At 46.3% G+C, this 72,089-nt stretch overlaps 2 protein-coding genes and 1 pseudogene across 2 annotated transcripts; 1 reads left to right on the plus strand and 2 right to left on the minus strand.

The window, feature by feature from the left end:
- Nucleotides 1-12,840: 12,840 nt before the first annotated feature.
- Nucleotides 12,841-13,440, plus strand: LOC103642518 (uncharacterized). Its single transcript, XM_020545387.1, has 2 exons — nt 12,841-13,282; nt 13,379-13,440. The coding sequence occupies exons 1-2, from the start codon at nt 12,841-12,843 to the stop codon at nt 13,438-13,440; spliced, it is 504 nt and encodes a 167-aa protein (XP_020400976.1).
- A 10,196-nt stretch (nt 13,441-23,636) lies between these two features.
- LOC103642519 (uncharacterized) lies at nt 23,637-34,043 on the minus strand. Its single transcript, XM_020545388.1, has 4 exons — nt 33,630-34,043; nt 33,436-33,520; nt 23,901-23,965; nt 23,637-23,825 (listed from the first exon to the last, which is right to left on the minus strand). The coding sequence occupies exons 1-4, from the start codon at nt 34,041-34,043 to the stop codon at nt 23,637-23,639; spliced, it is 753 nt and encodes a 250-aa protein (XP_020400977.1).
- Nucleotides 34,044-36,026: 1,983 nt separating this feature from the next.
- LOC109942992 (atherin-like) lies at nt 36,027-36,666 on the minus strand (annotated as a pseudogene).
- Nucleotides 36,667-72,089: the final 35,423 nt, after the last annotated feature.

The following is a 72,089-nucleotide window of genomic DNA, read 5'->3' on the forward strand; positions in this document are numbered from 1 at the left end:
GCCACAGTTCCGGTCTCGTTTCCCCCGAGTACTTTGTGATAGTAGTCGGGGGTCGGAACCGGGTCGGGAACGGCGCCCGTCGGATGGCCCGACTGAAGGCCTGCGGACCGGGTGGTTCGGGCGACGGACTCCAATCCTCCCCGCTGTCGTAGCGTCCCCCATGCCTGGGGTGGTAGCCTCGGCGCACCCTTTCGTCGAGGTGGGCCCGACGGTCGCGATGATGGTGCTCGTTGCCGAGGTGGCCCGGGGCCGCAGGCGCGGTGTTGCGCGTGCGCCCGGTGTAGACCGAGGCTTCCCGCATGAATCGGGAAGTCGTGGCATGAGGTTCCGAGGGGTACCCCTGCCTTCGGGAGGTAGAGCTCTCGGCCCGTCGGGCCGCAGCGCCTTCCAGAAGATTCTTGAGCTCTCCCTGGATTCGCCGACCCTCGGTGGTTGATGGCTCCGACATCGTGCGGAGGAGCATCGCTGCGGCTGCCAGGTTCTGACCGACCCCGCTGGACGCGGGCGGCGGCCTGTGTCACACCCGGTTTTGAAGGTAAACCGAATGCGAACCATGTACGTGCCAGGATCAGTAATTCACGTACACGGCGATTACATAAATGACTCATCATAGCACAATGCTTCGAATTACAATAAAGAGTAAGTAGTAATATTATAGACTAGAGCCATTTACATAATATAAATCAAAGTACACAGAATCGAAACGTAGCCAACGTAAACAACCCACCACAGGCAGCTGACTGGGGGAGATCGCTAGCCTAATCCTCGAACTCGTCGAAGTCCTAGAACTCCTGGAGATCCGCCTCGACGACTTCTTCTTTACCTGAGCATAGATTGCACCAAAGGCAACCTGGTGTTTTGTGAAAGCAAGGGTGAGTACACATCAACGTACTCAGCAAATGTCCCGTTTGGCTGTAGTGGACTAGCTTTATGTGGGGTTAAGTCAAGCAGTTGCTTTTAGTTGGTCAGGTTATTATTACTAGTAGAAAGCCAGGTTTTAGCATTAACCCAAGTTCTTAACCCAAAGTACCCTTTCCAAACGGAAAGAATACCACTTACCATTACCATAATCATAATAAAAAAACCATCATCCTCATCACCACCTGCAAACCAACCATCTCTGGTCAAAGTATCTCTAATCAAAGAGGATCCCAAGGCTGCTCTTAACCGTGAGCACGGCTGATATATCAGTTTCATTACCCTCTGCAGAGGTTGCACACTTTACCCATGAGCCGTGATTCCCTTTCTGCCCGAGGATCGCGACTCCCCATTGATCACTTCCAAGGTGAACTAGCAGGGTCTCACTACGTGGCTTTTCCCTAGGGTCCTCACTATGCGAATGTTGGAAATGACCATTGCATAAAGTCCATCTGACGTCCCAAAACCTATACCTCTGCCCTCAGGAAAAAGCCGTGGGACGATGCCCGTACCCAGATCCCTGAGCGAGAATACAGGAGCCATAACAGATGCCTCCGTTTCCCAATGACCAAAAACCAGCACCCAACATAAGACTTCCCTAATTACTTGGCCAAGGGCGTCCCATATCACCCTCATGGTTGCACTGTTTTTCCCGGGGTGTCGCTCCCCGAACAGGTCCTTACGGAGAGGCACTCAGGAAACAGCCTGAGTCCCCTAAAGTATCACAGGACCATCATCGGGATAACATCGTCGTATCATAAGTAATCACATCATATTCATTGATTAAAGTAAAGCAATAGCATGAAGCTAACCATAATAACCCAGAAGGTAATCAAGGACAAGGTAAATACAAAGCTAGTCAATCCTTTGGTTTCAATTAAGTAATGCGGGACAGTGAATTATAAGTGAATGAGACATAATAGGTCAGAGGACACTTGCCTTCACCAAACAGATGCTCAGGGTCTTCAACTTTGTAGAACTCGAAGATCCGGATCACTTGGTCGCTAACGCTTGACCGTCGATTCCTCGAAGCTCGGAAACGAATCGTGATCTTGTCGCAACGCGAAGTGAACACGAACAGGCACAAGGAAACAAACATATACATGCATAAGAACATTACATCATACAAAGGAAAAATATTATAAAACATGCAGAACGAAATAGAGCGCGCTATTACTGTCTCGAGAGGAAAAAGAAACATCGAACTCGAAGCTACGGTTGAGAAGTTAGCGCACTTACGTTAAACAAATATTAACTATAACATTTAATTCGACCTTATCAACTATAAATAATCTCTACCATTTAGTTTCGATTAATCTGCTACGCTAACATCTATCAGTTAAATAAGTAATTTAAATAACAACAACGACTCTAAGCGGGACGAGTTAGCGGAGCGAGACAAAATACGTAACGCGTGAAACAACACGACCGCACGCGACCTAGCGCGAATGAGAACGCCACCAAGTGCGAAACAGCACGCGCGACAGGTGAGAAAAAACTAAATAGGTGACACGCCTATACTAAACAAATATTAAATAAATAGAAAGTAGTTAAGTTAATCTTTGCCATGTTAATATTTATTATAAAAGCCCAAGTGGAACACTACACATTTAATCTAGTTAGAATATTAATCAAATAAATATTAGTCGAGCAAACCTAAAGTTAATTATCTAAAATATGTGACATGTCGAATTAACGTTATTAACATGAGCGATTATAAGCAAAATATTTCAGTAACGCGTGCGGACAACACGCGGCACATGCGAGCGACGCGCAGACACGTGAAATAGCACGTGCGACACGCGCGAACTCGATAGTGAGGGCGCGGGATTTACGGTGCACGATGTGAACGCGCGAGAATCACTAACTGATATTTTATTTATACTAAGTACTGAATGAAAACATTTGAGTTGGTATAATCACATTAACATATACTTATAAAGTACAAATTAAAATTATAACTTAGTTTTAATTAAATCGCTATTTTAATAATTATTGGATAAAGAAATAAATAGTTAACTAACTAAAACATGTGATATGGTGAAACAATATTATTAACATGTAGATGATATTATTATGGAACTAACCAAGTAGAACGGATCAAAATGGAATTTTTTAGGTAAAAGATAAAACCTACGTAAAATCGGGATGATGTGGCTCAAGGTTATTGGACAGACCCAAGCCATATGGAGGGCTACAAAGTCACGGACGCACCAGATCCGACGCAGGGCTGTTCTCTTTTCCCTCATGACGTGCCGTGAGGAGATCATGTGCAGGTGGGACCCACACACGATTTGTGCATACTTGCATGACGTGATGACGGTAGGAAAATGGGATCGCGCCTGGGTGCTGCATGCTGCATGTAGGTAGGGTCCACACAACAGTTCTTGTCTTTCTTCTCTCCATCTTTCTCCTTCCCGTAACTGCAATTACGCACGGATGGCGCATGCAGCCATGACGCGGGTCTCACTGGCCAGCGTTGCGCGGCTCGCCGACACGCACAGACAAGGGGCTTCTTCTCCAGTTGCATGCACACGAAGCAGGACGTCGGAGGTAGGGGCAGGATCAAAATTGTAGCGCAGCGAGGTCCGAGGGAAGGGATGTCGTGTAGAGCTGTGTATTGAAGAGGGGTGTGGCGGAGTGGGAAAATGAAGTGGGGCTGAGCGGTTGCCGAGGCCGGGGTTGCGAGCCTAGGGCTGAGGCTCCGACTGGCTGGAGTTAGCGCCTTGCCGCAGCTGCGCACAACCAACGGAGACACGTAACGACACGACCACGGCAGGTCGACCAGCGAACGACATGGATTGGAGCTGCGACTCGTAGCGAGATCAGGCATGGCTGGCGCGCTGCAGCTAGCTACGGTGGGGCGGAGCGAGAGCAAGATAGACGAGGGAAGGGGGTAGATGACCTCACCTCATCAGACCATCACGATGAAGCACGGCGAGGAGAAACATGGACAGCAGGTCAGCGAAGCTCCGGTGGGGAAGGTGCTTGGCGTTGGGGTTTCTTCACCCACTCGCTGGAGCCGAGCCACGCCGAGCTGCGCAGGAGAGCCAAGGGCAAAGCTACGCCGCCTGAAAGGGCTGGTCGTGCCCGAGGGCAAGGAGGCGCTAGAGAGACGGGAGCGGGGTGAGGGAGTTGCAGGGGTTGTTCAAATGGTCGGCATGGGTGGGCGGTTGGTGCTTTTCTGCATCTGGGAAAGATGGACTGCATCGTGGGCAAGATGGACGGGGATAGGCAGTTTTGAGGGAGATGACAAATGGGACCCATGGCGTAGTGCCACGCTCCGGCGGGGGAGACTGCCCGGTAGGTCCCGAGGGCAGGGAGCGGCTAGGCACGGCTGTGCCAGCACGCTCAACACGTGACGTGGCTGGGCCACAGGGCGCTGGAGATGGTCACTAAATTTGTTGTGGATCGCGAGCGAAAGAGACGGTTGCGCGAGACAGTGTAAGATGGAGACAGAGTTAGACGTGTGATAGGCATGGTTAGATAAAATTAGACGAAGATAGTCGGAGCTGGCCCGCGGGCCTAGGATGATGAGATAGACGTCGGAAGAGTAGACAGGGATAGACGAGGATAACCGACACGAGCAGCATGTCGTTCGCGAGAAACGGTTCAGTGATCTCGCGAAAAAGGGCACGTGGTCTGGAACAAGCCCGACGAGAGGAAGAAGAAAAAAATATACATATATTATCAAGTTTTTTTGGAATATTTTAGCTTTTGCAAACACTAAATTTTAGGGATAAAAATAATATCAGAGAATCTTGATTTCACGATTAATACTCGAAATAAGTTCTGAATGGTTAGAAAATCTCCCAAAACATGCTCGAGTTAATTTTACATATTTCGAAAACTTTTTGCACTCATAAACACTATGCAATGGCATGAATGCAACAATCAAAGCTTCTCTAGGATTTTATTCTACTACGCTAAAAATTTATATGTATAATAAAATAACTCTCCACTATTTAGAAAAAAGAGTATAAAAGAAGGAAAGTAAGAGGGTAACACCTGAATTTGGTGGATATCAGAAAAGAAATTTTATACCCCCAAATTCAGGGTGTTACAGCCTGACCCTGACGTCGTTGGCGACGCGGTGTTGGAAACCTTGGGGCAGGTGACGTATTTCTCCGGCCGGGGGTTGGCCCGCCCATACCTGCCCGACGTCCCGGCGGACCGGCTCAAGCGCTCCTGCTCCCTCGTCGAGCCTGGCCTGCGCCCCGCGGACTTGCTCGAGCTGTGGGTCGTGACCCCCCGCCGGAACGGGGACCACAGCTAACTCCCGCGGGATGTCAGCACGAGGCACCGGCCTAGGAAGATCACCGTCCTCCGGCATGCCAAGATGGTTGCCTTCGGAGGGATCCCCTAGCTCGACGTGGAAACATTCGCGGCTTGGGCCGCAGTCCTCATCGTCAAGGCTGCGGCTACCGTCGGAACAGTCGGAGAGGCAGTAGTCACATGCGGTCATGAAGTCTCGCATGGCACTGGGGTTGCCAAATCCGGAGAAATCCCAACAGATGCTGGGAGCGTCATCTTCCTCGGACCCAGAGGGCCCGTAGGTCGAGACGTCCATTAATCGGTCCCAAGGCGACCGCATACGAAACCCCGGTGGGGTTGCACTCGCCTCAACGAGAGTGCCCGCCAAAGCGAGGTCGCTAGGCGGGTTGAGGCGGAGTCGAAATGACATAAGATGGGAGTTAGTCAGTACCTTTTGGTCGACGAGGAGCGACTTAGTCACATCGGGGACTGGTTGCACCGTCGTCTCAGGTACAAGGGCGACGTCCTGCAAGCCCTCCGCGAGCGCGCTGGCGTCGTCTTCTTGCTCGGGATCAGTGCGTCGCGGGGGGACGGCGCTTGCCTTCGTCTCGAACGCGAGGTCGACGCCCGGCGTGCCTTCCGTCGGGGCGCTGGGAACGTCGATTCGCTCGACGGCCGATGAAGCGCGGCCTCCCGCTTGGCCTTGGTTGCCCCGCCTCCTCCTCCGTTGGCGGGGGAGAGGACGGGGCGAGCTCGAACGTTGTTCTTCCACCACGCGGGGAAGATGTCGTCGATTCCGCCGCCGGCGGGCGGGTTGTCGGCCGCCATTGTCGTTGTCGCGCGGTGGTGGAAGGAGTATCATGTCGTAGCTGCCGTCGAAGGACATGAACTCAAGACTCCCGAAACGGAGCACCGTTCCGGGCCGGAGAGGTTGCTGGAGACTGCCCATCTGGAGCTTGACGGGAAGCTGTTCGTCAGCACGCAGCAGGTCCCCTACCTGGCGCGCCAACTGTCGGCGTTTCGAGACCGGGGGGTCCCCGAGCCGACGAGTGAGTGTGCCGCGTTCCCCAGCCCAGATGGGTCGAGCGCGTGGGCGAGCGCGAAGGGGGGAGAGCGAGGTGGCCGGAGACGGGCGTGAAGAGAGGTGGAAATCCCGCGGCCTTTGTGTTCGTCCCGCGCCCAGGTCGGGTGCGCTTGCAGTAGGGGGGTTACAAGCGTCCACGCGGGTGAGGGAAGCGAGCGGCCCCAAGAGAGCGCCTGTCTCGTCCTCGTCCCGCGCGGCCAACCTCCTCTAAGAAGGCCCTGGTCCTTCCTTTTATAGTCGTAAGGAGAGGATCCAGGTGTACAATGGGGGGTGTAGCAGAGTGCTACGTGTCTAGCGGAGGGAGAGCTAGCGCCCTAAGTACATGCCAATGTGGCAGCCGGAGAGATCTTGGCACCCTGCTGTTGTGATGTCGTGGCTGTCGGAGGAGCAACGGAGCTTGGCGGAGGGACAGCTGTCGGAGCGGTCGAGTCTTTGCTGACGTCCCCCTGCTTCCGTAAGGGGGCTGAGAGCCGCCGTCGTCACAGGGCACGCGGGGCGCCATCATTGCCTATCTGGCGGAGCTGGCCAGATGGGACACCGGTCTTGTTCTCTGCGGCCCGAGTCGGCTCGGGGTAGGGTGATGATGGCGCTCCCTGTTGACGTGGCGGGCCCGCGCCCGAGGTCGGGCGACGTGGGGGCTCCTCCGAAGCTGGGGTCGAATCTGTCTTCCGTTGCCGAGGCCGAGCCCGAGCCCCTGGGTCGGGCGAGGCGGAGGTCGTTCGGCAGAGGTCAGGGCGGAGTCCGAGCCCTGGGGTCGGGCGAAGCGGAGTTCGTCGTCTTCCGGGTCTTAGCCCGAGTCCGAGCCCTGGGGTCGGGCAGAGCGGAGTTCGCCGTCTTCCGGGTCTTAGCCCGAGTCCGAGCCCTGGGGTCGGGCGAAGCGGAGTTCGCCGTCTTCCGGGTCTTAGCCCGAGTCCGAGCCCTGGGTCGGGCGGAGCGGAGTTTGCCGTCTTCCGGGTCCTAGCCCGAGTCCGAGCCCTGGGGTCGGGCGGAGCGGAGTTCGCCGTCTTCCGGGTCTTAGCCCGAGTCCGAGCCCTGGGTCAGGCGGAGCGGAGTTCGCCGTCTTCCGGGTCCTAGCCCGAGTCCGAGCCCTGGGGTCGGGCGGAGCGGAGTTCGTCGTCTTCCGGGTCTTAGCCCGAGTCCGAGCCCTGGGGTCGGGCGGAGCGGAGTTCGCCGTCTTCCGGGTCTTAGCCCGAGTCCGAGCCCTGGGGTCGGGCGGAGCGGAGTTCGCCGTCTTCCGGGTCCTAGCCCGAGTCCGAGCCCTGGGTCGGGCGGAGCGGAGTTTCCTATGGCGCCTTTGGCAGGGCCTGACTGCCTGTCAGCCTCACTCTGTCAAGTGGCACTGCAGTCGGAGTGGCGCAAGCGGCGCTGTCCTTCTGTCAGACCGGTCAGTGGCGCGGCGAAGTGACGGCGGTCACTTCGGCTCTGCCGGGGGGCGCGCGTCAGGATAAAGGTGTCAGGCCACCTTTGCGTTAAATGCCCCTGCGACTCGGTCGGTCGGTGCGGCGATCTAGTCAGGGTTGCTTCTTAGCGAAGGCATGGCCTCGGGCGAGCCGGAGATGTGTCCGCCGTTAAAGGGGGGCCTCGGGCGAGACGGAAACCCCTCGGGGTCGGCTGCCCTTGTCCGAGGCTAGGCTCGGACGAGGCGTGATCGAGTCACTCGTATGGACTGATCCCTGACTTAATCGCACCCATCAGGCCTCTACAGCTTTATGCTGATGGGGGTTACCAGCTGAGAATTAGGCGTCTTGAGGGTACCCCTAATTATGGTCCCCGACAAATGGCGAGAAACCATCTGTTGCCAAACCGAAGTGGACATTCCGCACTTCATCAGCAAAGCTGGAATCAAAAGCATCTAGTGCCTTCCATGCATCTGTATCAGCTGGGTGCACCATGACATTTGGATTCTCACGTACCCCTTCTTTGTGCCACCTCATGTGTCTGGCTGTATTCTTGGAGATGAACAAACGTTTCAACCGTGGTATAAGAGGCATGTAACGAAGCTCCTTACGTGCAATCTTCGTAGTCACGGTCAAACCATCGTCGTTTTCAACCTCAACGAATCTACGCTCACCACATACAGTACACTTCTTCTCACCCGCGGTCTTCTTCCAGAAAAGCATACAATTATTTTCATAGACATCGATTTTTTCGTAGTCCATACCGAGCCCAGATAACAACTTTTTAGATTGATACATGTACTTTGGTATCTTGTGATTCTCCGGAAGTACATCACTGATCAAGTTCAAAAGCTCCTTGTAACAGTTGTTTGAGAATGCAAACTTAGACTTAATAGCCATAAGTCGAGTCACAAATACAAGGACGGTCACTTTTGTGTGCTCATGCAACGGCTCTTAGGCAGCTTTAAGGAGCTCGAAGAACTTCTGAACCTCAGTTGTAGCTGGATCCTCATACTCGGTGGGTTGACCGGGGTTCTCCGAATCGACGGTTAGAAGCTCATGGCGTACATCATCAAGCATCTCTTCCATCCTATCGTAGTCCTCCTCTTCATGTGACTGAACTTCCGATACAATATGAGGAGGTGGGTCCTCACCGTGGTGCACCCACACCTCATAGCCTAGCATATAACCGTTCTTGCAAAGATCTATCGACATAGTCCTCCTGTCAAGGAAATAAATGTTCCGACACTTGGTACAAGGGCACCTAACATCGGTTCCAGTCTCTGACCGAGCAAAAGCACGGTCGAGAAACGCGTCAGTCTTGGCAACCCACTCACTTGATAGAGCACCTCTTTTCTTCCAACCTTCATACATCCATCGACGATCCTCCTCCATACTAGATACGAGATGTTAACTTGATTAGTTAAGTTAATCACGTCTCTAATCTAATAAACCACACTAATAAAAGGAAAATAATTTAACGGGACCCTAAATCATATAAAATAACCTTATTTCCGAGGGCATAATAATTACCCTCGGAAATTAATAATTTAAATTATATAGACACCACTACATAACATTATCACGGGTGACAAATCATATAAAATGACCTTATTTTCGAGGGCATAATAATTACCCTCGAAAATTAAAAATTTAAATTATCTAAGCACCACTAAGTAAACGAAAACAAACTAAATTAATTACATAATCAAATTTCGCCATATAATCAAATTTAGGCCCTCGGATATAATAAGATAAACATTATTTAACATACTAAATATTTAATAACAACATTAGAAACTACAAAACAATACTAATATATACAAAATAAAACTAAAAATACTTACTTAGAGAATAGGGCTTGGCAATTCCGGCGCGGGCGGAGATGTGGCCGGCAGCGACGGGGCAGCACCGGCGGTGTGGGCGATGGGGCGAGCGGGGCCGGGGCCGCGGCCGGTGGCCGGTGGCGGGCGTCGACAGCGGGCGGGCGGGGCGGCGATGGGACGGCGTCGACGGCGCCGGGGCAATGGGCGGCGGCGGGGCAGTGGGAGGCGGGGCGGCGGGGCAGTGGGCGGCGTCGTGGACCGCGTCGACGGCGGCGGCGGCGACGGGCAGAGAGAGAGAAGAGAGAAAAGGGCGAGCGCACGTGAAAATGAACCGCGCGCCGGTCTCTGCCCGTGTTAAAAAACCTTACCTCCGACGGCTATGTACGAGGCCGTCGGATATAAGATTACGTCCGACGGCTACGCTGACAGCCGTCGGACATAATCTTATATCCGACGGCCTCGTACATAGCCGTCGGAGATAAGACGGTATTTCCGAGAGCCCGTTGTGGCCGTCGGACATAAGATTACGTCCGACGGCCTCGTAGGCAGCCGTCGGAGATAAAGTGACCGTCGGATGTTTGTTAGTTTACTGTAATGTGGTAACGGGTGCCTCAAATAAAATTGTTTCTTTTGCAGTACATATTAATTTTCAATATGTTCAACGTGAAATTTATGTGTTCCAAAGAAACTCCTCTCCTTGATTAGGAGCAAGGTTTTTAAAACCCCACTTAATCTTGATTTTTGGCAAGAATTTTAAAAAGAACAGTTTACCGGTAAGAGCTAGCAGCATCATCTTCCATAGCATCGCAACCTCTAGTTTCGCATTCGCAGCTCTTGTGGGACAAGAGTGGCAGCGAGCCAGCGAGCATCGCAACCACCGTGCCCGTAGCAGTGAGCCATCAGACTCGTTGCCTCTAGGTTTCCACTAACAGCCTAGAAATGAGGTGGTACCCGTTTCCCCACCTTTGGCTCTACTCAGAGGTGCCATATACAACAACATATGTTAGATAACCTTAAGTGCTCTCGAGTTGTCCACGGATCTGCTGTATATAGGGGTGATAATGAGCTCTAAATTTTATACTATAAAATTTAAAGGTCGAATTAGGATCAGATCATATTTCTATTCATTTTGGAACTAAAATTAATTTAGGACCCTAACAAATTGTGAAGAAACATTTGGACCATTGTTGTCCCTCACATTTATATGATAAAAAGCTAAAATTATGCACAAATGAGAATTTGAATCATGGTTGTTGGCTCTAAATATACATTCAAATTCACCTAGCCAATAATATACATGTCTTTATGTTTTATATTTTATGCTCAAGCATAAAAGAGAATCGTAGCGACGCACGAGCACTTTGTTAGTACTAGTGTTGATAATGATTGATAGTTGATGTGGCGGTCGATAAAGGACATGGGCATTGGACTTAAAACACAAAAGTGTACCGTCACCAGGGAGCCGCACGTTGACCTTGCTATTGAAGTAACCAATCTTCTTCATAGTTTGCAAATCTTTTCCCTTCAGGATGGATCGACCTATCTCAATATAGCTTGGCTTCAATGGGCTATCCCTCGGGAGCTCCTTCGCAGGTCTCAATGATGACGAAGCTCTCATAGCTTCGGAAATGGGCACAATATCCTAAAGTGCCTCCGAAGAAGTAGGAGTGATCAACTTAGCAGTCGAGCGGATCCTCGCCATCTAAGGGAATTACGCCAGAAGATGTTATGTCGAAACTACTTCCGAAGTGGTGTTAGATGCAGAGTTTCGGAGTAACAGAAAATTTTGGCAGCAAGTGGTTGGGGGCAGTAAATGTGACTCGCTCCCACTCGCTGTATCACTTTTATACTGATAAGTGGGCGCGAAGAGGTGCAAGTCGTGAAAAATTTCGCGCGCGCAGGCAATGTCGCCTTCACCTTCTCCCCCGTCTGGTGGACCGCGAGTCTAACTCTCTTTGTACTGAATTGTGTATTTCACCTTCTCCATAACGAGCTTCGAGAAGGTGTTTTTGGGACTTTGGCGCAAGGCCTCCCAATAATGATTTTGGTGATCTAAGATCATTATGAAGAATCGAACTCATTCCGCAAGTGGCTACTATTGGGAGCCTGCCTTGCTAAAGGTCCTCAAAACATCTTTACTTCGGTGTAAGCAAATGTGCTTTAGGTATTGTTGGAACCAGCCCTCCAAGACAGGTTGATCCAACGGGAAAGTAGGGAGAGAGTTTGCAAAGCTTAACACGGGATGCCAAAAGCCTTGTTGATCTCTCTATGCCTGGGCACAGTACGAGAGTATTTATAGGTACTCGAGGGGCCGCTTGCCCCTATCACAGACATTTAGACCCTCGAGTACCTGGTTTATCCCCAGAATATTCCCACGAGGGGACGTTACAGACAGTCATTACGGTAAACTTTATTATAGACACGACTCTAATCACACATGTCCTCGTGGGGCCCAACTCTATGGGCAGAATTGCACATGGGCCTCAGTGGTGAGGGAGTGGGAGGTCCCGTAGACTTCGGCGGGGCCTTCGTCTTGTCTCGTGTGAGCGAAAGAGGTCGAACAGGCCTCCGTCCGGTTAGCGCCCTTGGCCTGTCTTGGCGGGTTGTGGATTCAGCCTTCGCCTGCGCAAGGTGAGAACGAAGTCGACGAGCGAAGGGTGGCGTGTTCGCCTTCGCCCCAACAGGTATATAGCAAAGGATGGACGAAGATGGCCTTTGGCCAAAGCAGCGTGTAAAGAAGCTTCGTCTATACACGCATGCAACGAAGGTGCGAGCCGAGGTCAGCGACCTCGGCTTGGAGAAAGCTTCGAGCGCAAAAAGAGATGAAGGGGAATAAGTCCAAGACTTGTGAAACAAATAGAAAGGGAAAATACAATGATGCCCCTATTATATTTGTAAATCATGTGTATGAACTTTGTAGGCATGTTTGTAATTTCAGTCGAAGTTGTATAACTTTTCTATAAATAGGTCACTACACGACGGTTGATCTTTAGCGACCCTTATTAGGTACCAACTGTTGGTTGCTAAAGGTTAGGGACCGACGGTCAGTCGCTAAATCCTTTTGTAGCAATAGTCGGTTGGTCGCTAAAAGTCTAGAATTTTAACAACTTATGGTTGGTCGCTATATATGTCGTCGGGGACTAGCGGTGGGTCGCTATAGAATTAATGGGCCTTCCTGGGCCGTCCTCAAACCCTACACGTCCTCAGCCCCGCCAGCCGCCTAGCCATCCTCAGCCGGCAGCCACTACCACATCGCGCAGACTCCAGACTCCGGCCAGAGTCCAGAGCCGCCAGGACGCTAGGTACGCCGCCGGGCGCCGGCCCCCTCCTCCCTCCCTCCTCCCTCTTCCCGCCAGAGGAAATGGAGCAGCTGGTAGGAGTTCACCATCACAACCACTCGCTCTCCCCTCGGGCTCCTCGCACCCCGACCCGCCCGCTGCCGCAGCCGCAGCCGCACCCACTCCTCCACCATCTCCCGTCCAACAGGTTCCAGGATCTCCACTCCCAGATTCACAATCACATTCACCTCGTGGTCCCCGCGGCCAGCAGGGTGCTCCGCGCCACCCCGCCCTTCTTCCTCATCCTCCTCGCCTCCGTCTACCTGCTCGCCTCCGTCACCATCTTCTCCGCCCCCACGCCGCTGCTCCGCCTCCGATTGTCCTCTCCGAGGCCGCTGATCCTCCCGAAGCTCGTGTCGCATCCGCTTGCGCCGGAGCTCTTTGATCTAGACGACGGGAGTATCCGGGTCCGCCTCGCCAATGTCGGCGCCGCCATCACCTCGTTCCTCATACCGGACAAGAATGGTGTGGGTTCTCTTTGGTACCTACCTTCTGTTTGCTTGTGCTCTACAACGGCTCTGACTCTTTCATTTCACGATGCTCGACTCGTCTTCCTCCCAGGGGTTCTCGCTGATGTGGTGCTCAGATTCGACTCACTGGATCCGTACCTGGTGAGTTATTGATGCATGCAGTTTCATTTGGAACCATTAATTAGCGCACTGGCACATTTCTTGGAGATCTCTGCGGGAGTCGAGTTAGGAGTCCGAAGGGAGATATTTTGTTGCTTTCCGACTTTTGAAAGTCAACTTGTGCATCCCAATTCAAGATAAAAGGCTACAAGCTTGTTGCCATCAAGCTGATTGTCCCATCCAAAGGATTCGCTGAGAAACACTACCATGATCTCAAGGAAAGGCCTTTCTTCAATGGGTTGTGTGACTTCCTCAGCTTTGGCCCTGTACTTGCAATGGTAAGAAGGAACGAACATCCCTACAGAAAGAGTTGTGCTTACATACATGGACAACAAAAGGTGACTGATTTTCTCTAGGTTTGGGAAGGAGAGGGTGTCATCAAGTATGGGAGAAAACTAATTGGTGCCACAGACCCACAGAAATATGAACCAGGAACCATCAGGGGCGACCTTGGCATTGTTGTGGGAAGGTTAAGTACCTTACCTTTTCTCTTGAGGTTTGCGTTTCGCATCATGCAAGCTTATTACAACAAACTCACAAGCTTGTTATGAACACACCAGAAACATCATTCATGGAAGTGATGGCCTGGAGACAGCAAAGGATGAGATCGCCTTGTGGTTTGAACCCAAGGAGCTGGTCTCTTATACCAGCAATGCGGAGAAGTGGGTCTATGGGGTGAATTAACCAGCGACTAAATCTCTTGAGGTTTGCTTTTTTCTTTTTAGTTTTCACATAATTGCCGACAGACCAAGGCAGGATGTAATAAAGTAGCTATCGTCACCTATTACTTTTGAGTTGGATTGATTGTGCTGTAGTAAGGCACAAGGAAAGGAAGGAATACTGAAAGGGAAATAGGCTTACACCTTTTCCTAATTGATTTTGGTGGTTGAATTGCCCAACACAAATAATTGGACTAACTAGTTTACTCTAGTCTATAAGTTTTATAGGTGCCAAAGGTTCACAACAAGCCAATAAAAAGACCAAAGATGGGTTCAAATAAAGAGAGCTAAAGACATCCCAAAAGGCGCCCTGGTCTGGCGCACCGGATTGTCCGGTGTGCCACCGGACAGTGTCCGGTGCACCAGGGAACTTGACGCTGAACTCGCTACCTTCGGGAAAATGGGAGGCCGCTCCGCTATAATTCACCGGACTGTCCGGTGTCACACCGGACTGTCCGGTGTGCCAGCAGAGCAACGACTACTTCGCGCCAACGGTCGACTACAACCGCATTGAATGCGCTACAGTGCACGCCAGAGTCAGAGCACGCGCAGAAGGGGCACCGGACAGTCTACAGGACCTGTCTGGTGCACCACCGGACAGCCCAGAGGCCCCACAAGTCAGAGCTCCAACGGTCAGAACCCAACGGCCGGCTGACGTGGCTGGCACACCGAACAGTGTCCGGTGGCGCACCGGACTGTCCGGTGCGCCATGTGACAGTTAGCCTCCCAACGACCACTTTTGGTGGTTGGGGCTATAAATACCCCAACGACCCCACCATTCATTGCATCCAAGTTTTCCAACTTCCTACACCTTACAAGAGCTATAGCATTCAATACAAGACACACCAAAGAGATCAAATCCTCTCCCAAGTCCATAGTTCATTCCAAATCTAATAGTGACTAGTGAGAGAGTGACTTGTGTTCATTTGAGCTCTTGCGCTTGGATTGCTTCTTTTTCTCATTCTTTCTTGTGATCAAACTCAATTGTAACTGCGGCAAGAGACACCAATTGTGTGGTGGTCCTTGCGGGGACTTTGTGTCTCGTTTGATTGAGAAGAGAAGCTCACTCGGTCTAAGTGACCGTTTGAGAGAGGGAAAGGGTTGAAAGAGACCCGGTCTTTGTGACCACCTCAACGGGGAGTAGGTTTGCAAGAACCGAACCTCGGTAAAACAAATCCTTGTGTCTCACTCTTTATTTGCTTGCGATTTGTTTTTCACCCTCTCTCTCGGACTCGTTCATATTTCTAACGCTAACCTGGCTTGTAGTTGTGCTTAAGTTTATAAATTTCAGATTCGCCCTATTCACCGCCCCTATAGGCGACTATCAATTGGTATCAGAGCCCGGTGCTTCATTAGAGCTTAACCGCTCGAAGTGATGTCGGGAGATCACGCCAAGAAGATGGTGATCGGCGGTGAGAAGTCCGCTACAAGCCATGGGAAGACTCCATCGAGGGAGTCCGCCAACAACAAGAAGGATGGATCCCCTTCACGCATTCGATCGCACAAGAGTGGTGAGAAGAAGAAGAAAATGAAGAAAGTGGTCTACTACGAGACCAATTCTTCCTCGCCCTGTACATCCGGATCCGACGCCGCGTCCGTCACTTCTAAGCGCCAAGAGCGCAAGAAGTATAGTAAGATCCCCTTATGCTATCCTCGCATTCCTAAGCATACTCCATTACTTTCCGTCCCATTGGGCAAACCACCGTCATTTGACGGTGAAGATTATTCTAGGTGGAGTGATATGATGAGATATCACCTAACCTCACTCCACAAAAGTATATGGGATGTTGTTGAGTTTGGTGTACAGGTACCATCCGTAGGGGATGAAGATTATGATGAGGACGAGGTGGCCCAAATCATGCACTTCAACTAACAAGCCACCACTATACTCCTCATCTCTCTAAGTCGAGAGGAGTATAACAAGGTGCAAGGATTGAAGAGTGCCAAAGAGATTTGGGACGTACTCAAGACCACACACGAAGGAGACGAGGTGACCAAGATCACCAAGCGGGAGACGATCGAGGGGGAGCTCGGTCGCTTCCGGCTTCGCCAAGGGGAGGAGCCACAAGAGATGTACAATCGGCTCAAGACCTTGGTAAACCAAGTGCGCAACCTCGGGAGCAAAAAATGGGATGACCATGAAATGGTCAAGGTTATTCTTAGATCACTCGTTTTTCTTAACCCTACGCAAGTACAATTAATACGTGGTGATCCTAGATACACACTAATGTCTCCCGAGGAAGTAATAGGAAAATTTGTGAGCTTTGAATTGATGATCAAAGGCTCAAAGAAAATCATCGAGCAAGATGGCCCCTCCACGCCCGAAGCACAACCGGTCGCATTCAAGGCAACGGAGGAGAAGAAGGAAGAGTCTACATCAAGTAGACTCCCCATCGACGCCTCCAAGCTCGACAACGAGGAAATGTCGCTCATCATCAAGAACTTCCACCAAATCCTCAAGCAAAGGAGAGGGAAGGACTACAAGTCCCGCTCCAAGAAAGTGTGCTACAAGTGTGGTAAGCCCGGTCACTTTATTGCAAAATGTCCAATATCAAGTGACAGTGACAGGGGCGACGACAAGAAGGGAAAGAGGAGAGAAAAGAAGAGATACTACAAGAAGAAGGGCGGCGATGCCCATGTGTGCCGCGAGTGGAACTCCGACGAGAGCTCCTCCGACTCCTCCTCCGACGAGGACACCTCCAACATCGCCGTCACCAAAGGACTCCTCTTCCCCAACGTCGGCCACAAGTGCCTCATGGCAAAGGACGGCAAAAGGAAGAAGGTAAAATCAAAATCCTCCACTAAATATGAAGCCTCTAGTGATGAGGATAACTCTTGTGATGAGGAGGATAATTTGCGCACCCTTTTTGCCAACCTGAACATGCAACAAAATAAAAAATTAAATGAATTAATTAGTGCTATTCATGAGAAGGATGAACTCTTGGACTCTCAAGAGGACTTCCTAATTAAAGAAAACAAGAAGCATGTTAAGGTTAAAAATGCTTACGCTCTAGAAGTAGAGAAATGTGAAAAACTATCTAGTGAGCTAAGCACTTGCCATGATATTATTGCCAACCTTAGAAATGAGAATGCTAAAATAATTGCTAAGGTTGATTCAAATGCTTGTGATGTTTCAATTCCCAATCTTAGAGATGATAATGTTAGTTTACTTGCTAAGATTGAAGAATTGAATGTCTCTCTTGCTAGCCTTAAAAATGAGAATGAAAAATTAATTGCTAAGGCTAAAGACTTAGATGTTTGCAATGTTACCATTTCCAATCTTAGAAGTGAAAATGACATTTTACATGCTAAGATTGTTGAACTAAAATCTTGCAAACCCTCCACATCTACCGTTGAGCATGTTTCCATTTGCACTAGATGTAGATATATTAATGTTGATGCTATTCATGATCACCTAGCTTTAATTAAGAAACAAAATGATCACATAGCTCAACTTAATGCCAAAATTAATGAGCATGACTTAGAAAATGAAAAATTTAAATTTGCTAGAAGCATGCTCTATAGTGGGAGATGCCCTGGCATCAAGGATGGGATTGGCTTCCAAAAGGGAGACAATGTCAAACTTAATGCCCCTCCTAAAAGATTGTCTAACTTTGTTAAGGGCAAGGCTCCCATGCCTCAGGATAACGAGGGTTACATTTTTTACCCTGCCGGTTATCCCGAGCACAAAATTAGGAGAATTCACTCTAGGAAGTCTCACTCTGGCCCTAATCATGCTTTTATGTATAAGGGTGAGACATCTAGTTCTAGGCAATCAACCTGTGCAAAATTGCCTAAGAAGAAAACTCCTATTGCATCAAATGATTCTAACATTTCATTTAAAACTTTTGATGCATCTTATGTTTTGACTAACAAATCCGGCAAGGTAGTTACCAAGTATGTTGGGGGCAAATACAAGGGATCAAAGACTAGTGTTTGGGTACCCAAAGTTCTTGTATCTAATGTCAAAGGACCCAAAACCGTTTGGGTACCTAAAATCAAGAACTAAATTTGTTTTGTTGGTTTATGCATCCGGGGGCTCAAGTTGGATCATCGATAGCGGGTGCACAAACCACATGACAGGGGAGAAGAAGATGTTCTCCTCCTATGAGAAAAACCAAGATCCTCAACGAGCTATCACATTCGGGGATGGAAATCAAGGTTTGGTCAAAGGATTGGGTAAAATTGCTATATCACCTGACCATTCCATTTCCAATGTTTTTCTTGTAGATTCTTTAGATTATAACTTGCTTTCAGTTTCACAATTATGTAAAATGGGCTACAACTGTCTTTTTACGGATGTAGGTGTTACTGTCTTTAGAAGAAGTGATGATTCAATAGCATTTAAGAGAGTGTTAGAGGGTCAGCTATACTTAGTAGATTTTGATAGAGCTGAACTCGACACTTGCTTAATTGCTAAGACTAACATGGGCTGGCTCTGGCATCGCCGACTAGCACATGTTGGAATGAAGAATCTTCACAAACATCTAAAGGGAGAACACATTTTGGGACTAACAAATGTTTATTTTGAGAAAGACAGGATTTGTAGCGTATGTCAGGCAGGGAAGCAAGTTGGTGTTCATCATCCACACAAGAACATCATGACGACTGACAGGCCACTCGAGCTCCTACACATGGACCAATTCGGCCCGATAGCTTACATAAGCATCGGCGGGAGTAAGTACTGTCTAGTTATTGTGGATGACTATTCTCGCTTCACTTGGGTGTTCTTTTTGCAGGAAAAATCTCATACCCAAGAGACCTTAAAGGGATTCTTGAGACGGGCTCAAAACGAGTTCGGCTTAAGGATCAAGAAAATCAGAAGCGACAACGGGACGGAGTTCAAGAACTCTCAAATCGAAGGCTTCCTTGAGGAGGAGGGCATCAAGCATGAGTTCTCTTCTCCCTACACCCCACAACAAAATGGTGTAGTGGAGAGGAAGAATAGAACTCTATTGGACATGGCAAGGACCATGCTTGATGAGTACAAGACTTCGGATCGGTTTTGGGCGGAGGCGGTCAACACCACTTGCTACACCATCAACCGGTTATATCTACACCAAATCCTCAAGAAGAAATCATACGAACTCCTAACCGGTAAAAAGCCCAATGTTTCATATTTTAGAGTCTTTGGTAGCAAATGCTTTATTCTTGTTAAAAGAGGTAGAAAATCTAAATTTGCTCCTAAGGCTGTAGAAGGCTTTTTACTAGGATATGATTTAAACACAAGGGCATATAGAGTCTTTAACAAGTCCTCTAGACTAGTTGAAGTTTCTTGTGACATTGTGTTTGATGAGACTAACGGCTCTCAAGTAGAGCAAGTTCATCTTGATGAGCTAGATGATGAAGAGGCTCCATGCGTCGCGCTGAGGAACATGTCCATTGGGGATGTGTGTCCTAAGGAATTCGAAGAGCCACCACAAGCACAAGATCAACCATCTTCCTCCATGCAAGCATCTCCACCAACTCAAGATGAGGATGAGGCTCAAAATGATGAAGGAGAAGATCAAGAAGTTGAGCCACCTCAAAAGGAGAGCAATGATCAAGGGGGAGATGCCCATGATCAAGATAAGGAAGATGAACAAGTTCCAAGACCGCCACACCCAAGAGTCCACCAAGCAATCCAACGAGATCACCCCGTGAACACCATCCTCGGCGACATTCAAAAGGGGGTAACTACTCGATCTCGTGTTGCTCATTTTTGTGAACATTATTCTTTGTTTCCTCTATTGAGCCACACAGGGTAGAGGAAGCACTTCAAGATTCAGATTGGGTGGTGGCGATGCAAGAGGAGCTCAACAACTTCACCAGGAATGAGGTATGGCATTTGGTTCCACGTCCTAACCAAAATGTTGTAGGAACCAAGTGGGTCTTCGACAACAAGCAAGATGAGCATGGTGTGGTGACAAGGAACAAAGCTCGACTTGTGGCCAAGGGTTATTCACAAGTCGAAGGTTTGGATTTCGGTGAAACCTATGCACCCGTAGCTAGGCTAGAATCAATTCGCATTTTACTTTCCTGTGCTACTTACCATGGCTTTAAGCTTTACCAAATGGACGTGAAAAGTGCCTTTCTCAATGGACCAATCAAGGAGGAGGTCTATGTTGAGCAACCTCCCGGCTTTGAAGATAGTGAGTATCCTAACCACGTATATAAACTCTCTAAGGCGCTTTATGGGCTCAAGCAAGCCCCAAGAGCATGGTATGAATGCCTAAGAGATTTTCTTATCACTAATGGCTTCAAAGTCGGAAAGGCCGATCCTACACTCTTTACTAAAACTCTTGCAAATGATTTGTTTGTATGCCAAATTTATGTTGACGATATTATATTTGGGTCTACTAACGAATCTACATGTGAGGAATTTAGTAGGATCATGACACAAAAATTTGAGATGTCTATGATGGGGGAGTTGAAGTACTTCTTAGGATTTCAAGTGAAGCAACTTCAAGAGGGCACCTTCATTAGCCAAACGAAGTATATTCAAGACATTCTAAACAAGTTTGGGATGAAGGATGCCAAGCCCATCAAGACACCCATGGGAACCAATGGGCATCTCGACCTTGACACGGGAGGTAAATCCATAGATCAAAAGGTATACCGATCGATGATAGGTTCTTTAATTTATTTATGTGCATCTTGACCGGACATTATGCTTTCCGTACGCATGTGTGCAAGATTCCAAGCCGATCCTAAGGAAGCTCACCTTAGGGCCGTAAAACGAATCTTGAGATATTTAGTTTATACTCCTAAGTTTGGGCTTTGGTACCCTTGGGGATCCACATTTGATTTAATTGGTTATTCGGATGCCGATTGGGCGGGGTGTAAAATTAATAGAAAGAGCACATCGGGGACTTGCCAGTTCTTGGGAAGGTCTCTAGTGTCTTGGGCTTCAAAGAAGCAAAATTCCGTCGCTCTTTCTACCGCCGAAGCCAAGTATATTGCCGCAGGCCATTATTGCACGCAATTGCTTTGGATGAGGCAAACCCTTAGGGACTATGGTTACAAATTAACCAAAGTTCCTCTTCTATGTGATAATGAGAGTGCAATCCGCATGGCGGATAATCCCGTTGAGCATAGCCGCACTAAACACATAGCCATTCGGTATCATTTTCTGAGGGATCACCAACAAAAGGGAGATATCGAGATTGCATATATTAACACCAAAGAACAATTAGCCGATATCTTTACCAAGCCATTAGATGAACAAACCTTTACCAAACTTAGGCACGAACTAAATATTCTTGATTCTAGGAATTTCTTTTGATGTCTTGCACGCATAGCTCATTGATATACCTTTGATCATATCTCTTTCATGTGCTATGACTAATGTGTTTTCAAGTATATTTCAAACTAAGTCATAGATTGAAAGGGAAAAGGAGTCTTCAGCGAAGACAAAGGCTTCCACTCTACTCCATCCAATTACTCATCCTTTGCCGTCGCTCCGCGTCGCTCTCCAACTTTGGTATAATCTTCACTCATATTTTGTTCGCCAAAGGGGGAGAAAGTAGTTATAAGGGCTTATATTTCACTCAAGTATCCGTTTTTGGCGATTCATGCCAAAGGGGGAGAAAGTATTAGCCCAAAGCAAAAGGACCGCACCACCACCAATTTTCAAAATTTGAGTTAAGAAAAGATTTTTCAAATGATGTTTTTCCAATTGGTATCTTATTTTTGATAGAATTTCGAATTGGATCACCCTCTTCAAAACTAATATCTAAAACCCTCTTGAACACTAAGAGGAGGATTTTATTGAGGGGGATTTTGTTTAGTCAAAGGAAAAGCATTTGAAACAGGGGGAGAAAATTTCAAATCTTGGAAATGCTTCTCAAAAATCTCACTCATTTATCTTTGACTATTTGCAAAAGGACTTTGAAAAGAATTTGCAAAAACAAAACATGTGGTGCAAGCGTGGTCCAAAATGTTAAAAATAAAGAAATCAATCCATGCGCATCTTATGAGAATTTATTGGTTCAATTCTAAGTAACCTTTGCACTTACATTCTGCAAACTAGTTCAATTATACACTTCTATATTTGCTTTGGTTTGTGTTGGCATCAATCACCAAAAAGGGGGAGAATGAAAGGGAAATAGGCTTACACATTTTCCTAATTGATTTTGGTGGTTGAATTGCCCAACACAAATAATTGGACTAACTAGTTTGCTCTAGTCTATAAGTTTTACAGGTGCCAAAGGTTCACAACAAGCCAATAAAAAGACCAAAGATGGGTTCAAATAAAGAGAGCTAAAGACATCCCAAAAGGCACCCCTGGTCTGGCGCACCGGACAGTGTCTGGTGCACCACCGGACAGTGTCCGGTGCACCAGGGAACTTGACGCTGAACTCGCTACCTTCGGGAAAATGGGAGGTCGCTCCGCTATAATTCACCGGACTGTCCGGTGAAGCACCGGACAGTGTCCGGTGTCACACCGGACTGTCCGGTGTGCCAGCAGAGCAACGGCTACTTCGCGCCAACGGTCGGCTGCAACCGCATTGAATGCGCTACAGTGCACGCCAGAGTCAGAACACGCGCAGAAGGGGCACCGGACAGTCTACAGGACCTGTCCGATGCACCACCGGACAGCCCAGAGGCCCCACCAGTCTGAGCTCCAACGGTTAGAACCCAACGGCCGGCTGACGTGGCTGGCGCACCAGACAGTGTCCGGTGGCGCACCTGACTGTCTGGTGCGCCATGCGACAGACAGCCTCCCACGGCCACTTTTGGTGGTTGGGGCTATAAATACCCCAACCACCCCACCATTCATTGCATCCAAGTTTTCCAACTTCCTACACCTTACAAGAGCTATAGCATTCAATACAAGACACACCAAAGAGATCAAATCCTCTCCCAAGTCCATAGTTCATTCCAAATCAAATAGTGACTAGTGAGAGAGTGACTTGTGTTCATTTGAGCTCTTGCGCTTGGATTGCTTCTTTTTCTCATTCTTTCTTGTGATCAAACTCAATTGTAACCGCGACAAGAGACACCAATTGTGTGGTGGTCCTTGCGGGGACTTTGTGTCCCGTTTGATTGAGAAGAGAAGCTCACTCGATCTAAGTGACCGTTTGAGAGGGAAACAGTTGAAAGAGACCCGGTCTTTGTGACCACCTCAACGGGGAGTAGGTTTGCAAGAACCGAACCTCGGTAAAACAAATCCTTGTGTCTCACTCTTTATTTGCTTGCGATTTGTTTTTCATCCTCTCTCTCGGACTCGTTCATATTTCTAACGCTAACCCGGCTTGTAGTTGTGCTTAAGTTTATAAATTTTAGATTCGCCCTATTCACCCCCCCTCTAAGCGACTATCAAATACACAGTGAAATTTGTTAATCTTCATGAGTCTGTTTTTGCTCTTGTTTTCAGTAAGGAACAAGGAGTGTAGTGCCAAGCAAGCAGAGGGGAGAGCTGAGTTTTATTGCCATATTCATTCAAGCCTTTGTACAGGGGCTAGCTAACCAACTAGACTACCACCACTTTCAACTCTTCACTCCCTCGGCTCGCACCAAAACGACTGGGTAGAGGAGGTGGATTTTGAACAGCTGAATGATCGATTGAACCTCCATATAAGTGCTTGAATTCAGCAGCAGCAGGTCGCATTCTTTGATCTTGGCAAATCTCCCTCTCACCCTTGGCTGGCTGTCTGCCAGAGCCTTCCTACAAGCATACTGCAAAGCAAAAAAAACATTGTACCTGTTACTGTCAAAGTTCCTATAAGCATACCAGAACAACTAGTGTAGTACCTTAATCTTCTTGCCAAAGTTCCGCTTGATCTTTTTTCTATACCTGGAAAGCTTTTTGTTGGGGACTTGTTCTCAAATGCTATGAATTAAGAACAAGGCAACATAGAATATTAAATATTAATGCCCTTCGTCCGCAGAAGCATCATCTCCCCAAGGGTTTAATGAGCTTCGGACGAAGGCCATAAACAAAATATCACGAAGGTCATACCTTCGTGATCAGACTTGAAAAACAATATGAAGTAAAATGTAAAACATAAGGCATTATAGAAAGATATGCCGAAAATGAATAACAATATCCACATATATTTTATTATGTGAACCTAAATATTGAAACATAATATTTAGGTACATTTATACCTTCGTCTTAGCAGAAAGCAATAATTCCAGCGTAATGTGCCAGTGATTACAAGATTGCGTGAACAGTACAGAGGTACTGTTCACCTATTTATAGGCACAGGGCGTAACCTGTGAGGAATTACAATTATGTCCTTCATAAGGGATTACAACGGTGACTCAAACATTTATGGACTAAAAGGTCATTCTACTTTTATGTCGGTTTGTAAATTCCGAAGCTTCATGAAGAGGAACCTTCGGTCATCTCATACTAACAGCTTCAGCCGAAAACTGCTTCTTCCTACAAGACCTTCGGCGATGAAGCATAATCCCAACAGTAGCCCCTTTCGCGGTGTTAGATCATTTTTCGTAACGAGCTTGATCCGTGAAAAAAGTCTCTTAAGCTTCAGGAAGTCGAAGGTCCAAAAAACACCTTCCCTGAGCTCGTTGTCGAGAAACGATTCAGTTTCCCAGCACATAGCGGTCCCACTTTGCAGAGTTACTGTTTGGTCTCTGCGGTCCACCGCGCAGCGAGTGCAAACGGCTGTCCGCCTGGTGTAAAAATCCTGGCGCTTCGCCTTCTTACCTGCAGTACTATATAAACAGACGAGTAGGTGTGAAGTTACCACAGCATTCATTGCTATTTGCACTGTTTTGCTGCCAAAATTTTTAACCATAGCCGAAGCTTGACTTTCGGAATCGAACGAAGCTCCAGCCTGAAGCCTGCTTCGTCAGAAGAAAAAACTTCGGAAGAAAAAGTATTTAATTCCCACAAATTCAGAATTAAATGGCCAGAGTGCGTTCTACCGCTAGGGTTGAGCGTGAGGGAGGCGAAGCTGAAGGTTCGGAGACTATTCCCATCTCCGAACCGATGCAACGATCCGGGCTGGTAACTTCGGAAAAAATTCCCAGTGCTGATGCAGAACAAGCAGAACAAACAACTGCCGAAGCAGAAGAAGAAAACATTGAGGAAACTGATCCCGAAGATGATTATCGTATTGCCATGCCAAGTAAACCCAGCCACTTGGACTTCGGAAAGTCTACTGTTTCAAAGGCTGATCTCTCCAAGATGGTAAAGTCGGGTTATTTCAGTGAAAGTCAGAAGAAGCTACTACGCTTCGGGGGGGGGGGGGAAGAAACTACCCCAAAGCCGGAGAAGGATGAAATAGTCATTTTCAAGAGCTTTCTAAAGGCTGGATTAAGATTCCCCCTACATGGGATTATTGCAGAGGTACTGAAGAGGTTTGGTATCTACTTTCATCAGTTGACTCCTAACGCTATCGTTAGGCTTAGTGTTTATATCTGGGCCCTCCGAAGCCAAGCGGTGGAGCCGTTTGCGGACAGCTTTTGTCGAGTTCACGAGCTGCACTATCAGACGAAGGCTAGAAAAGATGGATTGCATGACAATTTTGGTTGCTATAATTTTGCTTATCGGAAAACCACAAAGTTTCCTGTAATTAGCTACCGAAGCAAATGGGCAGCAGGCTGGAAGTCGGAGTGGTTCTATGTCAAGGTTGATGACGACAAGGAGAAGCTTGTGCAAAGTCCACTTGAACTAATCTTCGGAGAAACCCGACCTCGTTGCAACATGACACCAGAAGGTCCAACCCAACAAGCGTTGGATGAATTCAGAATTATTGCAGAGCATATCAGCACAAGAGACCTGGTTCAGGAGTTTTTGGCTTTCAGGGTTTTTCCTAGTTTAAAAGAATGGGAAATGCCGAAGCTAGAGGGGGAGAAGAAAGAAGGGGAACTTGTGCGGTTACCTTACTATTACAAGTTTAAGAAATACTTTAAAACACCTTGCCAAGAGTGGTTGGAAACAATTGAAATAATGTGCAATGAAATACTTGGCAATTACTCCAAAAAAGAAGATCAGTTGATGACTGCGGCCTTCGGCACCCGTCCGAAGCGAAGACTGAATCGAGTGCTGGACGCCTTGGGTTTTGAGTACCCTGACTACGAAAATCTGAATAAAGGTGTCGGAGGCCGGAAAAGGAAAAGGATAACCGAAGCCTTAAATGAAGATGAGAAAGAACCATCAAAGAAGAAAACTCCGAAGAAGAGGAAAGTGTCTTCTCCGAAGCAAAAAGTATCCGACGAAGAAGAAACTCCCACATCACACTCTGCCACTGACGTGGAGGAAATTTTGAAGGTAATGACTGAATCCCTGCCTGCGAAGCTAAGTCCATTGGGGCCTCAACTGACAAAGTTTTTTCAGAAGGAAAAGGAGCCCGAAAAAGCGAAGAAAACGACTAAAGCAAAGAGACAAAGAATCATCGCTGTGACAGAGGTCATTGACAAGACACCACCGAGAGCTTCAGCTCAGAAGATGCCAGCGACTGAGGGAATAGCAAATATTGAAATCACACCTTCGGAGGCCGCGGCTGCCGAAGCTACCTCAATTGAAGATTTGAACTTGGAAAGCACAATCGAACACATCGACAAAATGCTGCTAGACATGGCCACAGAAGAAGCTACTACTGACGCCGAAGAGGCTATGGCCGCAGTGTCGGGGAAAGAAAAGGAAATTGCTAACGAAGCTTCAGAGGACGAGGCCTTCATGTTTCAAAATTTAGTTGGAGAAAAATTGTCAAAAACCGAAATAGAAGAGCTTAAAGAGTATGCCAAATCTTGCGGATATAAACCAGGAGCACTCCTCTTCGGAGGTATTGATGATGAAAAATTAGACTGTATCCGGGATCAAACTGGAGCTAAGGTTATCGGTACTCTGTCAAAGAGTATCGGCTTTCCGAAGCTAGAAACGGACATTAGCCGCTACCGACGACAACATATCGTTGGTAGTTTATTTTATTCCAATTTCAAGGTGAACTACTTTTCCCTTGACTTTTATTGTTTTTAATAATGAAGACATGTCTAACGAAGGTTGTTTTCGTGCAGAGTATGCTGTTGAGCAAAGCTTTGAGAATGCAGCAAGATCTGGAAGACAAGAAACACGAAGTTATAATTGAAAATTTAGAAGGCAAAATAAAAGAGCAATCAGCTAATATTGAAAAGAAGAACTTCGAGCTTCAAGCAACTGAAGTCTTATTGGCGGAAGCCGAAGCTAAAATAACAGAACTGAACACGAAGCTTCTCTGCCAATCTGAACAGTTTGAACAAGAAAAGCAAGAACTTAATGCAAAACTTGAAGCTGAAGTCCAACAAAATTCAGATTTGAAAAAACTATTGGCGGGCCTTCAAGACAAATGTTTGGAATTTAGCAACAAATGTATTCAACGACTGAGAAAAATTTTCCACTCAGTTGGAGCCAGCAGTGATAAATTCACCCCGTCAACTGAAGATTTACCAAAGACCTTCGAACATATTGAGGGTGAAATTGATGAGCTTGACGAAGTTATAGCCGGGCACGGTGACTTCTGCGCCTGGGTAGCTTCTCGGGGCACTGCTGCAGCTTTCCTAAAAGCTGGCTGCGACCATGGAAAAATTGTCAATAGGCCCAATTTCACTTTATCACCATCAATTCTAGATGACATTCCTGATCTCGCCCGAAGCATTTCTAATAGATTTGTAAAGATGATATGGACAAAAGGCGGGCGAGAAAAAGCTGGAGACGAAGCTCGGAGTCATCTTGAACCAGTAAGAGATCATACCTTGTGCTTACCTCTTCCTTCAAGCTCGATTTTGACTTACAACAACTTAATTCATGTAGGATGACGAAGCCGAGGCCGATGGTTAGAGAGAATGACGCCGAAGCTGAGGTCCCTTGAAGATTAAATGGGAGTAGACTGTAGACAGACTCAAGAAACTTTTGAGATAACTTTTGTAAATGTGACTAAACTTGTCTTTAATGAATTCTGTTCATACCTTGTAATATGCTCTTACCCTTCCATTAATGTATGAGAGGTGCTTTGATGTGGACGAAATTATATTTTTGAGCCTAAAGCGAAAAAACACCTTCCCTTCTTTTCGTACACAGCGAAGCATAAAAAACAAGATTTCCTTTTCTTCCGAAGCTCTTCTTTTCGTACACAAAGAAGTACAAAAGACAATTTTTTCTTTTTGCCGAAGCAACCACTTATGCTATGATGATGGTTATCCTACATATGCCTGGATGAATGTTTATGAATGCAAATGCTATGATGTAATGTGATGTGCAAATGAATGTCCAAACACATATCCGAAGCCATAATCAAAACCATTATTTCCTTAGAAACAATCACATATCAGCGCTGACTTTTCGCTGTAAGCTCTGCATTCCCTTAGGAACGACTTTGGAGCTTCTTCGCCTTTTACTTTCGGCGGAATCAACGTTGACTTTTCGCTGTAAGCTCTGCATTCCCTTAGGAACGACTTTGGAGCTTCTTCGCCTTTTACTTTCGGCGGAATCAGCGTTGACTTTTCGCTGTAAGCTCTGCATTCCCTTAGGAACGACTTTGGAGCTTCTTCGCCTTTTACTTTTCGGCACTCGATGGTGCGTTCTCAGCTTTTACATTTACATCCTTGGGGGATTTTGCTCTTATAGAACTAAAAAAGGAAATTACATATGATGGCCCCATTAAAAACCTTTCTCCCCCTTCAGAAAGGAAAAGGGTGCCATGAAAGAAAAAATATAAAAAATTACATCAAGTTACACATAATATCACTGAAGCTCATCCGCATTCCAAGATCTAGGAATGTCGTTGCCGTCCATATCCTTCAATCTGTATGAACCGGGTCTTGTCGAAGATGCTACCAAAAAAGGTCCCTCCCATTTCAACTGCAACTTGCCCACGGTATCTGGGTTAGCCACTCGCCGAAGCACCAAATGTCCTGGCTCAATATTCTTTAGCCGAACCTTTCTATCACGCCATTTGATTGTTTCGGCTTGATACTTATTGATGTTCTCCACAGCTTGAAGCCTGATCCCTTCTATAACATCTTTTTCCATAGAATAAACAGCTTCAGAATCTGATTCTGCCGAAGCTACTACTCTTATTGATCCAGTTTTGGCTTCCTCCGGAGTTATTGCTTCGTCACCAAACAATAGTTTGAATGGAGTAAAGCCTGTTGACCTTGATATTGTTGTGTTGTGGCTCCATACCACTTTGATTAATTGATCTGGCCACTTTCCCCTGGGTTGATTGAAGATTAACTTCATTATTCCTGTCATTATAATGCCATTGGCTCTTTCAACGAGTCCGTTTGACTCCGGATGCCTGACTGATGCAAAATGGATCTTCGTACCAATTTGATCACAGAAATCTCTGAAAGCCTCGGAGTCGAACTGTGTTCCATTATCTATAGTGATGGCCTTTGGTACCCCGAAGCGACAAACAATATTCTGCCAGAAAAACTTTTGAATGGTGGCCGAAGTTATTGTGGCTAAAGGCTTTGCCTCAATCCATTTAGAAAAATATTCCACAGCCACTACAACATATCTTAAGTTCCCTTGGGACGGTGGTAACGGACCTAACAAGTCAAGGCCCCACCTTTGCAATGGCCAGATGGGTTGTATGAGATGGGTTAAGGACGAAGGTTGTTTTTGATCTCTTGCACATTTCTGACAACCTTCGCACTTTTGAACTAATTCCGCTGCATCCGAAGCTGCCTTCGGCCAATAAAACCCTTGGCGGAAAACTTTTCCAAGTAACGGCCTAGATCCAATGTGAGATCCACACAGGCCTGCATGTATTTCTTTCATCAATTCTAAGCCTTCGGTTCTAGATAAACACTTGAGTAGTGGAGCACAAACTCCATGCTTGTACAACTCCCCTTCTATCATGACACATGGACGAGCTCTTGCCTCTATCCTCCTGTTATAAGTTTCGTCATCTGAAAGGAATTTACCCTGAAGGTAAGAGATGATCTCAGTTCTCCAGTCTTCGCTATAAACAGGAGATATATTGAGGACTGCTCTTTCAAGAAGTTCCACTGAAGGTGCTTTTATTGTTTCGAAGAACACATCCGAAGGTAAGGGCAGCCCCTGTGCTGCTGACTTAGCTAGCAAATCAACATGCTCATTTTGTCCTCGAGGGATATTTTTGACAGAAAATCCTTCGAAGGAAGCTTCGACTTTTCGGACCGTGTCTAGATATTTTTCAAGCTTCGGATCTTTAGCCTTGCAACTCTTGTCGATATGACCCGAAACAACCTGGGAATCAGTTTTAAGAATGGACCTTCTGATTCTCATTGCTTTTAACTTCCGAAGACCCAAAAGCAGGGCTTCGTACTCAGTAATATTGTTTGTACAACTAAAATCGAGTCTTGCCGCATAACAAGTTTTAACTTTGGATGGTGAGACCAACACAGCGGCTGCTCCTGCTCCGAAGGTTCCCCAAGACCCATCGCAAAACACCGTCCATACTTCGGCATCTTTATTTGTTTCTTCATCCTGAGCCCCTGGCGTCCAATCGACGATAAAATCTGCCAACGCTTGAGACTGGATCGAAGATCTATGCACATAATCAATGCAAAATTCATTGAGCTCTGCAGCCCATTTTCCAATCCGCCCAGTAGCTTCTCTATTTCTCATAATATCCTTCAACGGCTGCGAAGAAGGAACAACAATATTGTATGCTTGAAAGTAATGCCGAAGCTTCCTGGATGCCATCAAAACAGCATATAACACCTTCTCCAATTCTGTATAGTTTTTCTTTGATATACTAAGAACTTCAGATACAAAATACACTGGGACCTGCTTCTTGACTTGGCCATCAAGCTTCTCCTGAACAAGTGCTGCACTTACCGCTGAGTGTGAAGCTGCCACATATAATAACAAAGGAGCCCCTGGCGTTGGTGGAGTTAATGTTGTTAAATCTATCAAATATTGCTTCAGTTCCTCGAAGGCTTTTTGTTGGCTTGGTCCCCATTGAAAGACTTCGGCTGATTTGAGCACTTTGAAGAATGGTAAATTTCTTTCTGCTGATCTGGATATAAATCTATTAAGAGATGCCAGCCTCCCTGTCAATCTTTGGGCCCCCTTTTTTGTAGTTGGTGGCTCCATTCGAAGTATAGCTTCAATTTTACTTGGATTAGCTTCAATTCCCTTTGTTGAAACCAAGCATCCAAGAAATTTCCCCTTCTTTACTCCGAAGACACATTTTTCTGGATTCAACTTTAGGCCAGCTTGTCTAAAACTGGCGAAGGTCTCCTGCAAATCAGCAATGTGATTTTCCTGTTTCGTGCTTTTTACAATGATGTCATCAACATAAGTTAGCACATTTCTGCCTATCTGAGATTGGAGAACCTTCGCAGTCATTCTGCTGAAACTTCCTCCAGCGTTCTTGAGCCCCTCAGGCATCCGAAGGTAACAATATGTTCCACTAGGGGTTATGAAACTGGTCTTTGGCTCATCCTCCTTCTTCATCCAAATTTGATGATAGCCTGAATAACAATCGAGAAGACTCATAAGCTCTGACGAAGCTGCTGCATCAACTAAGGAGTCTATCCTTGGCAAAGGGAATTCGTCCTTCGGACAGGCCTTGTTGAGATCTGTAAAATCGATACACATTCGCCATTTGCCATTGGCCTTTTTTACCATAACAGTGTTAGCTAGCCATTCTGGGTACTTTACTTCTCTGATAACTCCTGCACTGAGAAGTCTTTTGACTTCATTGCGAGCACCTTCGACCTTGTCATCAGACATTTTCCGAAGCCTCTGCTTTATGGGTCTGAAGGATGGGTCAACATTGAGCGAGTGTTCAATAACATCCCTGTTAACTCCGCAAAGATCATTGGCTGACCATGCAAAAACATCTTTGTTGTTGAACAAAAACCTTATCAAGGTTTTCTCCTGTTCTTCGGATAATTGAGAGCCCAACAACACCCTCTGCTCTGCTATGTCCTCACATAAGAGCATGGGCTTCGGCTGATCTGCTGAAGCTGCTTTCTCCCTTCTGAATTTGTACTGTTCACAAGCTTCAGCTCCATCTATGTTATGGATTGCTTTTGAGTCAGTCCAGTTTCCCTCAGCCCTTCTGGCAGCTTCCTGACTCCCATGAATAGCAATGGGTCCTTGATCCGAAGGTATCTTCATGCAAAGGTAAGCAGGATGAAGAATTGCTTCGAAAGCATTGAGGGTGCCACGACCAATAATTGCATTGTAAGGGTATTCCATGTCAACAATGTCAAACACAACTTGCTCAGTTCTGGTGTTGTTGATGAATCCGAAGGTCACTGGCATAGTGATCTTGCCCAGTGCTACAATCTGTCTTCCTCCGAAGCCACAGAGAGGGTGTGTAGCATCATGAATCTTATCTTCTGGCTCTTGCATTTGCCTGAAGGCCTTAGCAAATATGATATCAGCTGCACTGCCTGTATCAACCAAGACATTGTGGACCAGAAACCCTTTGATAACACAAGAAATAACCATAGCATCGTTATGAGGAAAATCCTTGAGCTGAAGGTCCTCCTGGGAGAAGGTGATTGGTATGTGGGACCACCTTGACTTGATGAAAGGTCCCTGCACTCCAACATGTTGTACCCTTCTCTGCGCCTCTTTCTTTTGCTTTTTGTTGGCTGGTTCTGAGCACGAACCACCTGTTATCGGGAGCACCAGCTTCGGAACCAGAGCAGCTCCAGCTCGATCGTTGAACGAAGCCATCAGCTCAAAAAAGTGGAAGTGAGTTCACCGGCGGTGGGCGCCAATGTTGGGGACTTGTTCTCAAATGCTATGAATTAAGAACAAGGCAACATAGAATATTAAATATTAATGCCCTTCGTCCGCGGAAGCATCATCTCCCCAAGGGTTTAATGAGCTTCGGACGAAGGCCATAAACAAAATATCACGAAGGTCATACCTTCGTGATCAGACTTGAAAAACAATATGAAGTAAAATGTAAAACATAAGGCATTATAGAAAGATATGCCGAAAATGAATAACAATATCCACATATATTTTATTATGTGAACCTAAATATTGAAACATAATATTTAGGTACATTTATACCTTCGTCTTAGCAGAAAGCAATAATTCCAGCGTAATGTGCCAGTGATTACAAGATTGCGTGAACAGTACAGAGGTACTGTTCACCTATTTATAGGCACAGGGCGTAACCTGTGAGGAATTACAATTATGTCCTTCATAAGGGATTACAACGGTGACTCAAACATTTATGGACTAAAAGGTCATTCTACTTTTATGTCGGTTTGTAAATTCCGAAGCTTCATGAAGAGGAACCTTCGGTCATCTCATACTAACAGCTTCAGCCGAAAACTGCTTCTTCCTACAAGACCTTCGGCGACAAAGCATAATCCCAACACTTTTGCTTCCTTTCTTCGGTCTTGAGGTCACTGATGGTCACACAAACATTTGCTGCTGGTCGAGGCGTGTTGGCTCCAAGGTTCTGTCAGAATTGGAAATGTAAGTGCATTCTTTTCGCCATGACGAGTAGGATATAACAACTTCCTTGTTAGAATAGAACAGTACAGGAGAAAAGGAGGTGCTTATCAAACCTGAATGTCTCCTTCACTGTAAGCTCTCCTCAGCCCAAACGCTGCCTCAAAGTCCAACCCTTGGAAGTCTAGAAAGTTTGGCCTAACAGCTCCATTCATCCAATCTGCCGAGTTGAGGCATCCAGAACTAACACTTTTCTGGAGCGAGCATTCAGGAATGGAACGCTTCTCATTCTCCATGGCCGGGAGTTGTTCAGCTTGCAGCATAGGGATCTTAACATCCATAAGTTCAGAAATTGTCTCTTCGATTGCAGACTTTTCCATGAGTTCCTTCTCGCACTCGTACAACACTTCACTCAGGAGAGCGTCGTTCTGGATACCTGCATCCTTAATAGTTTGATTCATCATTGAGTAGGCAGCTGCGACAGGATCAAGGCTGAGCAGCGCTTCTTCTTGGATGATGACATCGCTCATATTTTTTGTTAGCTTGTGTAAATACCTCTACATGTGTGTTATGATCCCGTTTTTTTGGCCCGTAGGTTACTCAGCTATTATAGTTTGAGTTCTGTAATACTCCGTATTATAGAACTAGAAGTAGATGAGGTAGTTTTTTTAAATATTTTTTCCTGCGAAAGTGCAGCCAAATTTACTGATCCATAGAAACTTAGAATACTGTTATTAACTACAGTATTATGATGCTATCATTAAAATATTTTACCAGTAATAACAATATTAAACCTTGTATATGTAAGCTCTGTTTTTTAATATCTCTTGTGTTCAATTAATTATACTAAAACATTTGGTTGTACCGTTGGTAACGAGTAAACACACATTCAGGCATTACACAAATCTTTTCTTGGTAACTTGGAGCATCCATTGTTTGGTTCAATATGTGTCAAGACTTCTACGACTGTGCTGCCATGCCAAACTACATTGAGCACTCAAAAGTGTGAAGTGTAAAAGTAAACTTAAAATATGAAGCATCATTTGATTTAGAACAACGTGTACTTGAGCTACAGACTCAAATTGAGCAAAGGGCTCAACCAGAAGCTGTAACACCGTCTAGTGGAGGTAGATAAGGCATCAAAACTGTATTATTATTTGCAAATGTAGCAACCATATACTAATTTGATGTACTTCTTTCTAGGGTGTTCTGGACAAAAAAAGCTTGTACCTTAAAACAGGAGGATACAAGAAGTTGGAGTGGTTGTCTTAAGGCTTTTGAACTGCTTGAAGCATTAGTGTAGCTTTGGTGCTTTTGTGATTGATCAGCTCTGGAGCAGCTAGAGTGATGTAGTTGTGGGCTTTTGAACAATAGCTAGAGTGATATGAAACACTAGTGATGTTTCTGTGGGCTTTTGAACTGCTTCAAGCTGGAGTGATGTCGTTGTGGTGCTTTTGTGACTGATCATCTCTGGAGCTTTTGTGAATGATCTAGCTAGCTATCTGTAAATGATCTAGTTGTGAATGATATTATAATTGTGATGCTTTTGTGAATATATAATTGTGGTGCTTTTGTGTTTATGTGATGGATCTATGAATGTGGTATACTGATTAATTGTGTATGTCTTTATGATTTGTGTATAAAAATCTGTGATTTGTGGTGCTTAATTAAATGTATATTATTATTAATAACAACTGTAAAAGGGCGACTTTCTGTTGGTTGCTAAATGTATAGTATGGCGACTTACAGTTGGTTGCTAAGTCTATAGTACAACAATCCACGGTTGGTCGCTAAATATACAATATTAGCAACGGACGGTCGATCGCTAAAAAGATGTCGGTCGCTAAAGCCTTAAGCGACGGCACTTACAGCGATCATCCTTACGGGTCGCTAAAAGTTTTTAGCGACCAACCTTAGGTCGCTGAAGGCTGTTTTAGCAACCAACCGTAGGTCGCTGTAAGTGAACCATCGTGTAGTGGGTGGAGAGTGCCATGCATAAAACACCTTTTCCTATAGCTTCGTCCAGCTTAACCTTCGAAGTATCTTTGAGCTATCTTATGCAAAAAAGTTGAAGGTACGTTTGTAAACTTGTTTAACATGAGGAAAGATATAATAAATAATGCTAAGACATATGAGATGAGTATCATACTTCACTGTTCATCGTCATCTCATATAATTGTTCATCGTCATCTCATATAATATTGTTTCATCTGTATCACCACTTTATGTCTTCGTCTTTAAGTTATCCTTTTGGTGAAGCGATAACTTGAGGACGGAGGTTTTAACTTATGTTGCCTTGTTTTTTATATGAAAAAAGTAGCCAACATAGCATAAATATATGTATTTTATTGACAAGCAAAGTAAATGGGACGGTTCTTCCAAATCACGAGTTCATTCACTTTTGATTTTTACAATACCAACTGTTACTGAAAATTTTGGTACGATTCACCGTCAAGCACTTGGACCACCAGGCTAAGACGTTGAAGGAAAAATAGCAGCCTCAATCTGAAGAATCAAGAAGAGATAGCGTGGATGCTTCCACCACGGCCGCCAGCGCCTTCTACCGGATGACCAGGCGACGCGGGCCCTCGCATAAGCACACTTGCGCTCGACATCACCGCCGGGGACACGACATGGACCTTTCCGCCGCTGCCTTCCTTAGGGCGGGCCGGCGGAGCAGGTCCTCGCATAGCCGCGCGCGCTTTCGCCGCCGCCGGTGCGCCATGCGTTTTGCCGCTGCCGCCGCCGCCTTGTGCCGGGAGACCAGGCCGGGCGGGTCCTCACGTCACCACGTGCGTGGTCGCCGCCGCCGCCGTCAGGGCGTTCGTGGGCGGCATAACCACGCTTGCTATCGTCGCCATCGCCGGAGCAGCGTGGTGGACTTGCCCGCCGCTCCCCTACCTCGGGGCGCCGGGGCGCCCTTTCGGTGACGGAGTGGGCCAGAGCCGTTGGTGGTGAGACGCCGCTAGGGCCACGTCGTCCGCTCCCCGCGGCGCGCTTGGTAGACTGATGGCTGGAGCTGGGCGGTGGAAGGCGGCGGCGACCAGGCCGGACGACACGTGGCGCAGCAGCTGGCGCGCGAGCGGGCTTGTCGCTTGCGCAGACGGCGACAACGCCATGGCCGGGCTGGCTTGGAGAGTTGTTGGTGATATGCGTCCGAAGAATAGGGTCTGTCTCGGTGACGATCGATGTGATTGCTCCCTTGCGGCGTTGTGAGGGTAGATGAACCGGAGCTGCTGCCCAAGTGCCAATGCCGATGCGTTGGCGGCGTCGGTGGTTATCTCTGCGGTCTGCGCTGGGAATGGAACGAGCACTGCTTTATAGCAGTAGGCGATCGATGGGCATGGGCCGCGGAGACAGCGAGCCAGTGAGTGGGGAACTAGTTAGGCTGTCCAGAGTCCAGACACTGCCATTGAAGTTGTCTGCAGTCAACCTCAATTTCGTGCGTATTTTACCACTTCAAAGCGGCTACCGAGAACGAAGTTTGAGCATTGACCCGCTCAAGCGTGTGGCCGTAGGTACGTACGAACGATCCGGTCCGTACACTCGTGCCACTGGGTGGCTGAAGACTATACTTGCCGTCCAAAAATGTATACTAGTCAAGTGCTCAGGCGTTGCAACCGTAAATAAAATATTCGACAAAGTATTAGTGCACAACGATTACATAAAAATAAATATCACATATTATTGATCTCAATCCTATAAATTCTCTGTTAACAACCAATACAAAATTTCAGGGAGCAGGTCGTGGGGAGGGCATGGGAGGCGACGTGGAGAGGGAGGTTGGCGACGAAGATGGTTTGGACCGGAAGGCAGGTAGGACAGGGAAGTGTGTAGGACAGCAGGTTGATTCGTAGAATTTCAAGGGGTATTTGTAAAAGTAATCCATATTATTGGTAGCTACTATCCAAATTACTGCTTTTGTTTATCTGAACATTATAGCAAATGCATGTTAGCAACATGAATTTTTTTGTGGTTCACATAGGAGCAGGAGATAACCTCAACCAAAATGCCATGTGTTTCTATTTTTGTCGGGGACCATAATTAGGGGTACCCTCAAGACTCCTAATCTCAACTGGTAACCCCCATCAGCACAAAGCTGCAAAGGCCTGATGGGTACAATTAAGTCAAGGCTCGGTCCACTCAAGGGACACGATCTCGCCTCGCCCGAGCCCAGCCTCGGGCAAGGGCAGCCGACCCCGGAGGATTCACGTCTCGCCCAAGGACCCCCTCAAGCAACGGACACACCTTCGGCTCGCCCGAGGCCCAGTCTTCGCCAAGAAGCAACCTTGGCCAAGTCGCCACACCGACCGACCGTATCGCAGGAGCATTTAATGCAAAGGTGGCCTGACACCTTATCCTGACGCGCGCCCTTCAGTCGACAGAGCCGAAGTGACCGCAGTCACTTCGCCGCTCCACTGACCGGCCTGACAAGAGGACAGCGCCGCTTGCGCCGCTCCGACTGCTGTGCCACTCGACAGAGTGAGGCTGACAGCAGCCAAGTCCGGCCTCAGGCGCCATAGGAAACTCTACATCGCCCGAAGGGCTCGGACTCGGGCTCAGCCCTGGAAGACGACGAACTCCGCATCGCCCGACCCCAGGGCTCGGACTCGGGCTCAGCCCCGGAAGACGACGAACTCCGCTTCGCCCGACCCCAGGGCTCGGACTCGGGCTCAGCCCCGGAAGACGACGAACTCCGCATTGCCCGACCCCAGGGCTCGGACTCAGCCTTGGCCTCAGCCGACGGTCTCCGCCTCGCCCGACCCAGGGGCTCGGACTCGACCTCGGCCTCGGAAGACAGACTCGACCTCGACCTCGGAGGAGCCTCCACCTCGCCCAACCCAGGGCTCGGACCGACCACGTCACAGGAGGCGCCATCATTACCCTACCCCAAGCTAACTCGGGCTACGGGGAACAACTCCGGCGTCCCATCTGGCTCGCCTCGGTAAACAAGTAATGATGGCGCCCCGCATGCTCTATGACGACAGCGGCTCTCAGCCCCCTTACGGAAGCAAGGAGACGTCAGCAAGGACTCGACAGCCCCGACAGCTATCCTTCCGCCAGGCTCCAGCGCTCCTCCGACGGCCACGACACCACACGAACCGGGTGCCAAAACCTCTCCGGCTGCCATGATGGCATGTACTCAGGGCACTAGTTCTTCTCTACTAGACACGTTAGCACACTGCTACACCCCCCATTGTACACCTGGATCCTCTCCTTACGCCTATAAAAGGAAGGTCCAAGGCCCTCTTACAGAGGGTTGGCCGCGCGGGGAAGGACGGGACGGCGCTCGCGTAAGCCTCTCGCTCCCTCCCGCGTGGACGCTTGTAACCCCCTACTGCAAGCGCACCCGACCTAGGCGCGGGACAAACACGAAGGCCGCGGGATTCCCCTTTTACGCCTGTCTCCCTCCGGCTTTTCCCCCCTTCGCGCTCCGTCTCGCGCCGACCCATCTGGGCTGGGGCACGCGGCGACAATTTACTCGTCGGTCCAGGGACCCCCCGGGTTCGAAACACCGACAATTTTCTAACCAGCAGGAGCTTTGTACATCACAAAAAAATATTGCATAAATGAATTTCTATCAAGATGATAAGGAGTATCAGTAAGTCTCTGCAACAAATAGCATCATGTGTTAAATTCACCACTTATTGTAACTTTTCTGTCGAAGAAGTAATTGAGAATAGCATCAAGCCACAGACGATTGTAGTAAAAAAAAATTGATGCTCCTTCCAAAAATTGAAGCAAGAAAAAACAGAGGGGCCAGAAAAACAAAAATATTTGGATAGTAATAAACAAAAAATATCTATGCACATGTAGCTTCATCAGATCGATGTACAGCCACAATTAGCAAGGTGCTAGAACCAATTTCATGTCAAAATAGAAGGCGCCACAATCACATTTAGGTTAGTTGGAGACTCACCAGAGGGTATGCTGTGAGGCGGAGGGGCTCAAGACGGTATGTTGTGAGGCGCAGGGTCTCAAGAACAGGATGTTGGAAGTGTTGCTGCTCCAGCTCATGGCTACTGTGGGGCGATCTACATATGGCTGGCAGGACGGCGGTTGGGAACGCAGACGAGCAAGGATGGTGGGCACGATAACTTTGGTGCATGTGTCGAACGAGGGCTGGTGAGGGTGGAGGGTGTGATAAGGCTATTGGGTGAGCGCAAAATGCGTAAACAGCGGGTGGTCGAGAATGGCGGGTGCGGCATGCACGGACGCGGTTGGAGCAGACACGGCAAGAACGAAGCATGGCGTGGATTTTGTGAGGCCGCGGATGGAGCACCCGCGGTTACTTGTGGGTTCATGGCGAGCGGAGGGGTTGCGAGATTTCTAAGGCGCTCGGGTCGGTTGGAAGCTCCACGACAATGGAGGCGTGGTAGAGGCGGCGTGGGGAGGGAGGTCGCAAGGAGGCGAAAGGCGGAGCATTGAAGTGAGGAGGGAGGTCGCGAGGAGATCCGGACGAGCGGAGTCATGGTGGAGGTGGCGTGGGGACGGAGGGCGCGGGGCGGTGGCATGGGGAGGTAGGTTGGGGACGACCGTCTTTTTTGCTTTTTGGCCCTTTTGGGGAAAGTTTTTCACAAGTAAGCCCTTTTTAGTTTCAATTCAGAAAATGGACCCTTACCTCGGCGCCATCATTATTTGCGCCAAGGTTACACGTCTCGATGCCAATATAAATGGCACCAAGATATCTCTCTGGAGCACTGATGTGGCGCCTACGTGGTAGGGGTCGGCGCCGTCACTATTGACACCGACCCCTGCTGCCTGCAAACGGCCGCTTGGCCCTTGCGTTCGTGCGTTAGTAGCCCTCCTAATAACGACAGATGTCTAGGATAAGTCGTCCTTGCACTAATGGACGTCTAGGATAAGTCTTAAGCGCTTCATGGATTTATTTTCCGTTCCTTCACGTTAGTAACCTGAAAAGAAAACACGTACAATTGCAAGTACCTATCAGTTGGCATGTAGCTGAAATGAAAACTCGTAACACTATGGCTATGACCTGGAGCACGTGCATATGATTGCTGAAGACAACGAAAAATAGAAGTTGTTGACAAACTGTTGTAAATAGAAACTGCGTGCTAATATATATATATATATGATATTAGGAGCCCTGGGCTTCCAATAGCTGGGCGAAAGCCCTGATCGGATGTTGCCAACCAATTCAGCCGCACCAGGTTCGAAGCGTCTATAAAAGAAGTTCCAGATCGCTAGGGTTCAGTTTTAGCGACGCCGACAGTTATGCCCCCACCCTCGAGAGGCACGCGCGGCGGCGGATCCTGGGAGCAAGTGCGCGACGGTGAATCTGGGGGACATGCTCGCGATGGTGGATCCGGGGAACACGCTCGCAGCGGTGGATCCCTGAGGCCAGCGCGCGGCGATGGCCCCCATGAGGCGCGCAGATGGCGAGGTGGGAGCGGCTGCAACATCGGATCCTGAGGGCACACACGCGGCAGCGGCCCCATGAGGTGCGCACGACGGCGAGGTGGGAGCGGCCGCGCGGTGGATCCTGAGGGGCACGAGCGCGGTAGCGTCTCCTTGAGGTGCACGCGGCAGCGACCGCTTGAGGTGCGCACGGCGGTGACATGGGAGCGGCTGCGGCGGCGCGACGACGGATCTCGGGGGCACGTGAGCAACGATGGCACCCCTAAGGCGTGCATAACGACGAGGTGGAATGGCTGGTGCGACAGATCTCAGGATGCACGCGCGCGAGGGTGAACCCCTGAGCGTGTACGACTGTGATGTCATCCAAGGTGGGAGTAGCGATGACGGACTTCCCTAGGCGCAAGCGACGAAAGCAGCCTCCCTAGGCACAAAGTGGTGGCGCATCCTAGATGTGAGGTGGCGGTTTCGCAGGGTGGCGGTCCTATTTTTATGCTATTTTGTATATATATTTATACCAATGTCAATAGTTTTTATGACCTATATTTCATTTCATGGCTCCGCTTCCATCTATTTGTCTGTTTATGATATTTCTATTGACATTTTACGCAAACGATATATTGATTTTATGCATTATCTCGTTTACTTAATCCAGTGTGTATTGGGTTTCTACCATTTATGCCATATGTATAAGATATATTTACGACCCACACATTTACACAACAAAATAGAAATTTAGAAAAAAGGTAACCGCTCTAAGAAATGAGGTCATTTGCCACGATTCCATAAATCTCGCGTATGCCGATCCATTTCCTTTTCAACTCACATTTTTGTCATTCTAAATTTGTGCACATGCAGTAGAAAACAGATTTTTTTACCAGTCTACCGTACGACATAAATAACTTCACCGTGTTGTATAATTAGTATCAATATATATCATAAGCTGGTTCTAACGAGCTTTGATGCATGGATGTTGGAGAGATCCTATATTTATAGAGGAAATAAAGCATTTAAATCAGATTTTTTTTCCATACATGTTTTCGTTATGAAATAAATCGATGATTTACACTAAAATTCATACCCATTTATGTTGTTTTGGTTCACGTTTTACGCTGAAATTCACATGAGCTCCCACGCACGATCCACTCCATATCTTCTGTTCCGAGATATATATATATATATATATATATATATATATGGTAACTTCCAGCTTCGTGGGCGCGCTAATCACGGTGGTGTGTGGACCCACCTGAACGAACCAATGAAAAGTTTGTTGTCGCTCTCCTGTTACGCAAGTCTAAACCATTAAATATGCTAGCATAAACACAAGCAGGAACCAACTACCCGACCAGCGAACACGACACTGGTCCACCTTCATCCATCCTAACTCGACCCCATCACGTGCGGACCTTCTGTTTACGCAAAACATAACACATGTTTACGCATGCATAAACGTGTCCCACAATCGCGCGGACGCACGCGCCCCACTGGCCTGACCTGACCACGCGCGTGACCACTACCGTGGCTGGGGCTTCCTATGTCTATCGGAAGCCCAGCCCAGGACTTCCATTTCCAACAGCATATATATATATATATATATATATATATATATATATATATATATATATATATATATATATATATATATATATATATATATATATATATATATATATATATATATATATATATATATATATATATATATATATATATATATAAACATAAGGATTAAGCTGAAGTCTTCAGAAAGTTTGAATTCCTGAATAATCCATTGTGCTTTTGTGTGAAAAAATAGACCGTACACATACCAACAGCTTAATGTGGATATTAGTTTGTGTTTTTGAAATCAAATAAGTGATTAAGCATGTCCATCAAACAATACCAATGCATGTCATCAAATCACTTGTTCAAATACAAATATTTTTTTGTTTAGCACAAGCAAGCATTAGTTGTGTTGGTTACAGACGTGAGCTTTAATGTTTGTCGTTGTTGGTTCAAACCCCAATAGACTCATGTTTTATTTGGTGTCTCCATTTATTTTGTACACTATAATACCCAAAGTTGTAGACCATAGAAAACAAGGATAACACTCTTGTGTATTTTGCTTCTACATACTATCATATGAGAACACTCACTTTTAAAAGAAAATAATCAACAAAAGACACATGAACAACTTATGCATCATATTGGAGTTTTATTTGTGCATTGAATAATAATAACACTAATAAAATATAATAATGAGTTGAAGATTTGGATCAAAACCTAAATTTGAAATTGGGATTTGAAAAATGGAAAAGAAGAGAGAAATACTATAAAATACAAAATGAATTTATAAATAAATAGACTCAACCCATATAGGAATGTCCAAGTCATACATTCAAATCTAAGTACAAATTCACTACAAAATTTGAATTCAAAATTGAGACTCAAAAATAAAAAGGAAAACATAATAAAGAAAAAGAAAAAGAAAGTTGATAGCTACTTGGGTCGGGATGCCATTTTGGCCCATCTTCACTCACCGCGCAGCCCACCCGCGGAAGCAGGCGCCGACAACTGAGGCCCAATCGTCAGAGGCTATTTTTGCGCGCGCTCACGTATACACCTATCACAATAGCGCGGACCCACTCTGTCAGCATCACTTCGCGGTGCGCTCTCCATGCCAGCCTCATATCGACTGACCAGTGGGGCCCCTTTACTGCTCATCTTTCGTCGCGGTAACAGAACTCCGATGGCCCCGGGAGCATGGTGCTAACTCCGGATCCGATCCTCTTGGGGATAAAAGCTAGCCCTCGCGCCGCTCGTTGACTAAACATACCTCCCGGTCGTGAGCCTCTAGTGCATCAGCCTCTCCTCCATCACCGAGTGATGTGGGTGATTGCCGGTGCGCAACGAAGAAGGAGACCGCGGCCGCCGTTAGTGGACCACGACCGCGCCGAAGTTCTGCCCTCGAGCCTTGGACCTTCGCCCGTCCCCAGGGAACATCTCAGTGTCATTGGGTGAGGGTGGGAGGCTGTGGAGGACCTTGGATTATCGTCGGTGCCCCAGAACCACCGTAGAGCCGCCGAACATCGTCGCCAGACCCCTGAGCCGCTCAATCGCCGGTAAGGAGTGGTCAACCATATTCGCCATGGTCCCTACTTTATTTATCCTCTAGTGTATTTGAGGGATCGTGTGTTTTGGCCTGGTTCATCGTCGCGCCGGCAATGGCGCCGCCGTTGGTGCTCGGGCGTCGGCTGGTTCGGCGATAGGGTGGCGGTCGGATCGCGACCGTTGGATTGGAAATAGACGAGCGAGATTAGAAGGTCCATACCCATTCGGATGTTGAATCCACGCCATTGGTGTGGATCTTGTGGCTACGATTTAATTTCGCCTCGGATCGATCTATGTCGTAGATTACCGATTGTGCGACCAAGAGAGAGGGAGAGAAGATCGTGCGTCATGGGTCGTGGATTTCAGATCCGACGGCGGTGAGTGAAAGCGGGATTTTAACCGAAGCCGATCTAATATGGACCATTTATGCTCGATCTGATGACTGAGATTGACTTATACCCCTTCGCTGTGCACGTTTTGCAGAAAAGCCCTTCTGTTTTAGAAAACCAACCCGCAGTTCATCTCGGGTTTGCACAGAGTCTGGGGAGAACTGCGAGTTAGACCCTGTGTTTCTGAGTAAATGACGCGCAGTCCAGAGGGAAATAAAAATAGAGAAACAATTCGGGATATTGATTTTCAATACAAAAAAATCAGAAACTTGTATAAATCATATTAAATTGATTTTAGGTCCAATTTGATCCATTCCAGTTACATTAATTTTGTTTTAATATTGTATATCACTTAGTACCTCTGTTTAGCCATGAAACATGAATTAAAATTGTTCATTTGAATTAATCTATTCTAAGTGCTAAATAACTTCATAAATGCATAACTTAATAGCCGTAGATCCGAATTTAGTGATTCTTGTTCCTACAATCTCGTTATGCAGCATAGAATATTATTATGCATTTTATTCTACTGTTTGGTGTGATGTTAATTTTTGGTATACTATGTATGTTTGTATTGATGCGAATAGACGAGCAAGCCATAGAGGATCCGGGGGTTCATAAGGTGGAGACTGCTGAGCAGGAGCTCATTGAAGGCAAGTTGTGCCCTTGACCACTTCTTTTTACCCAGTCATGTTCTTATTAATCATAATGATCTGCATAGGTTAATTTTGATGGGACCCAATAGGTTACCCTAGTTTGGCTATCTTTATACCTTATTTTACCACTGAATTTTTGGGTAGTACATGCTATTGCTTTATGTGGTTTTGGGTATGGAGATATACATTACTCATGTTCACACTTTTATTATCAGTTTATTATTTACTGTTCATGATAAGATCATTATGTTAATTGGAACATGGAGAACCACTCGGGAAAACAGTGCTACCACAAGGGTGGTACGGGACGCCCTTGGCTGACTAACTAGGAAAGCTAGTGGAGGACTACCTTACCCGATAGGGGCAAGGGCAGTAGGAGAGTGATCAGTGTGGGGAGGTCCTTGGGTTGATTTTGCTGTGATGGTCGTCAGACGAGGGGTCCCTGCACTGGAGCTTCCTAAAAACTGTAGCGGGTTTTTCAGAAGCTTGTGGAACTTTGTAAAGGCCTCGTAGTGGAACCCTGCCTCGCTTTCTTGGTAGAGGTGTATGGGGTCTGATCAACTCCATGGTAAATGGGTAACACGACTTGTGGGTAAAGATGCGCAACCTCTGCAGAGTGTAAAACTGGTATACTAGCTGTGCTCACGATCATGAGCAGCTCGGACATTCACATGATTAATTTATGGAATTAAATTCAATTTGTCAATTGCGTCGCATTGGGATTATTTATTATTATTTTGACTTATTATTTGTTGGGGGTCTGTTTCGTCGCCGAAGGTCCTTTAAGAAGAAACACCTTCGATAGATCAGCACAAAAGCAAACATAGCGCGAAGGTACACACCGAAGCTACCTTCCAGGGAGCTTAGGCATAGCGACATACCTTGATACGAAGGGCTGCAACGACTTAAAGAGGAAAAGACCAATGGGCCGATAGTAATTTGTGCCATGATTGTAACTAGTTGTAGAGGACATAAATGTAATTTCGACCGGGCTATGTCCCGTGCCTATAAATAGATGAACATTACCCCTATACTGTTCACGCTGACTTGTATTCGCTCGTGCATCACGCTTGGACTTTTACCTTCCGTCAAGCCAAAGGTATTAATGTAATTCAATATTGTTCTTATTCATTTGTGATGATATGATAAAGATATATTAAGAACCATATGATTACTCATGTTATTTCTTATGTTTCATATGCTTTTTCTTTCATTAACATATGCTGTGATGATGAAGGTACGTCCTTCATGACCTTCGTCCGAAGATCGTTATATCCTAAGGGAGATAATGCTTCGAAGGACGAAGGACTTTAACCATTAATCTCTTTTTTGTGTTGCCTTGTTCTTAATTCATAGCATTTGAGAACAAGTCCTCAACACTATTACTATGGTTTGGTATTTACTTACATTTAGTAACTACTAATAAAATTTTGAACAACTTATAAAAGCAATGCTCAGCCTTAACCTTTATTTATTGACTAGCCTTACACTTCACATGAACTCCCACCTTTGGTGAGTTCATGCACATTATTCCCCACGACTTGTTGAGGTATGATCTTTTTTGAGCACACTCTTGCGATATATAAAGCCCCCAACAGGTGAAGAGCAGGTGGTCGAAGAGGAGCCGCACAACGAGGAGTTCGACTTGATCTAGGTGGCGTCTTCCAGTCAGCTTTATGGCGTCAGGGAAATAATATTTAGTTCGATTTATTTTTATCATTTATTTTGCAAGACTTTCGCTAGGTAATAAGTACATTTATGATATTTATGACATTTATCTCTATACATTCTATCATTATATGTGAAGTTCTTCCTTGGCGCACATATGAGACGCACCTGGCTTTATCCTTTAAATCCGGGTGTGACATACACATGACCATGCACGGGCGCGGGCGTGAGGCTGGGCCTGGTCATTTGTGGGGACCGGGGATCTGCGCCACGACATTGACCCCTACCAAATAGGTGCCACGTCGACGCTCCGAAGCGATACCTTGGTGGAATTCAAACTGAAAAGGGCATACGTGTTAAAAACTTTCTCAAAAGGGTCAAAAAGCAAAAAATACGGTTGGGGATGGCGGCGTGAGGAGCGAGGTCGATGAAAATGGTGTGGGCCTAGAGGGAGGCGGGACAGAGAAGTGCGTAGGACAGTGGGTTGATTCGTAGAATTTCAGGGGGTATTTGTAAAAAATGACGCATGATGACCGTTGAAACTGGTGCTTTAATATAGTAGAGATAATCGAAAGACATAACACGAATCAGAGTAGGTAGTCGCCAGAGGACGCCGTCTAGGACACAAGAACGGAGGGAGGTCATCACTTGGGCCGCCTGAACTGCGCCCGTATTGGAGGATGTCACACGCGACCGTCGTTGCGAACACCTCGCACCTTCCATGATGCCGCTTGAACCTCGCGTCTCGTGCAGCGCCGTTGCTACTCGCACGTCGAGGGTGCCACCGTGGTTCGTGGGTTAGGGTGTGCCACCGTCGCTCGGGTCTGGGGGTGTGTCCCCGCTTGCCCGCCTGCCTTGGGAGTGTCGCTGCCTCTCACCCGCCTCGGGCCCCCGGGTCACCGTCGCTTGCCCGCACTATGGCCTCATCGTCGCTCGCCCTTTGGATCGAGGAGTCACCACCACTGCGCTACCGATCTGGGAACCATCGCTGCTACTCCGGATCTAAGAACCGCCTCCACCGCGCGTCTGGGTCGGGGAGCTTCCGCCATCGTAACCGCCGGACAGAGGTCCACCGCCGCACGCGCTCTCGAGCAACCGCCGCCGTCGCACGGGCCAGGCTAGGCGTCGTCGCTCCTAAATCAGGGTGAGGCGTCAAAAACTGAACCGTAGCGCTCTGGGTCTTCTTTTATATTCGCTGAAACTTGGTCCGGCTCGACCGGATGGCACTGTCTAATGTGGGCTTCCTCTAGTTATTGGAAGCCTAGGGATCATAATATACTAAATATATAGCCACTACATGAGCCACATGACGCACTGTATTTCCCCATCCTGGATACACTAGCGGTCCGCATTCAACGTCTCTGTGCTAGCAGCTATACTAAATTTTAAGTTTGTAAATGAGGCATATTTTTAAAAGTGTTGACACACAGTGACAATGTAAAGTAGTGTTTTATAATTGTTGAGATTGAGATAGAGAAAAAAACTTCTATAGGGTGTTTGGTTTGAGGAATGAGCTAGTCCATTATCTTCTCACTCTTCACTTTATTTGTTTGGTTTGTGGAATGGAATAAGTTGATCCATCATTACCTCATTCCTCATGGTTAGTTAGTACTAATATGAGGAATGTGGTCATCCCATCAAATTTGAGGAATAGATCCATGATGCACCACCTCATTTTGGATGGAGCGATTCCTCAAACAAACACCCCACTAAAGTCTTAAAAGACGCTGGGAATTGAGGCCTCCCTCGTGCTTCCGTGGGCGACAACCTATGCGCATGCGACACCTAACAATCTGGACCCAAAATTTTATCTTCAATTGACCTATTGATGTTCCGGTTCCGTGCTCCTCTCCCTCCCACTCTCCGGTCTCCCATGCCGTCTCGCCCGCCTCTCTCTCTCTCTCTCTTGTTCCAGATCTGTCGAGCCCTATCTCCTCCTAACCTCACCACTGGGTCTGTGTCCCCACTGTCCCCTGTGTTGGACTTGTCCAACCGCTGCTTCAGAACGTGCACCAGGTGAGGGGGCTGACCACACGGTGGATGCGCCCGCCTCCTCAGCCACCTCGCCATCTTCATCTTCTCCGAGGCCTCAGCGCTTCTTGCGAGCGGGAGTCTATGCACGTGCCGACACATGCATCTCTCTCTTGTTCTGGATCTGCCATGCCCTGCTTCCTCCTCTCGACCTTGCCACCGAGCCTAGGTCATAGCCATCGCCTGTGCCGGACTCGTCCAACCTACTGCTGTGAAGCGTGCACCAGGCGAGGGGGCCGACTGCACGACCGAGATGTAGGTTGCGGCCACCTCTACGGGCCCCGGCCACCTCGTCATTGCTATCTTTCTCAAGACATTTGTGCTTTCCGTGGCCGAGAGTCTGTGCACGTGCTGACACATGCCTCTCTCTTGTTTTGGATCCACCACGCCTTGCCTCCTCCTCCCGACCTCGCCACCGGGCCCACGCCCCCCGCCATCGCCCATACTGGACTCATCCAGCCCGCTGCTACAGAGCGCGCACTAGGTGAGGGGGTCGAGCGCGTGGCCGAGATGGAGGTTGTGGTGAGGTGCATTTATCTTATTAGGTATCACTATCTTGTTTCCCTTCCTAGTAGATCTACTGTTTGTAACATCCATGGCACATTTATCAGAAACGAGTGAAAATGAGAGTAGATCTACTGTCTATAACCTCTCCATGGATTTATCGGGTTCCTCTACTTTGCATTTTATTGGGACAGGTTTTGTCTTTTCAATACCTTATGACCCTTCAGTTTCAGTAACTTGAGAGGAAACATTTGTTATCAACCTTTTAGGTGTCTTTGCTTGCAAATCGTTTATTTTCTTAGGGCTGGAATTAACTAAATTAGCATCAATTTGTGGCATTTATGGATCCTCCAAATACTTGGGGCACATTTTGTTAGTCCGCATATGCCCAACATATACAACAACAAAGAGACACAAAGGCATGGAACATAATAATAGTTTGAGTTCTGAAGGTGGCATGCAAGAAATTGTTTTTCTGGTCCTACCTGACCATAGGTTCCACAAACAAGACTGTCACACCCGATTTTAGAAGGCAAACCAAATGAGAACCATGTACGTGACCGGACCAGAACTTCACGTACACAACAATTACATAATTGGACATCATCTCACATTGCTCAAAATAATAGCGGAAATAATACTTTATTACATCAAGATGTCCAAGACATCCACAGAGTCATCAACTTAAGTCATAGACATAATCAAAGTGCGAATACAAAACATAGTACGATAAGGCCTTCACAGGCAACTAACTGGGGGTTTGCCACTAAACTAATCTAGAACTCATCAAAGTCCTAAAACTACTGGAAATCTTCCACGTTGCCTTCATCTTCTCCTGACCATTGGTTGCAATGGAGACAACCTAGGGGGTTTGGTGTTTTAAAGCAAGGGTCAGTACACATCAACGTACTCAGCAAATGTCCCGTTTGGCTAAAGTGGACTAGCTGTATGTGGAGTTAAGCTTAAAGGAGTTGCTTTTAGTTGGTTAGGTATTTATTACTAGTAGAAAGCCAAGTTTTATCAATAATCCCAAGTTATTACCCAAGTGGTACTCCCTCCAAGAGGAAATACCAAACACCATAAAGATAGTCATCATCATTAAGCATCATCATAAAAGTTAACCGGATTAACTCTAATCAAAGGAGCTCCCAAGGCTGCTCATAACCGCGAGCTCGACTAATATATCAGTTTCTAAGACTCTGCAGAGGTTGCACACTTTACACATGAGCCATGATTCCCTTTCTGCCTGAGGAGCGCTACACCCATTGACCACTACCTATGTGGCCTGGCAGGGTATCACTACGTAGCCTTTAGAAAGATTCCCCTGGTGTGTAGTTGCCCATTAGGTTTCACTAGTCGTACAAACACAGTACTCCTTCCGAAGGTGGGTGACTAACAAAACCAAATCGAATGAACCTCGGCACCCACCCTTAGCAGAGCAAGCACTATGCCCCAGCCCCCATTGACGGCCAACTACACCCCAAAGTTTATCCAATTAATCAGCTAAGGGCGTCTCATTCCACTCTCATGGTTGTACTGTTTTCCCGGGTGGTCATCCAACGAACAGGTCCTTACGGAGAGGTACTCCGAAAACAGCCCGAGTCCCCTAAAATATCACAAGTTCATCATCATAATCAAGATAGCATCATCGTATCATAATTGTTCTCACCATGTTCATTGATTAAAATAAAGAAATAACATAATACTAATCGTAGTAACCAATTCCCAAAGAGTAAACAAGGACAGGAAAACAGAATACTAGTCAATCCTTAGGTTGATCATGGTATGCGGGACAGTGAATTATAAAGTAAATAGGACATAATGGGTCAGAGGACACTTGCCTGCACCAGGTTGATGCTCAGGGAAGTCACCTGCAGCACACTCGGAAACCTCAGACTGCTCGTTGTCTATGCAAAACAATCATTCATTCAGCACACTTGGGAAATGACAAAGGATCAGTACACCAATCATATGCAACAGAGTAAACACAGGTTCAGTAAAAGATACAGGCACACAGGTGAAATCTAAGTGTTGGGGTAGATTAATGTTACCTAGTGGTCTATTGTTTTCTAACTAAGTCTATTTCAGTAAATTACATTACTTAAGCAAACTCATTCCAAGGATGAGATTACATTAAATGAGGTTAGGTCCACAACTTTAGGCACAAGAACATCCACTAAGGTTCTACATTTTATTTTAAAATTAATAAATATTCTATCACCTTAAATTAACCTAGAGACTAGCCACAAAATTGAGACATGAAAACAGTGAATGATTATAATTTAAACGGATAGAGAATAACATTATGAATATTTTGCAATTTGAACCACCTAATTTGGAGTTCGTATGCAAAAGATATGAAATTTACAAGTTTTAGAATTCAAAAACACTAAATTAAACCCATTTCTATGATTAAAATAAAGTCCAGGCGCCTCTCTGCAAGAAATCAGGGGCTTGGGCGCAAGAACATAGGACGACGGGTTAATACTCGAAAACTCGAGAGGTTTCTTAACAAAATTTCCACAGAACAGGTATCAAACGCTCTCGGCCATCCGATCACAGATCGACAGACGAGATTAGATCCTGCGGGCGAGCGTGCGCGGGCACGAGCGAGCACTAACAAGCGGGCCAGGGCGGTCAGCGGCTCGGGGCAAAGTCGGGCTGACTGGTTGGGCCCAGTGCCAAGGGCGCAGGCAACCGACGGGTGGGACCCAGGGGCAGGGGTGCGCGCTCGAAGCGGTATCTAGGGATCCGAGGCTTTGGATCGGGAGATGACGGTTGGGATCTGGCACACGGGGGTAACAGCACGGCGGCAGGCGCTGCTTCGCTCACGGCGATGAAGCCGCCGGAGCTGAGGTGGGCGCGGCTTCCGGGGGGCTTGGGGCCGTCGGAGTTGGCCAGGACCGGTGAGGGGGGCCCGACGAACTCAATGGCAGGATTTCGGCCGCGAGAACGGGACTGGGGACGAGGGAATGGCGGAGGGAATGCTCCGGGCAGGTCGTAGTTACTCCGGCGAGCAATCCCGACCGCGGGGAGGCGAAATCGGGTGCACTGAGGCCAGTACTAGCTCCGGTGAAGGCTGCGGGACACCTAGGGCCAAAGCGCGGCCACAGGACGGGACTAGATTGGCCGGACACTGAGCAGGCGCGGCGAACCAGTGCGGCAGAGCTCTGGCGAGCGTGGACTCACTACGTCAAGGAAAAATCAGGGCAACCAGAGCACGGGAACGGGTTCCTCACCTCGGGGCGGCGCTCGAGGAGGCTTGGCGCGGCGTCTGGTGCTCCGGGAGACCGGCACGGCGAGTGCTTTCCTCCGGCGAGCTCTAGCGACGCGGTAGCGACTGAGCACGAGAGAGGGCAAGAGTGGGCAAAATGGTGCAGGGGAGGGAGAGCGGGTGCGGGCGGGTAGAGGTGTAAACGGATATCCGAACTGTTAGGATAAATTTAATATTTTAAAATAGATATGTATGAAATTTGATGCTAATCTCTTCTTATGTTATGAAGCACATTATAATAAATAAGAATAAAATTTTGTATAAATTATTTCATACATTATTTACTCCATACAACAAAAAGGTAAAAAAATATCTGTATCCGTATTCGATTTGTATCCGAAATTTATATTTATTATTTGAGAAGATATATGATAGATTTGAGGTTTACCTTTCATGAATCTTTATAGGCTCAATACTAAAAACAAGAATATAAATTTGCATAGCAGATTCTATATTCTATTAATTCACAATCAAAGAAAAAAGACCAAAAAACTGATATCCGAATAAGTATCCGTTTACACCCCCGCGGGCGGGGTTCAAAAGGGAGCTGGGGGACGTGGGCAGGCGATGTGGCTAGGGTTCTCGCCGTGCATGCGCGCGGGTCAGCGGCGGTTCGCGGGGAGGGCGGAGCTGACAAGAGGGTCCTACGACGCAGCGAGAGATTGCGCATAGGGACAAAGGGGCGCGCGCGAGGGGAAATGGCGCAGATAACTCGGTCCCCCCAGTGAGAGAGAGAGAGGGAGCGGTTGCGCGCGGGTGAAGGGAACGGCGCCGATAGGCGGATCCCATCGCGAAGCGAGAGAGGGCGTGAGCGCTAAGAGCTGGGCCTAGCTGGGCCGAAAGCTGAGGCTGGGCTGATCTCTGGTTTTTCTTTTATTCTGAATTTTTTATTGCTTTTCTTTTTATTTACTCTATTGAATTCAATTCAAATCAAACCATAAATTTAAATTCAAATATTTTAAACATGTGTATCAACCAAAATAAAGTTTAAGCTCAGCATGATGCAACATTTCATGTCTCCCCTAGGTTTTGATATTCTAAAGAAAATAATACACCTCTCAAATAAATATCCAAAACTCTATTAAAAGAAGAGAGATAAAATTTATAGAGGTTAGAAAAGGAGTAACACCTGAATTTGATAGATATTAAAGAAAAAATTTATACCCCAAATTAAGGGTGTTACAAAGACTATCCCCCATTGCACCCAGTATCTTCTTCTGAAAATATGGAAAAGCATGGCACATAAGACCACAATAGCAAAGACCAGATCGGCTTCTATATGAATCAAGCGTTTGAGAAAGAAAGCTTCTGAATGAATCATCGAACTAACACATATTCAAATTCCAGAAAAATTTAGCAACATACTTCCAACCTAATACTTTTATAGGCACAATAGCAAACCAATATCCAGCAATACCTTAAATTGCCACTATATTACAAATACAAACTTGTGCGTTTTGGCAGCTACTTCTGCCGGAAGCCTGACGGAGAGAAAAACACCACAAGTACAACATAATTGACGCACTGAATATCATTATACCATTTACTTGTAAAAAACATTATATTGGCACTTAGCAATTAATGGTGCAGGTGTCTAATATCAAAATAGGTATATATAATGGTGAAAGAAGCTGATTCAAGCCAAGAAACAAAAATATTCATGTGGTTAGAACTTGACATACCAGCCATGTTATAGGCTTACCTTAGGACCATCCTTTCCTAGAACACTTCTCTTTTTAACTAGAAGGATCTCATTTGCATCGAGTGTCATCTTTGGTTTTAGTTTTAAGGGCAAACCCCCTCAGCAAAAGAATTTACAACCTGCATGGAGTAGGATGAATAACATCGTTACAGATTATTTCTGCCAGAATAACAATAAATCAAAAGGACATGATAATGAAGACCAGGTAAAGAACCTTGGATAAACTAATACCTCTTTCCCTTCTATTGATGTGCTCTCCTTTGGGATTAATATCAGTGGACAGTTGGCATTGTGGTCAGCTGAGAGCTCCAGTGGGGACTAGTGCTTAGATCAAAGCTTTTTAGATATAAGGAACGGACTTTCCAGAATTGTCAAGATTGTTTAAAATAAGTATTCCAATGAAATGATTCGTGATGTTCATGTTGTTAAAATTGAAGATCCGAATGATGCATCTTTTGTGGTTTCTGCAGTGATTACAAATGTTGGTGTTACTTCCTGTATTACAAGCGAAGCTCCCTTGGTTAATATGCATTTAGAGGACGTTGCGCCTGAAACAAAGGACTCAGAATTTCAATAGGGCAGTGGGTAGGATTCCATTCTGCTCTGTTGGGAGGGTAGTGAGTGCTTCTAACACCTCAAATCCATCAATTTAAAATAATACATCAATAGTTATTTAAAACCTAGTAGGCAATAAAGTAGAAATTTGAAACAAGTGTTTGACCTCATTTGTCTTTAGAGAATGATTTTTGTTTGCTCATAATTGATTGATGATTTTATAAAATCCCTTTTATCTGAAACCCACTTAATTAAAATAGGAACTTTGGTCCAAAAATAAATATTTCAATTATATATAATTCTGGTATAATTATTATGATTTTTGAAGTATTTAAAAATATATTTATTTATATTTATGGGTTATAAAAAAGATTTTGGAACCCCTAGCCGAACCGGCCGATTGGGCCCATATAGGCCCAGCCGCCACTCCCCCTCCTTTCTCCCACTGACGGGTGGGCCACACCCGGCCCCTTCCCCTTCCTCCAGCTACTCCCATGCCCGACCCCACGCCAGTGCGTGTGCCCGCGCCTGGCCGGACCGTCCGCGCCCTCTCGATTGCGCCCGATACCTTGCCTCCCCGCGCCGGAAACCGCTGCCGCCGGTCCTTCCTCTCCCCCCACTTCCCCTCTCTCCATCAATGGAGGTAACCGCCGCCGCCATAACTGGCCACCGACCTCTCCCTCCCTGGCTCTTCCTCTCCCTCTCCCCCTCTATAAAACAGGCCAGTACCGAGCTCTCCCCTCTCCTGCCGAGATCGCCCTCTCCTTCACCCTGTCTCCCCTACTCTCTCTCGCTCGGCCATCGCCGCCGCCGCCACGCCCGTGCCCCTGCCCCGGCCTTGTCTCGGCCGCACGCCCTCGTCTCGGTCGCGTCCGGACCGTCTGCGCTCGTGCCTCGCCGTCGGCCGCTCCCTGCTCGACGCCGTTCCTCCACTCCCTTCGTTCGGCGACGAACCGCTCAAACACAAGAACTTGAGGTTGAAGACAACTTGAATTTTATTTAAATTTTCAAAATCATGTTTTTTGTAACTATTTGTTTTAATTTGTGTATACTGTGATTTGTATGTAAACGCTTGATTTTAAGTGTATGTGATGAATTAGTATATTATTATCTGTCATATGGTGTATGTTAATTGTTTACAATTTTTTAGAATTTATGTTTAGAAAGAAGAATGGCATGATTTGGTAGACCACGTGTTAGTGATGAAAACACTAGATGAGTGATTTCACAATTAAATCTTGTTTATAATGAATTTAGATTTTAGTCAAGATGTATGTACTCATAGGTTCATATACTTAATTTAGACCCACTAAATAAAATAATAGAAGCTTTATTAACATTGAGATAATATAAGTAGTACCCGTGTTCATAATAATCCAAATAGTGTAGTCCAATCAGTGGTTTAATTTATTACTAAAATTATTTGACCTCTGATTATTATGATGACATTTTCTATTAAAAAGAACGGATAAAACTAAAAGTAGACACGTGTTTATGGTAGAAATAATTAATTAATTTATTTTTGTAGAGTTGTCTAAATCACTACCTCTAAGCTATGTTATGTAAAGTACTTTGTAGTCGAATTTCCATATATCTTTCACTAGTGATAATCCAAAAATAGAATATTTTATGTCGTAGCAAACGGATGTCAATAAGTGTAGACTAAGGATATGATTACGAACTAAGTTTTATTCTAGACATTTTTTAGTATGGTTTGTATGGTGAATGTTATTCATATAATGGGGTATGTTACTCATGTAATGGTGTATGTTTATTTATTCGATCAATGTTTTCTTTTGTATGTACGATATTTCATGGTAGAAGACCAAAATATGTTTGAAGATGATCCGCAGGACACCTTTGAGCAAGGCAAGTGGATTCTCCCTCTGCATTTATGTTTGTACGCAAATAATACATATAATAACTTTTACTTTTTTTACCTGCTTAAATTTGATGGGATTTGCCTAAATAGGATGTAAGACCTAAAATTGGTAGGAGAAAAAAATAATATATATATATATATATATCAAAAAATAATAAAATGAAGAACAAAAAATATATATAATAGTGTGGTGAGAATTTTTGAAGACCTTTGAAAATCTATTAGGATTCTTCCTTCTAATATTCAAACAATAATATTAAATTAGTTAAAGTAACTAATAAATTGATAAAGAAAGGTTGATCTCTTGATGATGATTTTGTGGTGATGCATTCTATGGAACACATAAACTTGACCTCCAATTTTAAATAAAAACATAAAATATAAAATGAAATGAAATGTTTAGGAAACCATTTATTCATCCCATAAATAAATGACAAAGAAAATAATAAATAATAATATTGGAATCAATGGAAGATGTATTCACAATTGAATGGTAATTAATATTTGAAAATCTGGACTTCAAAACAGAAATTAAAAACTTAGTTTGAAATCTTTAAATTTGGGATTTGAAAAGAAAATAGAAAAAAAGAAAAGAAAAGGAGAAAGCAGCTTGGGCCGAAACCCACATTCTAGCCCATCTCTGTTGCCCCCCACCGGCCCAAGTCTGTCGTCGCGTGGCCTAGGAACCCACACTCACTGACAAGTGGGCCCGTCTTCTTCGCGCGCGTCGCTCTCGACTTGTGCCGCTGCCAGTTGGGGCCGCCCGTGTCAGCTTTTTCCTCAACATAACACAGCGAAGATGGCGCGCGCCACCCTTGGTCGTTGCTCCCTCCTCGGATTCCTCGTGCCTCTCGGTGTATAAAACTAGAGCCCCGTTTCCTCCCCTACCCTCCATCCAACCCGAGAGCGTCTACGTCGAGCACATGGAGAAGAAAGAGTGGTAGAAGGTTCCGCCGGCAAGGATCTTGCCCATGTTGCCGCTCGGGATTCAATTAGGGACCTGGAGGGTTTCGTCCTGGTGTGGGGTCGACGCACCTTGCTTCGCTGGGTGAGAATTTGGGATGAAGGTCCGAACAATTGATCGTCGGAGGCCGATTCCGCCGCTGGACCGCATCCCATCGTGGCCGGTCCTCACCACCACTTAATCACTGGTATGATCACGTTTCCATAATTCGCCATCGACCCCTCTTCTTGTAGCATCCGTCCAATCGCGATTTGGGGCACGGGCGTGCTGATTCATCGTGCTGCGGCGAGCTCACCGGTGGTGCTCCGGTTGCCTTCTCCCTGTCGCAACCGGGAGGTGGGAGACGATCCATTGGCCGTTGATCCCCTAGCAAGCGGTTAGGATTAGATAATGGGAGGACCGTTGATCCGGGGATGTGAGGTGGAGAATCAATCTGGCGTAGCCCTTCGCGCGTGCAGATCCGGGTCGTGGATCTGTGATCTGATTGGCTAGAGCGGTTAAAGCTGGTGAGAGTGTCTTCTGGCCGTTGATTGCGGATCCATCGGCTCTGGTAGCATACCGGTTGGATTCAACGGCAGATCTAATCTAGAGCGTTGGTTTTTAATCGTGCGACTGGGGCGCATCCATACCCCTTCGATCCCGTACATTTGTATAAGAGCCCCTTGGCTTCAAGATAATAAACCCACCATCCATCCCTGTGTAGTAGAATTACAAATGAATCCCAGAAACTTACAAAGCAGCCCTGTGCTATTAAGGAATTGTGTCCCCAGTCCAGAATTATTAGGGGTATTCATAATTAAATCAGAAAATGAATTTTAATATAAAAATAAATCCAGAAAATTATTTAATTCATAGAAAATCTATTCTAACTCCGAATTGAACCATTCTAGTGGCATTAATTTTGTTTTAATATTGTTCATCACCTAGTACCTCTGTTTAGCCATGAAACTTAGATTAAAAATTATACACCTAGTTTCTTTTCATCTACCACTTAAAATTTCGGAAAATCATAATTAATTCATTTTAACCCTGTTTTAATCTGTTCAAATTGCATTAGCTTCATAATAAAATTGCTCAGGCATTAGTGACACTGTTTTGTCATGTTCTTAAAATAATTAAATACATATACTTATAGGGTTAACTATCCTAGCCCAATGAAAAGAGGTATTTTAATTTGGTTCCTCTAAAATTGACTAAAGTATGATCTTTAAGTAGATTATAAATTAGAGTAAAAGTTGAGTAGTCATATCTTTAATATCCTTACTCATATAGTTTACATAATCAACATAGAATATAGTTTTACATACTTAATCTTCAATATCTTCAATAAATCATAACTCCTTAACCGTAGCTCCGAATTTAATGGTTCTCGAACCCACGATCTCGTAGCGACGCGTAGATTATTATTACGTAGTTTATTCTTATGTTTGGTGTGATGTTAATTTTACCTATACCATTTTTGTCTATATTGCTACGATTAGCGCGAGGTCACGAGTCATCTGAAGAGCAAGTTGGTACCTGGAATCTCAAGTCCCAGGCAAGTTGTGCCCTTAATCACTTCTTTTTACCCAGTCATGTTCTGATTAATGATAATGATCTGCATAGGTTAATTTTGATGGGATCCAATAGGTTACCCTAGTTTGACTATCTTTATACCTTGTTTACCACTGAAGTTTTGGGTAGTACCTGCTATTGCTTTATGTGGTTTTGGGTATAGAGATACACATTATTCATGATTATACTTTTATTATCAGTTGTTATTTACTATTCATGTTAAGATCATTATGTTAATTGGAACATGGAGCGACCACCCAGGAAAACAGTGCTACCACAAGGGTGGTATGGGATGCCCTTGGCTGACTAATTAGGAAAGCTAATGGAGGACTACCTTACCCGAAATGGGCAAGGACAGTAGGGGAGTGGTCAGTGTAGGGAGGCCCTTGGGTTTATTTTGTTGCGATGGCGGTCGGGCGAGGAGTCCCTGCAATGGAGCTTCCTATAAACTGTAGCGGGTTTTCTGAAGCTAGTGGAACTTTGTAAAGGCCTCGTAGTGTTACCCTGCCTCGCCTCCTCAGTAGAGTTGTATGGGATTGGCCTTCTCTTGGCATATGGGTAACATGACTTGTGGGTAAAGATGTGCAACCTCTGCAGAGTGTAAAGCTGGTATATCAGCCGTGCTCACGGTCATGAGCAGCTCGGACCGTCACATGATTAATTTATGGAACTAAATTCAATTTGTCATATACATTGCATTGCGAGTGTTGTTATTACTTTTGTTCTACTACTTAATTGGGTTGGTATTTACTTATACTTAGTAATTGCTAATAAAATTTTGACCAAATTTAAAAGCAATGCTTAGCTTCAACCATCCTCATTGGTAAGCCTTACACTTCACATGAGCTCCCACCTTTGGTGAGTTCATGCACATTATTCCCCACAACTTGTTGAGCGATGAACGTATGTGAGCTCACTCTTGCTGTCTCACACCCCCCATAGGTTAAGAACAGGTACAACATGATGAGACGCATGGAGGATGCTGTGATGAGTACGTGAGTGGTCTAGGGCATCGTCTCCCAGTCAACTTTGGGTTGCTGGATCGTTGTCTCCTTATGATGTAATTATTTATTTATTTTGTACAAAACTCCTATTATATAGTAAAGATGTGACATTCGTTTCTGTACCACTATTCATCATATGTGTGAGACTTGGTCCCAGCACACCTGGTGATTATTTTGCACCCGGGTTTTGGACCCCTAAAACCTGGGTGTGACATAGGATTACCTAGAAATACCAACCCTATTCCTTGATTACCCTGGGATAAACACTATGCTTAGTAAATGTGCTATGGCTCAACTTGATCATTATGATGTCACTCTTTAATGATACTTTTGTTTCAGAAATGAAATTTGTATTATGATGTTAACCCGATGGTTAAACAAGATCATTTCGTATTAAATGTAACATGGAGTGACCACCTAGGATAACAGTGCAACCACTAGTGCTATCATGGCTCTGGCTTTGGTAAATAGCTCTATAAACTTAGTGCTTAGCTACCCTACCTGAAAGATGGGCAAGAGGGGGCGGCAATGGTTTGGTGGCAGCTCATGTTAACATGGGGTGGTAGTCTTGGCTAAGTTACCTCGCCCAAAGGGTCACCAATACTGACGTGGAAACCTTAGCGGGTGGCTTTGTACTATGGATATTTTATGAAAGCCTCATAATGGATCCCTAGCTTTTCACCTCGGCAGTGTTAACGGGTCCGTACAACCCAGGCTAGATGGGATACATGGCTTCTGGGTAAAGTTGTACCATCTCTATAGAGTGTAAAACTGATATGTCACCCGTGCTCACGGTTAAGAGCAACCTAGACCCTCACATGATAACTGAACTTAAAGATGGAGAATAAATTGTGATCCGATGGTTTATAAATGGTTTGCTTAAGTGGTTTCACTTAAGTGTTTTTGATATAATCATATGCTTATAATTAATTGGGAATTTTTGGGATACACTTACAATTAGTAAGTTAGGCGTTGTTAATAAATTATTAACCATAACCTACCTTGTTTACCTTGCATAACTCCTCCCACTTGCTGAGCCCCCACCATAAGTGACCTCACTCCTTGCTAGATTTTTTATCAGAAGCTGATGAGGAAGACTGTGACGATGGTGATGACAAGTACTGAGTCTAGCGATGCGCCAGTCATCTTCCCATGGAAGATTACCCTTGCTATTTCTGATGTACTTTGATAATGATACTATTTAAGACTTTTATGTCTGGATGATGTAATAAAGTTATTATACTCTTTTTACACCATTATTGCATTGTCTTTTGATATATTACACTTGTGACGTCAACATATGTGTGGAAAATGGATCCTGGCACACATATGATATGCATTTGGTTTTGCCCCTAAAACCGGGTGTGACAGATGTGGTATCAAAGTTATGCTGACTCTAGATCGTTAGACTAGTTAGAAATGGAAAGCCCAGTCTGTTCAAAATATGCTTATTTTGCTCTTTCAAATTTATTTTATTAATCTTGTCTCTTTAAAATTCAACTAAGGTGACACTTTCTCTTGTAGATGGTGCGTACTCTCCAAACCACCCGTGTAAACACCAACCATATCCCTCCGCCACGGCAGGCTCCATTCTACCCAGTGGTAGTGGAAGAAGTCCTGTGGAGCTACACCACCTTCAAGTGAGGAATAGTGTAATCTTGGAGGACAGTTCTCAGGAGATTTTGGCAACACCCACTCCATTGTCAGAGTCTCATGCCTTTGCTACGGAAGCTTCATCTTTAGCACTACCTATACCAATAGCTTAAGCCCCGGCTCCTGCAGGTGATGACCCAGATGATTCTGGCGATGATGATGAAGAAGAGGAAAACAATGACAACATTGAGGATGTCAACAATGAACCAGAAGACAACTTCGTTGGATTGCGGCCTATCGCAGAACATTACACTTCAATGTTCGAGATGGGACACTTTCCAAACTTACTGTAGGATGTGCTGCATGCGTTGGGAACCTATGTTTGACCTCTATATGACACAAGGCGAGTGTCTGAGCCTCCTCAGGCTTGTTTATTACATCACTCGCATGCATATCAGAGTGTTGGATGCAGGAAATAGAGGTTTTAGGACTCTATCATCTCACGAGTCTCTGGCGCCGCTATCAACCTACACTACTTTGGTCAGCAGTGATGCTCGGAGAGCTCTATGGTCTCTCAGCCATAACTATCAACAGCAGCTGCATGACACGACGTACATGCACCTTCCCCTACGCCCTCATGGAGAAAGCCAGAAAAGTGTTGTTCTAGGTGAAGCTGGAGAAGATCGCCTCAACACCCTTGTAGGTGTGGTGGCATGTCTTAACACCGACCTGGACAGTGCTACCCTGGATCTTTCAAGGGTACACGAAGAACTTGAAGACGCACATGCAAGGATTGCAGCCCTCGAAGCTCAACTCGAAGGGAGGAATCCACCCGAAGCACAAGTCCCTGCCATAGCTGTGTCCCCGCCCCGCAAGAGGATTCGCTATGGAGCCCCAGGATCTATTACCAGGCTACTCTAGATTTATATAAGTCATATTGTAATAAGTTCGATTTTGTGTTAGATGACAAAACTCTTTATGATATTATTATTATAATAACAACCATGTGATGGTGATGTTTGCATAATGTTTGATTTGAATTTTTGCTTGAGTGCAATGATCTTATGGAATGATGGCCATAAAAACATTTAAAATTAACAAATAAGCTTAACTTTAGTTAAAAACTATTCCCCCTAGAATCTTTCTCTACCCTTCACTCATCTAAAGGAATGCACTTTCTAACCAACCAGATGGTGAACACTCGCTCAGATCCCAAAGAGACACAAAATCAACGTACTGGTCAATAATTGCCACCACCGCCAGCCAACACAACAATGGAACAGTTCATTGCCGCGCAGATGACACTTCTCCAATGCCTCACTACCTCGGTACAGCAAATTCAGCAGAACCAACAAGATCAACAAAATCCCCAACATCAGAATGCACCCCAAGCTCGGGACAAACATAGAGATTTCATGAGCCATCATCCCCCTGCTTTTTCTCACTCGGTTGATACCTTGGATGTCGATGACTGGCTTAAGGTCATAAGCAAGAAGTTGGACATTATGCAATGTAATGACCGAGAGAAGGTCTTGTATGCTTCTGGAAGACTTGAAGGTGTTGCATCCGACTGGTGGGATGCCTTCACTGCAGCACACTCAGATGTAGATGCGATAACCTGACAGGAATTTCAGGAGAACTTCCATGCTCATCATATTCCCTCGAGGATAATGAAACTTAAGAAGAAGGAATTATTACCCCTCACTCAAGGAGCTTTGTCTATAGTGAATATCGGGATCGTTTCACACAACTTTCTCGCTATGCACCAGAGGAGGTTGACATAGATGAGAAGCGCCAATAGCGGTTCTTAGAAGGCTTGATTGGACCTTTGAACTATCAGCTACAAAGCCACAGTTTCCCGAATTTCCAAACTCTGCTTAACAAGGCGATTGGCCTCAAAAACAAAATAAGGGAATTATCAGATCATAAGAGGAAATTTCAGGGACAGTCTTGCCGAAACACTCGTCCACATAACAACTCTCAAGGTTCCCAGTTTTGCTCTAGAAATCAGAGTGGAAATAATAATTATCAAATGCAACGCTCTGGACTACAAGGACAGAGAAGCAACCAATACCAGAACCAACAGAGGAACAACTCTTAGACCGACAAAAGATTTAGTGGTTATTAGCAGAATCATCAAGGAAGCGTCGTGAACACACCAGCCAAGAATAACAATACAACTACCCTAGTTTTGCCTAGTGGATGTTTTAATTGTGGAGAAGTTGGTCATTATGCCAACAACTGCCCAAAGCGCAACCCACAGACACTCCAAAGGAACAACAATCAAAGGGTTGATCAGAATACACCTACTCGTGGTACTGCATAGAACAAGACTCCGCAGAACCAGAGTAAGGGAAGAATAAAACATGTGACTGCAGAAACAGTTACAGAGGATGTCGACGTGGTGTATGGTATGTTCCTTATTAACTCCATACATGCATCAGTTTTATTTGATTCTAGAGCATCTCACTCTTTCATAACAAAGTCATTTGTGAAAAAGCATAACATATCAAACTATCCTTTTAAGAGGAAATTATTAATTAGATCACTAGGAGGTGAAATTAGAGCCACTCACTCGTGCCCTCAAACTAAGCTTGAGATTAGAGGAATAAGCTTTCTTGTAGAGCTGATATTTTTGGAGTCAAGTGGAATCGATGTGATACTTGTAATAGGTTACTTGTCCAATTATGATGGAGTAATATCTTGTGCTAATAGAATGGTTACATTAACAAGTTCGCAAGGAGAAAGAATTAAAGTCAATGTTAACATGCCAGCAGAAGCAAAAGCCATGGTAAATCATTTGGAGGAGAAATCTGTGGAAACATAAGAATAGTGTGTGAATACCCAGACGTATTTATAGAGGAATTACCAGGTATGCCACCTGATCGTGATATAAAATTCTCTATTGAATTATTACCTGGAACTACACCTATTTCAAAAAGACCTTATAGAATAGATGTAAAGGATTCAGTTAAACTGAAGAAAAAAATGGAAGAATTATTGGAAAAAGGTTTTATTCACCCAAGTTTGTCTCCTTGGGGAGCCCCAGTTCTATTTGTGAACAAGAAATATGGTTCGTGAAGAATGTGTGTCGATTATAGAAGTTTGAACGATGTAACAGTCAAGAACAAATTCCCTTTACCTCAGAATGAAGATTTGTTTGATCAGATGAGAGGAGCTAAGATATTCTCAAAGATAGATCTAAGGTCAGGCTATCATTAGTTGAAGATTCGAACTAAAGATGTACCTAAGACAACCTTTACTACAAGATATGGATTATACGAATTTTTGGTCATGTCATTTGGGCTAACTAATGCACCAGCATACTTTATGAACTTGATGAATAAAGTATTCATGGAGTACCTAGACCAGTTTGTGGTTGTATTCATCGACGATATACTAGTATACTCTCAGAATGAAGAAACACATGAAGATCATCTAAGATTAGTTCTGCAGAAACTTCGTGACAACCAGTTGTATGCAAAGTTCTCAAAGTGTGATTTTTGGCTGAAGGAAGTCGCTTTCCTAGGACATATTATCATAGATGGAGGAATCAAGGTAGACCCCGGTAAAATAAGTGAAATATTAAATTGGAAGCAACCAACAGATGTGTCCAAGATCAGGAGTTTCCTTGGATTAGCAAGGTACTACAGAAGATTCATCGAAGGCTTCTCCAAGATAGTGAAACCTCTTACTTCACTGCTGGACAAAGGTAAAGAGTTTAAGTGGTATGAAGCATGTCAGAAATGTTTTGAAGAATTAAAGGAAAAGCTAACCACCGCACCAGTCTTATTAATGTCTGATATTCACAAAGGATTTGATGTGTATTGTGATGCATCACATCTAGGATTTGGATGTGTGTTAATGCATGAAGGAAAGGTAATAGCTTATGCCTCAAGACAGTTGAGAAAACATGAAAACAATTACTCGACACATGATTTGGAATTAGCTGTCGTAGTGCACACTTTGAAGATTTGGAGACACTACATGATTGGAAACAAGTGAAAAATCTTCACAGATCACAAAAGCTTGAAATATATATTTACTCGGAAAGAACTCAACCTAAGACATCGAAGATGGCTTGAGTTAATCAAAGATTATGATTTGGATATACAGTATTACCCAGAAAAAGCAAACGTAGTGGCAGATGCTTTGAGTCGTAAACGTCAAGTGAACAGTATTGCTACCTATTTGATGCTGCAAGAATTATGTTGGGAAATCGAACAGCTTAATCTTAGTATGGTTAATAATACAGAAGCGACCATTATGGAAGTGGAATTTGCTTTGGAACAAGAGATTCATAAAGGACAAGAATCCGATGAGAAAATTAAGGAAATTAAAACACAGATTAATTTGGGGAAGGCCTCTGACTTCACAGAAGATGAACAAGGCACAATTTTGTTTAAGAAGAGGATCTGTGTACCAAAAATTGAACATCTACGCCAACTTATTTTGAGAGAAGCTCATGATTCGGCTTATTCTATACACCATGGAAGTACTAAGATGTACCAGGATCTAAAGGAAAAATATTGGTGGTATGGTTTGAAAAGAGATGTTGCTATGTTGCACTATGTGATGTATGTCAATGAGTTAAGGCAGAACATCAAAGACCAGTAGGTTTGCTACAACCTCTTAAAGTACCTGAATAGAAATGAGAAGAAATTGGTATGGATTTCATAGTTGAATTACCCCGTACTCATGATGGTTATGATTCCATATGGGTTATTGTAGACAGGTTGACTAAAGTTGCACACTTTATACCTGTGAAGACAACTTACTCAGGAGCTCAATTAGCCAAACTGTATATGTCAAGGATTGTTTGTCTACACGGAGTACCAAAGAAAATTGTGTCAGATAGAGTAACCCAATTTACCTCACGCTTTTGGAAAAGATTACATGAATCTATGGACACTAAGCTAAATTTCAGCTCAGCTTACCATCCACGGACAGATGGACAAACAGAAAGAACAAATCAAGTATTAGAGGATATGTTAAGAGCTCGTGCTTTAAAATATGGTAAAAGTTGGGATAAGAGTTTGCCATATGCAGAGTTCTCTTAAAACAATAGTTACCAAGCAAGTTTAAAGATGCCACCTTTTGAAGCACTCTATGGAAGGAAATGAAGAACACCACTATATTGGAATCAAATGGGAGAAAGTCAAGTGTTTGGTCCAGAAATTCTTCAGGAAGCAGAAAAGCAAGTGCAATTTGTTAGAGAGAATCTGAAAACAGCACAATCAAGACAGAAAAGCTATGCTGACAATAGAAGAAGAGAAATAATCTTCAAAGTTGGAGACTTCGTGTATCTTAAGGTTTCCCCAATGAGAGGAATGAGAAGATTTAAAGTTAAAGGCAAATTATCTCCCTGTTATATTGGTCCATTCAACATTTTGGAAAGGAAAGGAGAAGTAGCATATCAGTTGGAACTACCCGACAGTTTATCCTACGTGTATGACGTATTTCATGTGTCACAACTCAAGAAATTTTTAAGAGTACCAGAAGAATAGTTACCCATGGAAGAATTGAACATTAATGAGGATTTGACTTCTTCTGAGTATCCGATTAGAATTTCGGAAACATCACGAAGAATTACTCAGAGTAAGTTATCAATATGTGCAAAGTTGGGAAAGAGAAGATGAACTCAAAACGGAATTCCTCTACCTATTTTCAGAAGTTCTCTAATCTCGAGGACGAGATTCGTTTTAGGGGGTAGGTTTTGTAACACCTCAAATCCATCAATTTAAAATAATACGTTAATAGTTATTTAAAACCTAGTGGGGAATAAAGTAGAAATTTAAAACAAGTGTTTGACCTCATTTGTCTTTAGAGAATGATTTTTTTGTTTTCTCATAATTGATTGATGATTTTATAAAATCCCTTTTATGTGAAACCCACTTAATTAAAATAGGAACTTTGGTCCAAAAATAAATATTTTAATTAGAAATAATTTTGGTATAATTATTATGATTTTTTGAAGTATTTAAAAAATATTTATTTCTATTTTTATGGGTTATAAAAAAAGATTTTTTTGGAAACCCTAGCTGAATCGGCCGATTCAGCCCATATAGGACTAGCTGCCACTCCCCCTCCTCTCTCCCACTGACGGGTAGGCCCCACCCAGCCCCTTTCCCTTCTTCCATCCACTCCCATCCTCGACCCCACGCCATCGCGCGCGCCCGCGCTAGCGCCTGGCCGAACCGTCCGCGCCCTCTCGGCCACGCCCAACCCCTCGCCTCCTCGCGCCCGAAACCTCCATCGACGACCCTTCCTCTCCCCCCCACTTCCCCTCCCTCCATCAATGGAGGTAACTGCCGCAGCCATGATTGGCCACCGGCCTCTCCCTCCCCGACTCTCCCTCTCCCCTCTATAAAACCGGCCAATACCGAGTTCTCCCCTCCCCTGCCGAGCTCGCCCTCTCGATCTCCCTCTCTCCCCTTCTCTCTCGCTTGACCACCACCGCCACCACACCCGTGCCCCTGCCCCGGCCTCGTCTCGGACGCGTGCCCTCACCTCGGCCACGTCCCGGACCATCCGTGCTCGTCCCCGGACCATACGCGCCCGTGCCTCGCCGTCGACTGCTCCTTGCTCGACCCTGTTCCTCCTCTCCCTTCGTTCATCGATGAACTGCTCGAACGCAAGAACTAGAGGTTGAAGACAACTCAAATTTTATTTAAATTATCAAAATCATGTTTTATGTAACTATTTGTTTTAATTTGTGTATATTGTGATTGTCGGTGGGAAAATCCTTCGGTCGGGTGGCGGAATGCACCCGCCCTAATCCTAAGATGAGGAGGGGGCCTAATCGTTTGCCTGTTTGGTGAATTTCCGATGAACACAAGAGGACTCGAGGGATTATAGTGGTTCAGGCCGCTGGAGCGTAATACCCAACCTCCACTGTGTGTAAGTTGTATTGAGCGTGTCCCTTGTAACGCCGTGTCCCCTCCCTTTTATAGTTTAAGGGGGGTACATACAAGGATGCTGAGCTCCGACATGCGGGCCCAGGAGCATAATGGAAGGAATACATTATGTGAATAATTAATGCTGATAGCACATATGAGTAGAGGTGTATAGGCGGAGTCGTTTAGATTCCCCCGTCTTAGTAACGCGTGAGTAATCAGCGGGAGTCATGATGACTGCAGTCCATGCAGTATTGATAGGCAGTGACCCTTTTCCTGGTAACACAGGAGTAATGGTGAGTCATTGTCCTTGCTATGGTAACGTGTGAGTAACAGCACGGCCCACGCAACGTGGACTGGGCGCGCCTCCTGTCACTGGAATAGACAAACGCACGTCTTATCCATAATAAATGCAAAGACGCGTGTAGCCTAGAGGCTTTATGTCAGGCTCCGCCCGTTGGCTTACGCCGCACGCAGTAGGCCACATGGCAGCATCGGGTCTCCACCTGGGCGGGGAGCAGGGGTGTATGTGATAAGGTCTAGATCTCACCAGATCAGGTCTGGACACGTGTCGGCACTGGACCCCCTCCTGGGTCTTGATTAAGGCCCGGGTATGCTCTGTCCTGGGACCCTGGGACCCCACTGTGGATAGCCTGGACCCCATACAGGGGGTCCGGATCCCATTCCAGGGGTCCGGTTTGCACATGTGGAGGTACTGGACCAAACTTGGAGGCCCGGACCGTATATACCGGGGTCCGGCACCTTCCCATGGGGGTCCGAACTCGCTAGTGATACCTCAGAGTATGTCACTTTCTCTGGACATGTGGCGGCACCGGACCCACCCATGTGGTGGGGTCAGGTGCTGTTGCTGGCCCAGAGTAGTCGCCCGAGGCTTGGGGTGAGTCATGGCCTGGTCCCACGCGACTAAGAATAGCCGCATGGGTACTGCATCTTTATACAGTAGTAAAGGGTACCCTAGTTTCAGGGTACAGACAGTGGCCCCCGGGCCCACATCAGGGGAGGATGCGAGCCTGCAGGTGGGGCCAAAGCTTGTACTTTGCCTCAACATGGCCTGATCGGTGATTGGCGCGCTGTTTTCAGCACGTCTAATGACGCGCCCACTGTCAATCCACCTTCAGTCACGTCAATTGTCATATCTGTCCCCGCGGCTGACTGACCCACGGTCCCCACGCTTGGCGGTTTCGTCGGGCCACGTGCGGGGCGCCTCGTTGCCGATGCACTGGTTTAAAATAACCTTTTGTCTTCTGCAGCGGCCCCAAGGAGGCATGCTATCGCGTGCAGCAGTTCGCATCCTGCTCTTTCTACACCCGAAATCTGGCAAACGAACTGTATGACTTGTGGACCTGGGGACCCGGGCCCCCGTGTTAGACACTGGGCTGCCTGGGTCCTAGGTGCTCGTCGAACGGGATTTCTTGCGGCGTTTCAGGGGCGAGCGGGAGAGTTTCCCTGAGAAGGGATTCAGGTTTCCTTGAAAAAGAATTCACCCCGCGTGCAGCAGTTACCTTTTTGCATTCTCTCCCAATCGGTTGCGCCCCTTTGCCTTCGTGCTCCTCTGTTCCACGCCTGCGCCGCCGCACACGCCATGGCTTCGCTCGGTCACCCTGATCACTTTCAGGCTGCGGAAGCGCTCAATCTGGTGTGTCGCCTGCTTAGGTGGAGCCCACTAGGGCTCACCGGAAGAATCCGTGCCGGCACTGCTCCCCTTGGCAATCTCGCCGCCGGGGAGTTTGTGTTGTTCACGTCCTACATCTCTTGTGGGTTGGCGCTGCCGATTTCGCCCTTCTTCCTGCTACTGCTAGAGGAGTTCGGGCTTCAGCTTCAACACCTCACGCCCCACTCCATCCTCCAGGAAGCAATCTTCGTCCACCTCTGCGAGATGTTCATAGGTGTGGCCCCCTGCACTTCCCTCTCCTGCTACTTTTTCGTGCTGGTCAAGTCCGGGAAGACTAGGGACCACATCGGTGCCTACTATTTCTAGACGAGGCCAGATCCGGCCATAGTCTACATCCCCACCTTTGGTGGTGCGAGGTGGGAAAACTGGCGCAGCGACTGGGTGATTGCCAGCACCAAGGCCAACGACTGCCTCATCCTGCCGAGCGATGGGCCAACGCTCGACCGCAAGCAATGGAGGACCAAGCCATCCCTCTCGCCAGAGTTCCTGCCGTATTGGACAGGATCAAGGTTTTGGCTACGGGCGGCCTGTCATCAAAGCACGTGGTTGGCGATCTCCTGAAGCGTCAGATCACGCCGCTGTAGAGGAGGTCGCGCCTATCCTGCTGGTTCACCGGCCCGAACGACATCGGTAGGATCCAGCGCGGGCCGGGTATCGATCTGTCCTGGGATGAGCTGGAACTCCTGGTGGGGGGATTACTAGGGAGACTTTTGTCCCTGAATCCCTAATACTCCCCTAGGACATCCCGGCGCTCTGTGATGACCTAGGCCTGAGGACGGCGATCTTGGCCATGTTGCCGACCCTCGACGACAGCGGCGTGGCGGTTCGCTAGACCGGTGGCCGGGACCCCCTCCACGGGATCCGGATCTCCGATGCACCGGCTGGAGGTCCCTAGCCCGCCGGTGTGGCTCACAGCGCCAATCCCGTCGTGGCCCCCAACCCCTTGGACAAGGGCAAAGGGGCTGCAAGCAGTGCCTCCGCCCAAGGTAGCTCCAAGGGGTTGGAGGAGGAGAGGCGACACAGGATTCGTTGCGCGGACGGGTCGCTCATTTCGGAGCCTCCCCAGAAGTGCCAGAGGGCTGCAGGTGGGGCTGAGGAGGCCAGCTCCTAGGCCCACGACGCGCAGAGGCGCGTGAGTCCTCCAATTCCGCCGCCACCACCACCACCATCCGAGGGTGATCACTCTCGGGGGCACCGGCAACAGCAATAGCAACAGCAGGAGGAGCAGCGATCGCCTCGCTTCCAGGGTCACTCGAAAGTCCAGGGCCCCAAGTAAGTGTAGTCCCTTTTTCCACGAGTCTAATAATCATGCCGACAAGTCTTAACCCGTCATCTGTTTGCCAGGGCTTCTTCCTCCGCTGCTCCCAAGGTCATGCCTCCTCCGCAAGATACCAGGTCCACCGACGGGTCTGGCTCTCAGCAGCAGGAATCTGCTGAGGGTGGTGCTGGTGGTCCGCTCCAAGCTGCTGCTAGGACAGCGCCAGTGGCTCCCCATGCCCCAACCGGGGATCCGGCGGCAGCGGTGCTAGTGTCAGGTGGCATCACAGTGGCGGAGCAGGTCCCAGCTAGGGGATTCGCGCCCACTCCCGGCACTGGGGGTGACACAGGAGGCGCGTCCAGCTCCAACCCCCCGCCTGCTCCGGAGGAGATGGAGGTGGTGTTTGGGCGGCGACTCCGGTCAGGTGCCGAGCAAGAAGCGGCACCAGTCCCCCTCCCCCGCATGCTGTCCCGTGCCCACCAG

This window comes from Zea mays, chromosome 10 (assembly GCF_902167145.1).
Source record: "Zea mays cultivar B73 chromosome 10, Zm-B73-REFERENCE-NAM-5.0, whole genome shotgun sequence".
NCBI classification, from domain to species: domain Eukaryota; kingdom Viridiplantae; phylum Streptophyta; class Magnoliopsida; order Poales; family Poaceae; genus Zea; species Zea mays.

What these genes read in the sequence shown, in the direction of transcription:
- LOC103642519 (XM_020545388.1), bottom strand. Translation starts at nt 34,043, where the DNA reads ATGAGCGATGTCATCATCCAAGAAGAAGCGCTGCTCAGCCTTGATCCT. An exon ending in ACAGTGAAGGAGACATTCAG is followed by an intron (nt 33,521 to 33,629) that starts GTTTGATAAGCA and finishes CAATTCTGACAG; the next exon opens with AACCTTGGAGCCAACACGCC. An exon ending in ACTTTGGCAAGAAGATTAAG is followed by an intron (nt 23,826 to 23,900) that starts GTACTACACTAG and finishes TTTGCTTTGCAG; the next exon opens with TATGCTTGTAGGAAGGCTCT.
- LOC103642518 (XM_020545387.1), top strand. Translation starts at nt 12,841, where the DNA reads ATGGAGCAGCTGGTAGGAGTTCACCATCACAACCACTCGCTCTCCCCT. An exon ending in CCTCATACCGGACAAGAATG is followed by an intron (nt 13,283 to 13,378) that starts GTGTGGGTTCTC and finishes TCTTCCTCCCAG; the next exon opens with GGGTTCTCGCTGATGTGGTG.